Source organism: Hyperolius riggenbachi, chromosome 7, assembly GCF_040937935.1.
Source record: "Hyperolius riggenbachi isolate aHypRig1 chromosome 7, aHypRig1.pri, whole genome shotgun sequence".
Taxonomy (NCBI): Eukaryota; Metazoa; Chordata; class Amphibia; order Anura; family Hyperoliidae; genus Hyperolius; species Hyperolius riggenbachi.
The window spans coordinates 127,434,994-127,507,082 of record NC_090652.1 but is presented as its reverse complement, the minus strand read 5'-3'; the positions used below and the strand labels follow the sequence as shown (position 1 = coordinate 127,507,082).

Here is a 72,089-nt window from a genome sequence, read left to right as displayed (position 1 = left end):
TCAATTTTCTCAAAAACTATAAGGTCTTTTTGAACAATTTTTTTTTCTTCGTGTTCCCACTATTCTTCTTAACATTCCCTACACATTTGGTGTTTCTGGCATTTAAAGGGGCTTTGCTATTAACCGCTAAAGTCGGCAGGCGTTTAATTTTCCCACGGTCAGAAGAAGAATATTCAAAATCGATTTTCTCAAAAACTATAAGGTCTTTTTGAAAAAAAAAATGTTTCCTCTTGTTCACAATTTTCTTCTTAACATTCCCTGCAAATTTGGTGTTTTTAGCTTTTAAGGGGGCTTTGCTATTAAACATTAAAGCCGGCGGGCAGATATTTTCTAAACGGCAGCAAAGCAAGGGTTAAAACGATAAATATCGTTTGGGAGCAATACAAATATAAATATATAAACGATAAATATCGTTTTTAAAGCCGGCGCCATTTTTTAGCTGTCAAAAACGAAAAATAACTAGCGATAGTGGTTCTCTATGGGGCGCCGTTTTTTAACTACGATAACTGGCGCCATTTTTAACGGACCCCCACTGAAACAGAGACACACACATGCCCACTTACAGTAATATCTAATTGTGTGCCACATAAAAGCACATTTTTTCCACTACTGCTTCAGAGCCTCTGTTACTATCACTAAATTGTGTTTGAAGTGTTGCTGCATTTCTCAGTGTCTGTCTGATAGTGCACAGACAGAGCACACTGGCACTGAGAGCCACACCTGTGCCCACTTATAGTGATATCTAATTGTTTGCCACATAAAAGCACAAGCACAGTTTTACCACTAGTGCTCCAGGGCCTCTGTTATTATCACTGTATTGTGTTTGAACTGTTGCGTATCTCGGTGTGTGACACTAGAGAGCCCATTGACAACCAGAGCCGTGTACACTACTGCTATTGTTGTTGCCATATTCCGTTGCAGCCACCTCCACTGCATTACTTTTATCTTGTTGCAGGCACAGTACCCCAATTAAAAAAAAATGCCAGGCAGAGGCAGGCCACCCCGTAAATATCCTCGAGATTGTGCTGCTGTGATTTCCTGCGGCCCTGGAAGAATGCACAGTGTTCAGAGGGCACGTACCCTCAACCCCCAAAATTCTGAGGACATGGTTGACTGGCTTACACACAGTGCACCCTCCTCCTCCTGCTCTGCTTCTGGTACCACACAAAAATTTACCACCACCACTAGCAACACAGCTGCTCCACTTGATATATCAGAGGAGTTATTCACACATGATGCATTTAGTAATACACTTGGGGTCAGCCAGCCAACATGCCCTTTAACGCCTGCTGTTGCCACCACCCGAAGGCCGACATTCCAAAGCTCACCAGTGTGGCATTTTTTTTGTTTGTGTGCGTCTGATACCAGCAATGCCATCTGCAACCTCTGCCAAAAGAAACTGAGTAGTGGGAAGCCCAACACCCAACTAAGGAAAACTGTTTTGCGAAGGCACCTGATCGCAAAACACAAACACCAATGGTATGCACACATTAATAAAAGCAGCACACAAATATAATAACTTTAGAAATATTTTTCTATGAATTTGACAAACGTGCTTTAAGAAAAACAAAATAAAAAAATAGGTTGTCCAGTAAGCCAGCCTGCTTACTACCATCATAAAGTTCTATAATTACCTTCCCATCCCATTCAGGCCTCTGGTACATGTGACATGACGCGGCGCCACATTGGTCTGTTTACTTGAGCATAACGCATGAACTTAATAAAACATTTTTTTGTAAAGGACATTGAAGTTTTGCTGCACTGAACGGACCAGCTTGGGCATTGTTATTTATAAAAAATTTTTTTTTATAAATAACAATGCCCAAGCTGGTCCATTCAGTTGAGCACACATGCCTCACCGGCCTTAAAGACCTGTTATCACCCAATCTCACATGCCTGCATGGTCGCATAACTAGTTAGCATGGTGGACAGGCCCGGATTTACAGTACCTCACAGGAGCCTATAGGAACACACGATTGGTTCACACGATGGCCAGGGGCCCCGGACCCCTCTCACTGGCCAGGGCCCCAAGGCCAACATGCGATACCTGGAGGGGAGTGCAGGTGGGCCCAGACCTCTCACACCCAGGCTCTGGACCTCTCACATCCAGAAAGCCCACCAACACTGCCTCCATACTGAATGCTAAATTTACCTGCCATACCACATCTAGCAGCCATTAGCATTCAGGTGGGAGGCTTCAGCTAAAATTGGAGGCATCAAGTGCTTTAAAAACATCTTGCGTGCGTACACATGGATCAGGTAGTGTAAGTAGTGTGACGTAATCCACGTCATATGCGGAAGAAGCAGCCCGACACTCGGGAGAGTGTCGCCCGGGCTGCGGCCTGCCAGCCATTCCGGAGCGGGGAGAAGGAGAGGAGCCAGGACGCCGGCGTGGGACCTTCCGACCAGCACTGGGCTGGAAAAAGCCCCTGGTGAGTACAACTTTCCTTTTTTTTCTGAGCTCGGAGTCCCTTTAATGACAGAACATCAGTGACTGTCCAGCTGATCAACTTTGGTCTGTCCACAGTGAAGCAACGACCTTATTATCTTGGGTGTGCCCCCCAACACACTCATATAGTTCATTGCTTCATTGTGATACACTAGCACCTTCACCGCGGCAAGGTAACCATCACAAAGGGGAATTGACACATGTACATGCCTTTTGTTTTGTTGTTGCAGCCGCAAAGCAGCCAGAAAAATTAGGCAGGCATGTACACGCACGAGAAAAATTATTATAGCGGCCGCTGCTAGCTGCTAGCAGTAGCCTTGAAAATTCAGGAATCCACCTGGAGTCCTGGACCCTGTAGGGAGAGATGCAGGCAGAGATGCTATATGGAGACTGACTTAGTCTTGGGGCAGGCAGTCACAGGGTGTGCAGGCAGAGATGCTGTGTGTGAGGACTGACTTAGTCTTCGGGCAGGCCTGACCGTGCTTTGCAGACCAGGCATCCGTGGTCAGATGGACCCTTGACCCAACGCTGTGTGTCACAGATAACACCACTTGCCTTTCAACATCACGGTACAGTTTGGGTATCGCCTTTTTTGAGAAATAATTGCGGCCTGGTATCTTCCACTGAGGTGTGTGGCTTTGCTTTTGTGTGCTGCTTTTCCTCAGGTGGTCATCCCATTGCAGTTTGTGCTTTTTCATCATGTGCCTTTGTAAGGTCCGCACAAAATCATGACAGCACTGTAACGATTGTGGAACTTCCTCCGTGATCAGCGCACAACGCGTGCGCTGATACGGCGGAAATCCTCCACAAGCGTATGATTGCAGGAACCCAGCAAAAGGTGCTACGCACCCGTAGAGGGAAATTCCTGTCGGCAGATGGCGTTGTGGAGTGCAGAGGAACCAATTCTCTGTACCTCTACAAATGCCAGACAGGAATTGTACGAAGCACAGAACGCAATCGCAAGAGAAGCGATTGCGAATGAGAACAAGCAAAGGGACAGGTTGTATGTGTGTGCACCAAACTAGTCGTCAACCCGCGACGGTGCACACACCACAGCAGATAAGAAGTAGGAACGCGATCGCAAGAGGTGCGATCGCCAGACGTGACACAAGGTTATAGCAAGGCAGAGCACGAGAGTAGCAAAGGCACAGCAAATCATACAATGAGGAGATACGGAAAATAACAAACGCTAGCTAAATGCGAACACCGCACTCATTCGCAACAGTGCATGCGTTTATGCGCGGTCTCCACCTGATAAGCACAATAGAGACAAGCACGCCTAACTAACCTTCGACAGACAAACATGAAACAGAGGACGCGAACGCTTGCTTAACGGTTACCTCACCGAGCCTCCAGCAAGCGTTCGTAGCAGACAAGACAGACACACGAAAACAGGGACAAGCAAGAGATAGGATCCACAGCACTAACGAAAGTGGTTAGCGCAATCCAGGAAGACAGAACAGAAGGATCCACAGCACTAGCGCAGGATGCCAGTGCGATCCAGGTAGACAGAACAAAAGGATCCACAGCACTAGCGCGAAGCGAGTGCGATCCAGGCAGACAGAACAGAATAGCAGACCAGAAGGATCCACAGCACTAGCGCAAGGCGAGTGCGATCCAGGAAGGCAGAACAGAAGGATCCACAGCACTAGCGCAAGGCGAGTGCGATCCAGGAAGACAGAACAGAAGGATCCACAGCACTAGCGCAGGATGCTAATGCGATCCAGGTACAGATCAGAAGGGGCTACCAGTAACAACCGCTGTTCCGGTTAGCACCCAGACACACAGAACGATTTCCTGTCGACCACCGCTGGGACAGGACAATCGCAACAGACAAACAAAACAGATAAGCAATCCTAACTGCACTAAGGAAACATGCCCAGTGCAGTTTCCAGGGATTACTCTAAGCTGATCTTCAAACAAAGAGCAAGGCTGACACTCCTCCAGGAGTGTTACACAGGACTAAATCCTTATGACCAGCCAAGCATTGTGGGAAACACATAGTACTTATAGTACACGCCTCCAATGAATGTGGCCAGGCAATTTGCATGACAACGTATGCAAATTCCTCAGCAAGCACAAGCTGCAAAACTGACAGAAGCTCTCCTTTCCAGAGTCCTGCAGCATGCAAACCTAAACAATGGTCAAAAAGCTGCCTGCCTGCACAGGCAGCTGAGCAGATCATTACAGTACCCCCCCCCCCCCCCCTCCAGGGTCGAATTCCAGACGACCCTCAAAACTGCTATTAGCAAAAGACTCCAACCGAAGACTCATGAAGGTCGGGACAGCCCGACAAGGTCTAATTCCAGAGTCAGTCCACCCGAAACCGACCTCATCGGAAACAGAAGCCACCGAAACATGCCCATCAGCACTACAAGTCTCAGCGTAACACCCATCAGGACTGTGGATACCAGAGAAGAAGCCATCGACACCCTCCAGACAATACCCACCACCTTCCAAGGAGCGTCCGAAAATACCAAATCTGCCACAAAACCTGTTCGAAGTGTCTTTTTCAAAACAAAAGCCGCTGTTGATCGTATTCAGGGTACCAAGCAAAACTTCTCTCAGAATCTCCCAGAACGCCTTGAAGCTCCGCAGAGATTCAAAGAAGCCAGAACGCTCACCAGGCTCACATGGTGAGCTACCAAGCACCCCCATGGAACCTATGACAGTTCCAGATTCAGAATTAGCAGGACACCCATCAAGATCAGGACTTTCAGGGACCACTTCTGGGCATGCAAGCAGGCAGGCTAAATCAGAACATGTCTCCACCGAGGAAGCATCTGAGTACGCTGGTAACCAAAGCACACTTGGGCTTTCTGGGTCACAGAGCACACTGGGGTACACCAGCACAGGAGAAACCTCAGGACATGTCGGGGAACTGCCAACCTCAGAGTCCGGCACGACTAGACCAAAACCAGGACCGGGCAGAAAATCATCACGAGTAGAGGTCACAGGTACTGGTATTTCAAAAGAAGACTCGGTCTCAGGCTTAGAGATCTCAATGACTGTAATGGTATCTGACAGAAATTCATCATTGACTACCCATGACTGAAGCTCCACCAGAGCTGAAAAGGTAGCCAGCATGGCAGCAATGCCTACGGAAGAGGGCAACACCTCAGAAGGACTTGGGGGGCAGGAAACATCTCCTACAAGTTCTGCACCCTTTGGGAGGAATTCGGAGACCTCCAGAACATCAAACAAGACCTCAGGAACATCATTTTCCAGGTTTTCTAAGAAGGATTCTGAACTATCCATGTTACAGGGCTGAACATTAAATACCTCCTGCAGGCAGGGCAGATGTCCCAGGAATGGTTCCACCATAACCTGAGACTGAACTTCATCATAATTAGCGGGATGTACAGGAATATTTACTGGAACACACACTGACTCCCTAACTTCATTCTCACTGTACCTAGAATTCTGTGTGGCAGTCAAACTAGCTTGTAACTCCAAAACTGCAGAAAAACTGGTGAGTATAGTGGCAATACCTAGACGAGCCTCTAGGGACACTGCAGGGGATTCAAAGCAAGGCCACATTGACTCATCCAGAGTACAGGGTGCAGAATCAGCACTTCCCTCAGAGCAAGAAAGGGGCTCACAAACGTCAGTGTGAAAGGAAAACATGTTTTCATTCATGGTACAGGGCAGGTTCAGAAAAAGCGTCTCTGAATAAGGCAAAGAAGGTTCAGCATCAGATTCGCAAAACCGAAGCGCTGTCTCACTCTTAGATTCGGCTAACAATGTCGAATCCGAGGAATCAGAACGCAAAACCTGCGAATCAAAATTCACTTTAGGTTGTGAAACTGACGCTTCCATAGCGCAAACCTCCGCGATCTGCGGAGCAGACAGCAAGGCATCTAGGACCGAAACACTGGAGCAACTGTCATCAGGCAATGGGCCCCTACAGGTGTGAACAGGGTGAGACAGAGACTCATTTGCAGAAGAAATAGCGACAACAACAGGATAAACTTTATTAGGCATATTAATTTTACTTTTGACGCTGCATAGTCGAGAAATTTTCCCCATAGCAGGGTCACAGACAGAAGATCTCAAAGATCTGTTTCTAAATGAAAAAGGATCCCACACATCCTTGAGGAAACCGGCAGACTCATGCCGATCACAATCTGCAGGAACATCCGAGAAACAGGCATCAGATCGCACAGATTCAAACTGCACACTGTCAGGAGAGAATCCTTCAGGATTCGCACAGGAATCAACCACAGCGGCACACTCATTCATTTCAGATTGCACAAAGTCAAGACTCTCATGCTTTACCCCAGAAAGGCAGGAACAATCATCCGACAACGATGTTTCTTTATTGGAATCAATTGGTTGGGGTGTGTGCAACTCATCCAAAATCGTCTGCCACACATAAATCACCAGATCCACATCACCCTCGTCACATTCATCGGAATCAATCAAAAGGTACATAGAATCGAGACAATCATTCAAGACATCCTCGCTTTTTGCGATGTAAAAATCGCAAAAGGCTTTCCAACTAAAATCGAATTCCTCCAGCAAGGCCCCAACATTCCAGGAAGCAAATGGGGGTTCAAACAGGCCAGTATTCAGATAATCTCCATATGGGTGGAGTTCAGGAACAAGAACAGACTTTTTAACTGCTTTAATATAGTGTGCGATCCTACCTACAGTAGGATCCACATAAGCTTTGGATTGGGGCAAAAAACCTGGAAACTGATCAGCAGATGCATACTCAACAAAATCTTACAAATCGGAAATTCCGTCTACACTGGGGTTTTGGGTTGGGCTGGTCATACTGTAACGATTGTGGAACTTCCTCCGTGATCAGCGCACAACGCGTGCGCTGATACGGCGGAAATCCTCCACAAGCGTATGATTGCGGGAACCCAGCAAAAGGTGCTACGCACCCGTAGAGGGAAATTCCTGTCGGCACATGGCGTTGTGGAGTGCAGAGGAACCAATCCTCTGTACCTCCACAAATGCCAGACAGGAATTGTACAAGGCGCAGAACGCAATCGCAAGACAAGCCATTGTGAATGAGAACGAGCAAAGGGACAGGTTGTATGTGTGTGCACCAAACTAGTCGTCAACCTGCGACGGTGCACACACCACAGCAGATAAAAAGTAGGAACGCGATCGCGAGAGGTGCGATCGCCAGACGTGACACAAGGTTATAGCAAGGCAGAGCACGAGAGTAGCAAAGGCACAGCAAATCATACAATGAGGAGATACGGAAAATAACAAACGCTAGCTAAATGCGAACACCGTACTCATTCGCAACAGTGCATGCGTTTATGCGTGGTCTCCACCTGATAAGCACAATAGAGACAAGCACGCCTAACTAACCATCGACAGACAAACATGAAACAGAGGACACGAACGCTTGCTTAACGGTTACCTCACCGAGCCTCCAGCAAGCGTTCGTAGCAGACAAGACAGACACACAAGAACAGGGACAAGCGAGAGATAGGATCCACAGCACTAGCAAAAGTGGTTAGCGCGATCCAGGAAGACAGAACAGAAGGATCCACAGCACTAGCGCAGGATGCCAGTGCGATCCAGGTAGACAGAACAGAAGGATCCACAGCACTAGCGCAAAGCGAGTGCGATCCAGGCAGACAGAACAGAATAGCAGACCAGAAGGATCCACAGCACTAGCGCAAGGCGAGAGCGATCCAGGAAGGCAGAACAGAAGGATCCACAGCACTAGCGCAAGGCGAGTGCGATCCAGGAAGACAGAACAGAAGGATCCACAGCACTAGCGCAGGATGCTAGTGCGATCCAGGTACAGATCAGAAGGGGCTACCAGTAACAACCGCTGTTTAGGTTAGCACCCAGACACACAGAACGATTTCCTGTCCACCACCGCTGGGACAGGACAATCGCAACAGACAAACAAAACAGATAAGCAATCCTAACTGCACTAAGGAAACATGCCCAGTGCAGTTTCCAGGGATTACTCTAAGCTGATCTTCAAACAAAGAGCAAGGCTGACACTCCTCCAGGAGTGTTACACAGGACTAAATCCTTATGACCAGCCAAGCATTGTGGGAAACACATAGTACTTATAGTACACGCCTCCAATGAATGTGGCCAGGCAATTTGCATGACAACGTATGCAAATTCCTCAGCAAGCACAAGCTGCAAAACTGACAGAAGCTCTCCTTTCCAGAGTCCTGCAGCATGAAAACCTAAACAATGGTCAAAAAGCTGCCTGCCTGCACAGGCAGCTGAGCAGATCATTACAAGCACAACCTCAAACAGACCTGCCGGGTGGCCTGCCTCTGGCTCTGCCTCTGCCTGTTGTTTTGTCCATATTGGGGGGGATGAAGTGAAAGGTATGCACTGACTTGACTAATACAATGTGCAGTTACACAGATGATGCAGTGAAAGGTATACACTGACTGCTGGTATAATACAATGTGCAGTCACACAGATGCAGTGAAAGATATACACTGACTGCTGTATAATTATGAGACGAATACACTTGAAATCCTGTAACAAGAATCTGCTATGGAGGGCAAGTCTGCCATCCATTCAAGTAAAAGGTATGCACTGCCTGGTATATTGCAATGTGCAGTCTCACAGATGCAGTGAAAAGGTATGCAGTGACTGGTATATAAAACAGTGTGCGGTCACACAGATGCAGTGAAAGGTATGCAGTGACTGCTGGTAGAACAATGTGCAGTCACACAGGTGCAGTGAAAATTGATGCACTGACTGCTGGTATATAAAACAGCGTGCGGTCACACAGATACAGTGAAAGCTATGCAGTGACTGCTGGTATAACAATGTGCAGTCACACAGGTGCAGTGAAAATGGATGCACTGACTGCTGGTATATAAAACAGCGTGCGGTCACACAGATGCAGTAAAAGGTATGCAGTGACTGGTATATAAAACAGTGTGTGGTAACACAGTTGCAGTGAAAGGTATGCAGTGACTGGTATTATAATACAATGTGCAGCAGTCGCACTAGGCACTGAATGTGCTGGGCCTGGCACAGTATAGCAATTAGCAAGGGCCAGCTGCGACAGACAGGGCTGCATATGCAGTGTCAGTGGGCCACACACAAAAAAAACACATCACAAGAACATTAGCTCTCAAAAGAGCTGTTTTGGGGTGCTTTTTAACAACAAATATCAGCAAGGAGCAAGCTAACAGACCTCCTAACTATCGCTTTCCTTATCTCTCCAATGTCTCTCCCTTCTCTCACTAATACAGCAGCACACAGCCTGATTGGCTGCCATGTGTCTGCTGACTGTGATGTAGAGGGTCAAAGTTTTGCCCAATGATGTAGTATCGGAGGCAGGTCGGACTGGCTAAAGGTTCACGGTTCGCCACGAACACAAACCACCGTTGTTCGCGTGAACAAGTTCACCAGCGAATGGTTTGGGCCATCTCTAGTCATAATCACTATTCAGGATGCAACAAAGGTTCAAAATTTATAGAGTAGCGCTCAAATCTGGTTATCGACTCCACAGGCTCTATGATGTCATAAATTCTTGGAAAGACAGCAGTCAACCACCTCTGAAATGTACAACACCCTATGCTCCCCCCTAAGGGTAATGACTAACCAGATGCTGAGACCTCCACGGTCTATCTGCGCTTGCGGGGTGTATGGCCACCCCCAGCCTCTCAGGCAATCTCAGTCTGCCATCCTCCTCCATCCTGTAGAGCAGTGGTTCCCAACCTTTTATGAGGTATCGCCCCTTAGGGGAAGACGACTCACCCCTGTCGCCCTCCTCTTAGTACGGTATACCCTTACGCCAGGTGGTGGTGCCAGTGGAGGGGGTAGCGCTGTGACCTTGCCAGCTAAAAATAGCCGGTGACTCAACTACTTCGCGCCAATTCCCTTACCGGTGTAATGTCAGCTATTGTAGCCCCGCACGTTGTGCAGCCCCGCATGCGCAGTAGGAGCCTGCGTCCCATTAAATTGTGCAGCCACGTAAACCGTCCTAAATATCTCCGCTTCTGCACCACGTACACTCCCGAAATTTTCAGGGGAGGGAGGGGACCCCCAGATTTAGCTCTGTGCCGAATTGCAGCCCCCGAGCCCCGCTGGTTCTCGAGACTGATTGCAGCAATACTATCTCGGGAACTAGCGGGGCTCGGGGGCTGCAATTCGACACAGAGCTAGATCTGGGGGTCCCCTCCCTCCCCTGAAAATTTCGGGAGAGTACGTGGTGCGGAAGCGGAGATATTTCAGGTAAATAATATCTAACTTCCCACTGAGCATGCGCGATACTCAGTGAGGAAGGCTGCTTCCGGGCTGCAATATCTGACATTACACCGGCGTGTGACCAACGAGCCCTGAGGAATTACGCAACTCTATCATGTACACTTGCATATTTTATACAGATCATATTTTTTGCCCATAATTTTCTTAAAAACGAGTAACACTGCGACACTTTATTTTTTCTGCCTTTTCATACTGATCGCCCCCCTGTCGCCCCCCACAAATTTACCGCCCCCCCTTAGAACCCAAATCGCCCACCTGGAGGCGATCGCCCCCAGGTTGGGAACCACTGCTGTAGAGTCTTCCAGCACACCTTACAAAGTAAAAAAAGCTCCAAATAGCGTAAAAATACCCTCAGGGCTTTTAATTAAAAATATTTTAAAATGTGCATTAGCACTTTAAGACACAAACAGCAGTATGGGTATCGAGATGTGCCACCGCCGCTGGACCAGCCTCGCTAGGGGAGCAATGGACCAAGCTATCCCTGCTAAGCTACCTGCTCGAGGCCCCACAAACTTACTGCAGTAAAAACAAACAAAATTGCGTCCAGCAGCTTGCAGCTCAAATTTCATAGCCAGACTCCGCCCAACATTTCATTGCTATGGCAACTCATCATTGTCTTATATTCTAAATAGGGGTGCTCGGATACCCCTTTTTAAAATCCGAATTGAATCGGATCGGATACCCAGATATCCGGATCTGGATCGGATATCCGAATCCGAACGTTCCGGTATCCGCATAGATGCGGATATCCGGACGCATTATCTGGGAAATCCGAATTTATTCGGATATCCGGATAGAAAAATGGAAGTGGCCTTTAAATTGCTTCCAAAATGTTTTTTAGGGTAAATGATGCATGTAGCATCTTTTTTTTTTTTTAAAGAGAAACACTAATTGATTATGTGGGGAGTTAAAATACAAAAAAAAAAATGGCTTTAAATTAACATCAGGACTAGGTTCCAAATAGCGGTCGTGCAGCCCACATTGTGTCCAAAGTCCAACCGCACAACTGGGACATGATAGTTTTCAGACCAGACATCTCCAAAAAATTACACAGCAATTGTGTTGGGTTAAATATAGGTGGTATCAGCACAGCAGCAGTGGCCTATGGCACCCTGGCGGTGGGAGCAGCACAGGCAGCAGGAGCAGGGCAATGCAGCAGCAGCAGGAGTAACGTGTGCCATGAGCATGCCGGACGTGGCACATGTACGTGGCACGTGGCATGTGTACATGGCACGTAGCGTTGGTACCACGGCTGTAAAAAATTGTGAACCGTGTGGCTTAGCTAGTAATAGTTAACAATCAGGAGGAGCCAGGAGGTTGTGGTGGTGGTGGTAAAGGGTGGTAAGGCAGGCATAGTGATTCCCAGCCACTTCATGTCCACCTCTTGCTAACAACAGGGAAAGACTCGCCCAACAGGGTCTGGCGGCGGTTTTTCCTTGCACGGGAAGTGATGGAGGGAGCAGAGGAGGCCACTGAGGACTGGCTGCCTGCACAGGCCTCAGTGTCGGCAGGAGTGGCAGAGGGGGTTCTGGTGCTCTGAGTCTGACCACTGCCAGCGCCAGCTTGCTTCAGCCAGATGATGTGCGGTACTTGTACTTTATTAAAATCGGGGTTGGACTTTAAAGCAAATCAGCACGGAGTGACAGACAGCAGAGTAGAAGACACTAATGCACACTAACTGTCACACTGACGCTGCTCAGCACAGCAGCACTGCAGTAATCTGTAGTAAGCTAACACAGTAGTACTACTGTAACAACTAACTAGCGCTGCAGTACTAACTACACAATAACCCAGTAATCCTATTCCCTAATCTATAATCTAGCTAAGGCTAATAGCAGGCCAGCAGCTGGCATGGTCTGTGCACAGCACACACAGACACAGGACCTAATAGCAGCTGCAACGGTGGTTTGTGTTCGTGGCGAACCGTGAACCTTGCAGGCCTGCAGCACAGAGTCTGACTGTCACTGAATGAAATCAAGCTAGCTAACTAATAAATAATAGAACAATAGTGTAGTGAAGGTATTAACCACTGAAAAGCTTTAGGTTTATCACTGTATAGAGCACTTGCTAGACCAGCAGCACTGTAGCATGTCTCTCAGTGAGCAGTCACGAGCAAGGAGGAGATTTCTCATCATGGCACCCGTCCTTAATATACAGGGGGCTGGCCAGGGTTCCCTTCTGTGATTGGGTGCTAGGGCTTAGGCTGGGAGCCCTCTGATTGGCTCAATGACGTCATGGATGTCATCTTCTTAGTTACAGTATCCGGATTCGGATATCCGACCGGATATCCGAATTCCTATCCGGATTCCGCTGCAAATCCGGATACCGCATTCCGATTTGCCCAGATATCTGGAATCCGTATCCGAGGTCAGATAACTGAAAAAGTTCGGATTATCTGGATAGTTCGGATATCCGGAATCCGGATGAGCACCACTGATTCTAAATGTACGATAAAAAGTGGTGCAGGGTGCTCAAGGAAGCACTTACCCATCCGGTGCTCCTCTCCCCCTCGCTCCAGCCGATGTACACCCGCTCCTCTTCTACAGCTGCTTATTTACACTGCAGCCGTCAGCCTCCGGCACCATGTAGCTCTGATTACTCTGTTCCTCGTGCCCTCTATACTTACTGATGTGGATCCCTTGCACCTTTGCTGCACATCATATGTGACCTAAGCGATGCATCCGGAAGTTTGGAAGGCAGCCATCAGGAACAGAGGACGGAGAGCTATATAGTGGTGGTGGCAGGCACCAATCTGCAGTGAAGATTGGCTGCTGGAGAAGAGGAGCACATGTATGTAGTGATGTCGCGAACCTCCGATTTTCGGTTCGCGAACCCCGTTCGCGAACCTTCGCGGAAGGTTCGGTTCGCGGAAAAGTTCGCAAACTGCAATAGACTTCAATGGAGAGGCGAACTTTGAAAATTAGAAAAGATTATGCTGGCCACAAAAGTGATGGAAAACATGTTTCAAGGGGTCTAACACCTGGAGGGGGGCATGGCGGAGTGGGATACATGCCCAAAGTCCCGGGGAAAAATCTGGATTTGATGCAAGGCAGCGTTTTAAGGGCAGAAATCACATTGAATGCTAAATTGCAGGCCTAAAGTGCTTTCAAACATCTTGCATGTGTATACATCAATCAGGGAGTGTAATTAGAGTACTGCTTCACACTGACACACCAAACTCACTGTGTAACGCACCACAAACAGCTGTTTGCGTAGTGACGGCCGTGCTGGACTGATGCGCAACATGGCCAGAGTGCAGGCCGTGGCAGTTTTCCAGCCCATATGGTCGCCGGGATGTGGTAGCTCAATGATAAAACAACAGTGACTGTCCAGCTGATCAAATTTGGTCTGTCCACAATGAAGCAACGACCTTATTATCTTCTTGTATGTAGGTAGGCATAGGTAGGAGACCCAGTATAGGTAGGTAGGCATAGGTAGGTGTCCCAGTAGTTAGATAGGCATAGGAAGGAGACCCAGTATAGGTAGGTAGGCATAGGTAGGAGTCCCAGTATAGGTAGGTAGGCATAGGTAGGTGTCTCAGTAGGCACTACTATGATTCATGATATTATGATATCACTACTATGCTAGGCGTAGGTAGGATACCCAGTATAGGTAGGTAGGCATAGGTAGGTGTCCCAGTAGTTAGCTAGGCATAGGTAGGAGACATAGTATAGGTAGGTAGGCATAGGTAGGTGTCCCAGTAGTTAGATAGGCATAGGTAGAAGACCCAGTATAGGTTGGTAGGCATAGGTAGGAGTCCCAGTATAGGTAGGTAGGCATAGGTAGGTGCCTCAGTAGTTAGCTAGGCATAGGTAGGAGACCCAGTATAGGTAGGTAGGCATAGGTAGGTGTCCCAGTAGTTAGATAGGCATAGGTAGGAGACCCAGTATAGGTAGGTAGGCATAGGTAGGAGTCCCAGTATAGGTAGGTAGGCATAGGTAGGTGCCTCAGTAGTTAGCTAGGCATAGGTAGGAGACCCAGTATAGGTAGGTAGGCATAGGTAGGTGTCCCAGTAGTTAGCTAGGCATAGGTAGGAGTCCCAGTATAGGTAGGTAGGCATAGGTATGTCCCCTAGTATAGGTAGGTAGGTAGGTGTCCCCGTATAGGTAAGTAGGTGCCCCAGTAGTTAGGTAGGCATAGGTAGGTGTCCCAGTATAGATAGTTAGGCAGGGCCTGGCTGGCACAGTAATAACAATTACCAAGGTCCAGCTGCAACAGATAGGGCTGTATAATGGCAGTGTCAGTGAGCAACACACAAAAAAAAAACACATCAGGAAAACATTATCTCTCAAAAGAGCTGTTGAGGGGTACTATTTTAGCAATAACAATCAGCCAGGAGCAAGCCAAGAGCCTAACTAATCTTTCCCTAGGAGAAAAAATCTGCAGCAGCTCTCCCTAGTCTGTCTATTTGCAGCAGGCACACGAGTGAGTGTCATGGCCAGCGAGCCTGCCTTATATAAGGGTGGGTTGGGGCTCCAGGGCTTAGTGTAGCCTGAATGTCTACAATGTGCCTGCTGACTGTGATGCAGAGGGTCAAAGTTGACCCTCATAGTGCATTATGGGGCGAATCGAACTTCCGCAGAACCACCAAAGTTCGCCTGGAACCGTTCACCGGCGAACCGTTCGCTACATCTCTACATGTATAATGACTGGAGAAAGGGGGAGAGGAACACACCAGCAGGATCAGGTAAGAAATGGCAGTGTAGTGTAGGGCAGCAGGGATACGTGTAGTGTAGCTCCGGTAGCAGGTATTAGTGTAGTGTAGTGTGTAGTGTAGTCTGTACTACAGTAGTGCAGTGTAGCTTAGGGGGGACCAGGGATTAGTGTAGAGTGGTGCAGCGTAGTGTAGCTTAGCTGGTAGGGCAGAAGAGGTTAGTGTAGTGTAGCTGAGCAGTCTAGCATAGATAAAGTAGCTTAGACAGCTTGGGGGAAAAGGTCCATAAGACGCCCCTGCACCATAGACAATCCAGGTAGTATTTTTTTCCCCAGGTTTTTTCCTTCTAAATCTAGGTGCGTGTTATAGTCCGGAGCGTCTTATAGTCCGAATAATATGGTAATTTGGAGGCATTATAAAGGTGGTACACACACAACATAAGGGCTGTGTAATGAGCGGCAGGGATACCTACGCAGCGGAGAGCGGCATGTCCGCCGCTTCCACGTCTCTGCCGGCGGCGGTCCCCGCCTCGCAGCCATGCAGGACACCTCGGTCGGGTCCTTCGGCTACACATAGATTTAGGGCTACGCGCAGACAGGACCTTTATGCCCAAAGAAGAAAGGTCAGCTGACTTGCCGGTCGGGTGACCATGGGAAGCTCATGGATTGGCTGAGCTCGTGGGCGGCGCTGGTGCGTGATCTTCCGCATTTAAGGATCTGCTTGCCAGTCGCTCTTCGTCTGCTGTTGCGATCACTTAGTGTTAGCACTCAGACCTAGTTAGATCCGGTGTGCTTTGATCCGGGAGGAAAAAAACGGGGATTTCACACAGCTTAGGATAGTGCTTTATACTGTTATTTATTTATGTTTGACTCTGGCTCGTTCTGACTACTCTTTGTGAGAGAACGCGGAAAAGCCGCCGCGTGTGCTGACAGCAAGGTGGCTGATTCCGCGTCCAATGCGGCGGTTTGCACGCGGAAGCGTGCGTCTGGTAACATGGCAGAACGTGAAAAAGCCGCTGCATGTACTGACAGCAAGGCGGATGGTTCCGCGTCCAGCACGGCGGTTTGCACGCAGCAGCGTGCATCTGGTGTGGCTGAGTCTGTTAGTTCACATAGGCTTAGGAATACACGCGCGCTCGCTGAGAGGCAGAACGTTTATGATGGCCAAGAACGGTCAGCTGACCTCAGAGCTGGTAACCATTGGTTGATCACTTAGGGTCGCGCCAGAGAGCGCTGCTCTATATATAGTTACTGCTGGCCACTCTCAAGTTGTCTGCTGTTGCGAACACTACATGGAAGCACTCAGACCTTAGTCAGATCCAACAGTGTGTTTGGACCAGGAGGACCTGGGAATTCACACTGAGCCGGATTACTTGTATTATTGTTCTGTTATACTTAGACCAGTTCCAGGGTGTAGAGACCACGGACCTCACACCCAGACTAGGGAACTTGTGTTATCATTCTGTTATACATCAGACTAGTTCCAGGGTGTAGAGACCACGGACCTCACACCCAGACTAGGGAACTTGTGTTATCATTCTGTTATACATCAGACTAGTTCCAGGGTGTAGAGACCACGGACCTCACACCCAGACTAGGGAACTTGTGTTATCATTCTGTTATACCTCAGACTAGTTCCAGGGTGTAGAGACCACGGACCTCACACCCAAGACTAGGCATTGTTTGATATCTGTTATGACTTATTGCTTTCCTGACTACTCCTCTGATCTCTGATTCGGTACCTTGCATATCTTTGTGCTTTGTCTGTCCATGTGTTGCCGACCAGGCTTGCCTGACCTCGAGAACTATCTCTCCCCTTAAGAGATAGGCTCCAGATCAGTTAGTGACATCCACCTTCAGGTGTCACTCACTCTCTGGTCCTTCCTACCTTCAGCCTGACTCCACCCCTTGGAGAGACTCAGGCTGCTAGAACGTTCCTGTACTATCTAGAGCAGTATTGGCCATACTGCCTCAGATCACCTGCTCATCAGATGTGCTACTCAAAGTCTTACTGTTACACCAAACACTCTCATATACATAGGTGTCCAGAGGTTAGTAATATATCTGTATTATCGGTGATTCTGCAGATCATCAATAATCAGGTATATATCTGTATTCTTGGTGATACTGCAGATCACCAATAATCAGATTCTCTCTGCGTGCTGACACCGATCATTACACTCTTACTCTCAGTGATTCTGTACCTTGCACTTCTGATCCTGTTGCTGACCCTGCCTGAATACCGTTCTGTCTCTGTCTCCTGAATCTGTACCTTTGCCCATCTGACCTTGCTGCCGACTCTGCCTGTTTATATCGTCCTGTCTCTGCCTTCCGATTTTGTACTGCATCTGTCTTTATGTTGCCAAACCCGATCTGTCTGACCACTCTACTCTCACCAGAGGGCCCTTGTCTCTGGTGAGGGGCTCCGTACTGTTAGTACCCACCAGCTCCTCTGGTGAGGTCTTGTTAAACCTATCAGTACTTACTGTTTGCACCAATCACTACATACAGTGCAATAAAGTGTGACCAAGGTCACGGTCATTCCTGAGTGTTGCTATATTTGTATTATTGGTGATTCTGCAGATCACCATATAATCAGATATAGTATCTGCATTGTTTGGTGATACTGCAGATCACCAAATAATCAGAACTTTGTATTTGCTGACACCAATCGTTACAGGATGTCTGCAGGCATCATAAAAAGATACTATAGATTGCAAGAAGTATAATGAAAGAGGGTGAATCTATATAGAGACACTGGAAATTGGGGGCAATACAAGATCGCCATATAACAGGGTTCTCAATGTGTGGTACACATAAACCAGGGTGTAGTTCTAATGGGTACAGAGGTTACTCAAGTTGATATAGCTAATTAATTGTAACAAATGTAGAGTTTGTAAAATGAGAAATCCCATGTAAACAAAACCAAACTAGCATTTTAGCTAACGGAAAGCAGCAGTTAGTGTTTGGAAATAGTTTAGGAATAGTTACCATGTATTACTATTAAATATATCTGAGTCAAGGGGTACTTCAGACAATCTGTATCATACCAGGGTTGTACTTGCTGAGCAGAAACTTTAGATTGTAAGCTCCTAAGGGCAAGGTTTCTCATCGTTGTACATTTTGTTAATCCCTATACAACGGCCACTGTAATTTATTGTACTTTGTGTGCCATTTTTATTTACATCATTGCCTGTATTTTTGTGCACTATTTTTTTTAACTTTGCACAGCACCAAGGGACATGAGGGAGCTATACACATCAATAATAATATATGGAGGCATAGTGAGAGATTATAACAGGAGACATCATAATAGTAGCACCAAAAGAGAGACAGAAGCAATGGGGAATATAATAGTGGTACCATATTAGAGAAAATAGAATGGGAGCTAAACATTTGGTCTATTACATAATTGGAAAAATAACCATCCAAAGAAAACTTAATGTATTCCCCCCAAACAGTAATACATTCCCAGCACTTTACAGAGTTCATAGTCAAGTCACTTACTATCAGATAAATAATGCTCTCAGTCTAGTTCCTACCATAATCATAGTCTAATGTCACTTAATTATAATTTATCATTAATACTATTATCGTGAAATTATATAGCGCTGACAACTTCTGGAGCACTTTACACAGTCATGTCTCTGTCAGAGATTTCACACTTTTTATTTACTCCCATAATCACCGTCTAATATCCCTATTACTGTATGAAGGTGCCCATACATGCAGGGCCAGTTCTAGACTTTTTGCTGCCTGAGGCAATCTTGTAAGGATGCATTACGGTGTAATGCAGTATAAAAAAATGTCCTCAGTATAGGTAAGTAGGTAGCTAGATATGGGTGCCCCAAGTATAGGAAACAGGTATAGGTGCCCCCTGAATAGGAAGCCAGGTATAGATTGCCCCAGTATAGTTAGCCAGGTATATGCACCCCCAGTATAGCTAGCCAGGTATAGGAGCCTCCAGTATAGGAAGCCATGTATAGGTTCCGTCAGTATAAGTAGCCACGTATAGGTGCCCCCAGTATAGCTGTGTACAGAGCATGGAGCAGCAGTGTGTGTACAGAGCATGGAGCAGCAGTTTGTGTACAGAGCATAGAGCAGAAGAGTGTGTACAGAGCATGGAGCAGCATTGTGTGTACAGAGCATGGAGCAGCAGTGTGTGTACAGAGCATGGAGCAGCAGTGTGTGTGCAGAGCATGGAGCAGCAGTGTGTGTACAGAGCATGGAGCAGAAGAGTGTGTACAGAGCATGGAGCAGCAGTGTGTGTACAGAGCATGGAGCAGAAGAGTGTACAGAGCATGGAGCAGCATTGTGTGTACAGAGCATGGAGCAGCAGTGTGTTTACAGAGCATGGAGCAGCAGTGTGTGTACAGAGCATGGAGCAGAAGAGTGTGTACAGAGCATGGAGCAGCAGCGTGTGTACAGAACAGGGCCGGCCTTAGGTTTCACAGCGCCCTGAGCGTATCCAGATTTTGGTGCCCCCCCCAGACTTCTGACTCCTCAGTTTATAAAACCACGACTCCAACTCCGACTCCGGGTGCCCAAATTGCCCCGACTCGACTCCAGTTCCGACTCCACAGTCCTGGCTACTAGACTTGTATATGTAGGCAGATCCTCCACTTTAGTATATATATATATATATATATATATAAAGGAGGATCTGCCTACATATATACGCTAAGGGGGGATCTGCCTATATATACACTAAAGGGGGGATCTGCCTACATATACAAGACAAGTAGCCTATATACACTAAGGGGGGATTTGCCTACATATACAAGACTAGCGGCCTATATACATGATGGGGGGATCTGCCTATTACAGGCAAATCCCCCCTAGTGTATATAGGCTGCTAGTCTTGTATATATAGGCAGATCCCCCCTTAGCGTATATGTAGGCAGATCCTCCTTTAGTGTATATATAGGCAGATCCCCCCCTTAGTGTGTATGTATATATATATATATATATATATATATATATATATATATATATATATATATATACACACACAGATGATCCCCCTTAGTGTATATATAGTGTATTAGGCTGCTAGTTTCCCCTTTAGTTAGGCAGCAGATTACCCCCCCCCATCAAGCATAGAATAGGAGGGAGCCTTACTTTTGGTGGTCACTTGGGGAGCATGAGAGGAGATGGCCAGGTCTCGTCTCTCCAGGACTCAGGAGGACAGTCACAGGGCAGCTGCCAGCACACGTGCTGCGCGCTTCAGCGCTCCTGGCTGGCTCCATCCATCCTATCATGGGGGCCGAGCGCCGGGTGGAGTCTTGCACTGACTCCAAGAGGCAGCGCCGCAGCAGTTGCTGGTCTTTGCCCCCATCAACCCCGGCGGCAACAGGGGGCGGAGCCGTAGGGAGGCAAACTAGCCCAAGCAGCAGTTGCCGCAGCCGCTGCAGCACAAAATAAATATGCGGCCAGGGCGGCAGGAGTGCGGCGCCCCCCCTGGAAGCCGGCAGCCGGCGCCCTGAGCGATCGCTCCGGTCGCACAGGTCAAAGGCCGGCCCTGGGACAGAACATGGAGCAGCTCTAGGGAACTTAACAGAGTCAGGTATGAGCAAAGCCCTGTGCCCTGCTGTGTGAATGCTTTGCTTTCCCCTTCATTACCAATGTCGGCTGTTCTCATTATTATCTGTATCCAAAGTGCTCCTATTTGATCCCGTTGAGGATTGAGAGCAGTTTGGATATTTAGGAAATAGTTGTAAAATCCTGTCAGTCAGACAGGAAGTCGCATTATGTGTACCCAACATGATGTCCTACCATATTATTATACTGTATTGTGTGTGGCTGAGGAAGATCTTTTAGGAATCCCCCCCCCCCTTGAAAATCCTGGGTTTGCCCCTGAGAGTAGCACTGACCCAATCAGGCAGGGGTCAGGTCTGTGCCACTGCGCATGCATGAGCTGTCAAGAAGCCTTCATCTATGGTTTTCATGTGGAGACAGCACTGACATTGGCCGGTGGAAGAGGATTCAGAGACTTTCCTCTCCCAAGTTAAAGTAAGTACCCACATTGTGCACTCTTTTCCCTATAGGTTTCCTTTAACTTATTATTATGTTTTTGGAATGTATGAGGAAACTCACACAAATATGGGAAGCACAATATATTACATATGTGTCATAAGCAGTGATAAAGGTTATAGCTGAGTGTCAGAATTGTTCTGATTCATAAATGTGTGCACCACCTCTACATATTAAAAGGGGTTCATAATAATTATCAAGCAAGGAGAAGGGCTTTGAGAGTTGATCAGCCAAATCACAGTTAGTATCAATATAAAGATGGTATGTTTAATATATATATATATATATTTAAACATCAGACTAGATTACTACCTTCAGAATAGGCAACGTGCAGTTCTTTGCATACTGTGGTCAGTCATTGTATGGCAAGATAAAGAGATATGCCATCATATCACTATGGAGGACCACTGTCATCATTGTTGTTTTCAGGATGGGTGTAACTAGAGAATCAGCCAATGGAAAATGCCTTGGGGATTTTTTTCCTTACACTGTACCTTTAAAAGCACAGCAGGACTTAGTGGATGTAGGCACTGCCCAGTTTATCTGTACAAACCTGAACCAACCATGCCTCTCACTGCTGCTGAGAAAGCTGCCATTAAAGCCATCTGGGCCAAGGCTGCCAGTCGTGAGGCTGAGCTTGGAGCAGAGGTCCTGGGGAGGTAGGGAATAATCATATTTTTGTACTTTTTGTACACACACACACACGCACGCACACACGCACTATTGTTTATCAGTATTATGGTGGCCACTAATGATCCAATCTTTTTCATCCAATCTTACCATTTCTATCTAATATAAGGGAACTGCCTATAGTATTCAATTAATATATTCCATCAGTTTACTCTTCTACTACATAGATTTGGTAAGATTGGATAAAAAGATTGGATCATTAGTGGCCACCCTTAGTATTATTGTTGTTAGCAGTTGTAGCAGTGCTATTCATTATTCATTTTTTTCATTGATAAGAATTATTATTATCAATTATTACGGTTATTATTGTTAGTTATATTGGTGGCAGTAGTAGTGATAATAATACTAGCATTCTTTCTATTGTTATTCGTATTGTTTATGATTTCTGTTCTTATTACAATTATTATTTTTCACAATAATCATGGATGAAATTAACATTTTGCTTAGTTCCTCATTTTCCAGCTTTACTGTAACTGAGGTCCCTGTGTGTCTGTAAACATGGGCGTAACAATAGGGGATGCAGCCCATGCGCCTAGGGGCCGCTCGTGGCCGTTTTGGGGGGCTGGAGGGGTCGCACCATGAAGGGAAAGCTATGGCCACACTCGGCAGGGAGGGGGGAAGGTCCCCCCCCCTCCCTCACCTCGGGCTTTCCCCTCTGTGCTCCCCTCCAGCTTCTAGCTATACAAGTGTAGCGAGCGGAGCGGCGGGCAGCGGCAGGCAAACATACCTTCCGTGCGTTCCAGCGTGGACACTTCTCGCTCTAGTGACTGACGCGACTTCCTGTATAAAACAGGAAGTAGCGTCGGTCACTAGAATGAGAAGCGCCCGGACGCACGGAAGGTATGTTTGTCTGCCGCTGCCCGCCGCTCCGCTCGCTGCACTTGTATAACTAGAAGCTGGAGGGGAGCACAGAGGGGAAAGCCCGAGGTGAGGGAGGGGGGGACCTTCCCCCCTCCCCGCCGAGTGTGGCCATAGCTTTCCCCTCATGGTGCGACCCCTCCAGCCCCCCAAAACAGCCACGAGCGGGCCCTGGGGGGAGGGGGGCCCACTCACAATTTCTGCAGGGGGGCCCGGGGGCTCTTAGTTATGCCCCTGTCTGTAAATATGTAATTATGAATAATAGTAGTAATCAGAAGGTAGTGTGGCCAAAATAAAACAAATAAAATGTTTCCTTAATTGATTAAAAGAAAATAGCTGCTATTTTCTGCATGACCCTCGTACAGTATATTTTGGAACAGATTTAAATATCTTAAAAAGTTTGTTGAATGTTCTCATTCGTTGTGATTCAAATGAAAATAAGTGTAAATGTTCCTACCATTTTCAGATCAGTTTTGTTAAAACTTAGTGGATCATGATTTGTACATACCATAATTTACATATTTAATATACTATAATACTCAACAAAAATGCAATGAACACCTTATTCACATCAACTTTTACATTTGCTAAGGCTAAATATTTATTTTTTTTCTATCAAATTTAGGTTGTTCAAGGCTTACCCACAGACCAAGACCTACTTCATTCATTATGACCTCCGCGAAGGCTCTAAGGATATGCTAAACCAGGGTGCTAAAGTTATGAAGGCCATTGGAAGTGCTGCTCATCATATGGATGACCTTGACCATGCTGTGTCTTCTTTCAGCGAGCTCCATGCCCACAAACTGATGGCTGAGCCTGGCAACTTCAAAGTAAGTAGTTACCATCAATTCTTCAGAAGTACTGGCTAAGTGAAAAAAGATTAACTAGCTAATTTTGTGATATCTAAAACAGCCAGTTTTTATTTATTTATTTAGAATTAATATATATTTATTTTATGTTGCCTTTGAGTCATTTTGCTGTTTGAGCTGTATTTTAATGTTTAAATAGCTAGATAAGGACACTACTGGAATCAATGAATGATTCTTGAAGCCAACATTTACCTATAACTAACTGATTTTCAGGGATTATTTCTGATTGTGTAATTTATGTCCATTGCAGCTGCTGTCCCGTAGCATGGAGGAGACTATGGCTTCCCACTTCCCCAAGGAATTTTCTTCCACAACCAAAGCTGCCTGGGACAAATTCCTCGCTGCGGTGTCCTCAGCGCTGGTGTCCAAGTACTAATAAAATGCCACTCCCCAATATTAAAAGTGCTGCTGAAGTGACTTAACTACCTCTGTCATTTCCTTTAATAAAATGGGCTCATTTTAACACTTTGCTGGTCTATAGTTATTCCCATGGGTTTACAAAATGATGTACCGCTATAAATTTATCTAGAATGAGCAGTGTGATTCATTTTTCATCATAGGACATAATCTATACATTGTACAGTTTAGCAAATGAATCCATTTGCCATTTCATTTCAAAAGTATTTCATAACCGTGTGAGTGATTTAAAGTGCTTGTATAAATTACCCATAAGAAGAGTTACGAGAGATCATTAAATATGACCCTTGATGATAACAATTTACAATAAATATAAACCACCATAATACTAATAACTATTCATAGTTATGGAAGTGAAACATCAATTTAAAAAAAAACAAAAAACTTATACATTAGTTTTGTGAAAATGTTTATAAACCCTTTCGGAGTCCCCTATACAAATGACTCCTAAAATATGGGATCATTTTCCAAGTAAAATAGTAGCTAAAGCCAGTCTAAATCCTGGTACACACAATTATAATTGACCAATCACTAACCAATTTTACCACCTCCATGTAGTATGAGAGTTTACCTACACAATTTGCTCATAGCATTTAATATCTGTTCACTCGGATACTACATGAAGGTGATACAATTGGTCAGTGACTGGCCAATCATAATTGAACGTGTGTACCAGTCTTTACTTAAAGCGGACCCAAACCAAACATTTTTTTAATTAAAAATATTTAGTTGCACCACTCTAACACATACAAAGATAAATAAACACTCCTTCAAGCCTATGAGCATTTCAGTGCATGCTTTTCACCCTTCTCTTTTAATAACTAGGGTTATACTGGGGGCAGCCATTAGCAATTCCCCCTTTGCCAGACCCTACCTACTCCACCAGTTTGCCAGATTTTGTCCGGCAATTTGAAAGGAAGGGAGGGGTTCCTACAATAAATGTAAAATATTTTATATTTGTCATCATGCAACTGAAAAAAGGCTGCTATTTATTATTATAATTTAGAAAATAGATTTTATTTCTGAAATCTTGTATTTTTAATTTGGGTCCATTTTAACCTGCCGCACACACAACATTTATCATTCCCATATTGTTATTGAACAAATGGTCAACTATGATCACCTGTTCTCTAATAATGCTAGAAAAAGTCTTCAATTTTTTTACATCTGAGCCTGAATAACACCTTAAATTTTGATTGGTCAATGATGGATTCATTTACGCCCTCCTTGTAGTATGAGGGACAATAGATTTTGAGTACTTACATGAAGAGATTGCGCAGGCAGATTCTCAGACTAAAAACACATAGGGCATGATTTACAAAGCTTTTTCACCTGTTTTCATCTATTTTCACCTTGTGTGTTACATTTTAAGCTCCAAAAGAGCACAACAAAATATAATTAAGGTTAGAATCACTTTGAGTGATTATTTGCTTGTTAATGTGCTAAAAGGTTATTTTAATTCATTAGGAGAAAAATAAGTCATTTATGAGAAGTTTTGTGAATTGGCTCCATAGTAGGTAAGAGCACTCCCAAGCAGCACCTGCCTTACAAATGGTCTGTAGAAGCCTGTCAGCAAATAAGATGCACATTACATGCATTCAAACTGCAGTACCAAAATTATGCAGGGGCTGAACTGACCCTAATAAACAGCTCAAAATTAAGGAAGACCCTCAACTACATATAATACATTGAACTCTAGTATTGATAAAAACAGCTTGCACTTAGTTTACCTTCAGTTGCACTATTTGCATAATTTGCATTCAGAAGCACTAATGGAGGATGTTCGCTTCCAAAATTGTTTAGCATGCAAAGTTATTTCGTACTAGACCCTTTCACCTCGTTGAGGTCCACTCCATGCAAAAGGGGCCCTAGCTACCACCAATATGTGATTTAGAAGCTAAATTACCTGTGGGATTTAAAAAATACATAGAGATGCACAATATGGCCCTGTTCTGCAAAACACACCCCAGGGGGCAGGAGCAGTGCAGGCAGCCCCCAATGCTCTTATCTGAAGAGGACTCTCATACTACATGGAGGTGGTAAAATCTGCCAATCAAAATGTATGAAGTGTACTAGCCTTTGGTTTTGAGACTGACATAAACCTCTGATCCTGAGCCTAAAGTACACACATACAATTTTCATTGGCCAATTTGACCACTTTCATGAAGTATAAGAGCTTATTTACACAATCTGCTCATAGTATTCAAAGTCTGTTGGCCCTCATACTACACAGATGTGGTAAAATTGGTCAATTATTGGCCAATCAAAATTGGATATGTGCACCAGGCTTTAAGGTGTGTACACACATCCAATTTTACCACATCCATGTAATATGATAGCTTACCTACACAATCTATAGTCAGCCGCTGCAGCACCCAGCGTGCTGATTGAAAGTGTCACTTGCTATTAAATCAACCACGTATGACAGCACACCATGCAGATGGCTTGGTCGATATACAAGGGGTAGTAGAGTACCTTCTTCCATCGCACTAACCCCTTGGTAAGTGTCCAGTGTTGTGGGCAGAAACTTGTTTCTTGCAGTAATCCCGACAGATCTTTAGTGAGTGGCCACTCACACGCATAGAGACAACACTTCCTGGTCACGTGGCTTGTGACTCCTGCACTCCACTTGCGTCTCTCCTCAATCCTACAGTAGAGGGCCGTCACTCTCTTCCTGTGTAGGGGAGACACATGGAAACATGATAGTGCACACTGTGGTGAAAAAAAATAAACTTTGCCCTGGGTTGCACTTACTAAAATTATTCTTGTTTATTGGCACATCAATAGAAACTGCAACCAGCACTTGCCAACTCATGTTTTGGCTCATGCCTTCGCCAGGGGGTGCGGTTGCATGAACAATTAGATCTACATATACAAAATGCTCCTCCCTGCCTAAGTGTTAACCCTTAAAGCAGGATGGGTAACTACTTCTAGACATGGGGACTGCTTTTTAAATATACATGAATATAATGATGAAAATACAATATAAAAAAAGAGATAATGAAAACACTATGTACCAGATGCACTATTGAGCAAATACAACAGAGTCAAACTGTAAAATTGAAGACAGATAAGTCAAATATAAATAAATAAAAGGGGATCAATTAGATTAATCATAAGGAATGTTCTAGTGGGGTAAAGTGCATAGCTGAATAGAGCATATTGCACTTTATCCCACTGTACCATTCCTTATGATTAATCTAATTGATCCCCTTTTATTTATTAGCCAACCGGCTTAAGGGTTAACACTTAGGCAGGGAGGAGCATTTTGTATACGTAGATCTAATTGTTCATGCAACCGCACCCCCTGATGAAGACATGAGCCGAAACTCGAGTCAGGAAGTGCATTTGCACTTTCTATTAATGTGCCAATAAACGGATTTTAGAACGTGCAAAACTAGGTGCAGTTTCCCCCCCTCCCTCCCCCCCACAGTGTGCACAATCACGTTTCCATCTCTCTCCCCTACTCAGGAAGAGCTGGCCCTCTATTGTTGGATTGAGATGCAAGTGGAATGCAGGAGTAGTGGTGCTCGGATACCCCTCATCCATGGATTCGAAACCACGGGCGTGGTTAAAAAAAAATCCGGAACCATCGTGATTGCTTTCCGGATTTGAAACTGATCCACAAGTTCGGCCGGATTTTCGTCGTGAATGAGTCAACCACGACCGGATTCACGTCCGGATCTGGATTGTCTTTTAACGTTTATAGCAAAGCTCCCATACATGCTACAATCCCCAAAATTGCATGGATTATAAAGGTGATAAGGGGCTCCAACTTAAAAAAAATTCTGAAAGAACTTTTACTTTTTGAGAAAATGGTGAAATCGACACTTGAAATGGGGCTATGAATTGGTAATAATTGTTTTTAAACAGGAAAATACACTTTAAGCAATCACAGAAGTGATGGTAAGTCCCAATGGCAGCTGGCGGTGGTGGTACCACTGGAGGGAGGAGGATGAGACAAGTGGGCGACGCCACAAAAAATAACACAGAGAGGTTTTTGTCAATGTTTTTTTTTTCTCCTTGCAGCGATAGCAATGACATGATGTAACGATCGGTGTCAGCACACAGAGAGAATCTGATTATTGGCGATCTGCAGTATCACCAAGAATGCAGATATATACCCGATTATTTGCGATCTGCAGAATCGCAGATAATACAGATATATTGCTAACCTCTGGGCACCCAGCAAAGAACACAATAAATACAGTGATACATCACAGAAGTGTGGAAATATCCACCACACGGCAATTCCTCAGAGGTCTGGTTACCTCTGAATGGGAACCCCGTGAGTGAGATCCTCTAACCAGACAGAGTGAGGAATCTCGACCCCTAGCAGCAATCGTCTGCTTGGGGCAGGCGTCTCGGAGAGGCAAGCCTCAGAGATAACCCTCCAGTGGGAGACGTTCCACAGAAGGGAAAAAGGTCAGACAGGCAGGGGTTCAGCAACAGAGATGGCGGCAGCGGTACAGGAGCGGAAGGCAGGAGAGTAATCGGTAATCAGGCAGAGGTCGGCAACAAGAATCAGATGGGCAGAGGTACAATAGCATGGAGAGAGAGAGTAGTCAAGGATAGCCGGAGTCAAAACACAGATACAATATCAAATACAATCCTAACTAAGGTGTGAAATCCTTAGTATCAACACCAGGGCACTGAGCCAAGGTCTGAGCGCTAACACAGCAATGTATTCCCGACAGCAGACAAGGAGCAACTGAAGAAAGGCTCCTTATATGCTGGGAGCGCATCTGCAGCGCCACCCAGCCGCCCAGCCAATCCTCAGTGCTCCAGCAGTCAGCTGACTGAAGAGTCAGCTGACCCTCCTACGTAGGAGGTATACATCCTGCCTCATTGTGTGCGTGCGTGTGACCCTTTGCCTCTGTGTAGCAGAGAGGCCAGGCCCGGGGTCCACGTGCGAACGCGTGCTGAAGGCTGCCGGCTGCACCACCGGACCCGCCGCCAAGTCGCCAGTTGCGGCGGCGGTGTCCCCACCAGCCCGTGCCAGCAGTTCCGCATGTGAGGCGGAACTTGCTGGCTGGGAAGCGGAGACCGCCACCATGCTGCCCCGCGTGGCAGCGTCTCCGCGGATTCTCACACATGACAGCAGAGTTGTCAGTGGACCCTGAGAACACAGACTTTAGTAGCGACTGAGTCAGGAGGACTAAGCGGTCACTGCGGCAGCACAGAAGGTCCATGGCACCTCACTGGTAGTACCAAAGTTTGATAGTGCTGCCCAAAAATTATATGCATGCCTGGACCCTGGCAATGGGAATGCAGACTTTAGTAGCGACTTAGTCAGGAGGACTAAGCGGTCAGAGCGGCAGCACAGAAGGACCATGGCACCTCACTGGTAGTACCACAGTATGATAGTGCTGCCCAAAAAATTATATGCATGCGTGGACCCTGCGTGGACCCTGGCAGTGGGAACGCAGACTTTTGTAGCGAGTCAGGAGGACTAAGCAGTCAGTGCGGCAGCACAGAACGACCATGGCACCTCACTGGTTGTACCACACAGGGGCACCTCTAGGCATAGGCAGTACAGGCCATTGCCTGGAGTGCCATTGGTCCTGGGGGGGGCGCCATGTTGCTGGGTTAAGCCCCACCCCCAAATTAAGCCCCACCCAAAATTAAGCCACACCCATGTGGGTGTTCTATTACTTGCTTCTGCTGCATCTACTTAGCGTAAGTTGCAGGCAGCTGACACTTCTGTGCCTTGTGTATCCTTCTTTTATCCTTTGTGCCATCTTTGCCTCCTTCTGTGCCCTTTGTGCCTCCTTCTGTCTCCCTGTGCCTCCTTAGCCTTTATTTGTCTCCTTGTGCTACCTCTGCCCGTTTCCTCCTTCATTCCCACTCTGCCTCCTTCTGTCCTCCTGTGACTCCTTCTGTATCCCTTTGTGCCTCATTCTGTCTCCATGTGCCTCCTCAGTCCCCATGTGCCACCTCTGTCCCCTGCGCCTTCCTCTGTCCCCCTGTGCCTCCTTCTGTGCCCCTTTGTTCCTCCTTCTGTCACCGTGTGCCTCCTTTAGTCCCCCTGTGACTCCTTCTGTCCCCCTTTGTGCCTCCTTCTGACCCATTTTAGAGGGTGCCAGGCAAACCAGGCGGTCATAAGTGCTGTGCAGGGGGGACAGTGGTCACACCCCCCCACCAGATGTTGTGTCCCCAGGTGGTGAACAGGCTTCACTGGCCTGCAGCCCGTAAGCTCACTTCTGCAGCCTTACATTACGTGTATTTTCTGGTGAAACACTGCATTATGATTGTTTCCTGGTGAAACGCTGCCGCATTACGATTATTTTCATGGAAGGGCGCCATGGGGGTGGGGGCGCCACAGATTTCCTTGCCTGGAGTGACGAAATGGCTAGAGGCGCCCCTGGTACCACAGCCACAAAAATGAACCAAGGCAGGCAGGTTCTAACTTGCTTTGGAAAGGCAGGCATGGTTAAATTGCACCAGCTACTTCATGTCCTCCTGTCGCCGACAATAGGGGCCCAGGAACTCATCTTCCACCCAAACCTGGTTTATTTTGAGGAAGGTGAGTTTGTCCACATAGGCGTGGGACAACCGAGAACACTTCTCGGTGACCACGCCACCAGCAGCACTGAAGCATCTCTCAGAGAGGACACTGGAAGGGGGGGGGGGCAGGAAAGGACTTTCAGGGCGTACTGGGCAAAGCTACCTCCAGATGTCCAGTCTCTTGACTCGTTACTCCAAGGGGTCCACATGGCTGGGGGTGTCATTAAGCCCGCTGAATGACCCCATGTAGTCAGACACCATGCATAGTCAGTCGCTGCTGGTGGTTGGAGGAGGATGCTCCTGTGTCTGCTGGCACCTCTGTTCTGGGCATCTGCAATATATACAGGCTCTTGCTTAGGCTCCTCAGGTCTCCAGGGCACTGTCTGCTGCTGCTGCTGGTGGTGCTGCTGCTGCTGGTGCCAGTCTCAGGCACCTGTTGCTGGGTTGGCAGAACAGCAGCAGTGGGGGTGGAAGGCTGGGGGAATGCTTCCAATAGTCTGCGCACAAGGGCCTCCTGCAAGTCCCTTGTGCGTTGGTGGATGTTGTCATAAATTCTCCCAGCTTCCCTTTCAGACGCGGGTCCAGCATCAAGGTGATCCAGATGTCCTCCCATTGACGCATCTGGATCACCCAGGGGTCCCTACGAAGGCAGTGCAACATGTGCGTGGGCATTGGCAAACACTTTTTCGTCATTGTCATCAACTAATTGGACATGCCTGTCCTCTTCCTGTGCCGTGTCCTCCTCCTGATGCCGCCATCCACGTACAATGCCAGCGGCGCTCTGCTCCTCCTCTTCCTCCTCATTCAGGTTAGGGACCTCCAACTCCTCCTCCTCCACTATCTGTAAGTCCTCCTGTGAGCTGGACTGTGCTGCCAACTGCTCCTGCTCCACCTGGCTCAGGGCTGCCTCCCTCACTTCCATCAGATCGCACATTGCCCTGTCCAGCAGGCAAACCATGAGCACCCATGGAGGCCCGCTCCTCGCTGACCATCTTGGTTGCCTCCAGGAAGGGAGTCAGCACCAGGCACACTTGCTGCATCAGTGTCCACTGAGTTGCAGTGATCATGGGCTTTTGCCGGTTGCTGGGGACGCTTTGGTCCAAAATGTAGGCCCTGAGAGACACCCTGTGCTGGCACAGCCGCTCCAACATGGCCATTGCCAGAGTTAAATTCCAGCGAGTTGGCACATCAATTATTAGGCGGTGTTGTGGCTAGAGATGGGTCGAACGGTTCGCCGGCGAACGGTTCCACGCGAACTTCGGTGGTTCGCGTTCGCGTCCCGCTGGCGAACCTTTGCGGAAGTTCGGTTCGCCCCATAATGCACCTTGAGGGTCAACTTTGACCCTCTAGATCACAGTCAGCAGGCCCAGTGTAGCCAATTAGGCTACACTAGCCCCTGGAGCCCCACCCCCCCTTATATAAGGCAGGCAGCGGCGGCCATTACGGTCACTCGTGTGCTGCCTGCGTTAGTGAGAGTAGGGCGAGCTGCTGCAGACTGTCTCTCAGGGAAAGATTAGTTAGGCTTAACTTGTTCCTGGCTGGCTGCATACCTGTTCTGTGAACCCACCACTGCATACCTGTACTGTGAACCCACCACTGCATACCTGTTCAGTGAACCTGCCACTGCATACCTGTTCTGTGAACCCATCACTGCATACCTGTTCAGTGAACCTGCCACTGCATACCTGTGCTGTGAACCCACCACTGCATACCTGTTCTTTGAACCCACCACTGCATACCTGTGCTTTGAACCCATCACTGCATACCTGTTCAGTGAACCTGCCACTGCATACCTGTGCTGTGAACCCATCACTGCATACCTGTTCAGTGAACCTGCCACTGCATACCTGTGCTGTGAACCCACCACTGCATACCTGTTCTGTGAACCCACCACTGCATACCTGTTCAGTGAACCTGCCACTGCATTCCTGTGCTGTGAACCCACCACTGCATACCTGTTCTGTGAACCCACCACTGCATACCTGTGCTGTGAACCCATCACTGCATACCTGTTCAGTGAACCTGCCACTGCATACCTGTGCTGTGAACCCATCACTGCATACCTGTTCAGTGAACCTGCCACTGCATACCTGTGCTGTGAACCCACCACTGCATACCTGTTCTGTGAACCCACCACTGCATACCTGTGCTGTGAACCCACCACTGCATACCTGTTCTGTGAACCCACCACTGCATACCTGTTCTGTGAACCCACCACTGCATACCTGTTCAGTGAACCCACCACTGCATACCTGTTGTGTTCAGTGAACCCGCCACTGCATACCTGTTCTGTTCAGTGGACCCGCCACTGTATACCTGTTTAGTGAACCCGCCACTGCATACCTGTTCTGTGAACCCGCCACTGTATACCTGTTCTGTTCAGTGAACCCGCCACTGTATACCTGTTCAGTGAACCCGCCACTGCATACCTGTTGTGTTCAGTGAACCCGCCACTGCATACCTGTTCTGTTCAGTGGACCCGCCACTGTATACCTGTTCAGTGAACCCACCACTGCATACCTGTTGTGTTCAGTGAACCTGTCACTGCATACCTGTTCTGTGAACCCGCCACTGTATACCTGTTCTGTTCAGTGAACCCGCCACTGTATACCTGTTCAGTGAACCCGCCACTGCATACCTGTTGTGTTCAGTGAACCCGCCACTGCATACCTGTTGTGTTCAGTGAACCTGCCACTGTATACCTGTACTGTTCAGTGAACCCGCCACTGCATACCTGTTCTGTTCAGTAAACCTGCCACTGTATACCTGTACTGTTCAGTGAACCCGCCACTGCATACCTGTTGTGTTCAGTGAACCCACCACTGCATACCTGTTCAGTGAACCCACCACTGCATACCTGTTGTGTTCAGTGAACCCGCCACTGCATACCTGTTCTGTTCAGTGGACCCGCCACTGTATACCTGTTCAGTGAACCCACCACTGCATACCTGTTGTGTTTAGTGAACCTGCCACTGCATACCTGTTCTGTGAACCCGCCACTGTATACCTGTTCTGTTCAGTGAACCCGCCACTGTATACCTGTTCAGTGAACCCGCCACTGCATACCTGTTGTGTTCAGTGAACCCGCCACTGTATACCTGTACTGTTCAGTGAACCCGCTACTGCATACCTGTTCAGTGAACCCGCCACTGCATACCTGTTGTGTTCAGTGAACCCGCCACTGCATACCTGTTCTGTTCAGTGGACCCGCCACTGTATACCTGTTCAGTGAACCCACCACTGCATACCTGTTGTGTTCAGTGAACCTGCCACTGCATACCTGTTCTGTGAACCCGCCACTGTATACCTGTTCTGTTCAGTGAACCCGCCACTGTATACCTGTTCAGTGAACCCGCCACTGCATACCTGTTGTGTTCAGTGAACCCGCCACTGCATACCTGTTCTGTTCAGTGGACCCGCCACTGTATACCTGTTCAGTGAACCCACCACTGCATACCTGTTGTGTTCAGTGAACCCGCCACTGCATACCTGTTGTGTTCAGTGAACCCGCCACTGTATACCTGTTCAGTGAACCCGCCACTGCATACCTGTTGTGTTCAGTGAACCCACCACTGCATACCTGTTGTGTTCAGTGAACCTGCCACTGCAAACCTGTTCTGTGAACCCGCCACTGTATACCTGTTCTGTTCAGTGAACCCGCCACTGTATACCTGTTCAGTGAACCCGCCACTGCATACCTGTTGTGTTCAGTGAACCCGCCACTGCATACCTGTTGTGTTCAGTGAACCCGCCACTGCATACCTGTTGTGTTCAGTGAACCCACCGCATCAGTGCGCATACCTGTGCAGTTAAGTGAACCCACCTACCTACGTGAGTGCACGCAGTGTGATATACCACTCCGTGCATACCCGATATGGACAAAACAGGTAGAGGAAGAGGTAGTGCCAGAGCCAGAGGAAGGCCACCCGGCAGGTCTGCGCGAGGTCGTGTAAATGTAATTTCGTGTGGACCTGGCCCACAGTACAGTGCTCGGAAGAAGGCACGTCCCATCACCTCCCAAGATTGTCAGGACGTGGTTGAGTATTTAGCGACACAGAACACCTCATCTTGCTCAGCCACCAGCGCTACTACTAGCACCACTTCCGCTGCATTTGACACTTCGCAAGAATTATTTAGTGGTGAAATCACTGATGCACAGCCATTGTTGTTACAGCCAGATGATTTTTCACCAGCTCATATGTCTGCGTTACGCGGCAACACTATGGATGTAACGTGTAAGGAGGATGAAGGACCTACTGATGGTGCATGTTTGGATTTTTCTGAGGCAAGCGAAGCTGGGCAGGATGATTACGATGCTGACGATGATAGGGATCCTCTGTATGTTCCCAATAGAGGAGATGAAGAGGGGGACAGTTCAGAGGGGGAGTCAGAGAGTAGTAGGAGGAGAGAAGTTGCTGAAAGAAGCTGGGGCAGCTCTTCGTCAGAAACAGCTGGTGGCAGAGTCCGGCACCATGTATCGCCACCTATGTACAGCCAGCCAACTTGCCCTTCAGCATCAGCTGCTGAGGTCCCCATAGTGCCCACATCCCAGGGTGGCTCAGCGGTGTGGAAATTTTTTAATGTGTGTGCCTCAGATCGGACCAAAGCCATCTGTTCGCTCTGCCAACAAAAATTGAGCCATGGAAAGGCCAACACTCACGTAGGGACAAGTGCCTTACGAAGGCACCTGGAGAAAAGGCACAAACAGCAATGGGATGGCCACCTGAGCAAAAGCAGCAGCAGCACACAAAAGAAAAGTCACCCTCCTTCTCCTCTTCCTCCTTCAGGTGCATCATCTGCTTCTGCTGCTTTCTCCCTTGCACCTTCACAGGCACCCTCCTCCACTCCGCCTCTGCCCTTGAGCGGTTCCTGCTCCTCTGCCCACAGCAGCAGTCAGGTGTCCGTGAAGGAAATGTTTGAGCGGAAGAACCCAATTTCGGCCAGTCACCCCCTTGCCCGGCGTCTGACAGCTGGCGTGGCGGAACTGTTAGCTCGGCAGCTGTTACCATACCAGCTGGTGGACTCTGAGGCCTTCCGTAAATTTGTGGCCATCGGAACACCGCAGTGGAAGATGCCAGGCCGCACTTATTTTTCGAGAAAGGCCATACCCCAACTGCACCGTGAAGTTGAGAGGCAAGTGGTGTCATCTCTTGCGAAGAGCGTTGGGTCAAGGGTACACCTGACCACGGATGCCTGGTCTGCCAAGCACGGGCAGGGCCGCTACATTACGTACACAGCCCATTGGGTGAACCTGGTGGTGAACGATGGCAAGCAGGGCGCAGCGGACCAAATTGTGACACCTCCACGGCTTGCAGGCAGGCCTCCTGCCACCTCCTCTCCTCCTGCTACATGCTCTTCGCTGTCCTCCTCCTCCTTGGCTGAGTGGCAGTTCTCCTCTCCAGCTACACAGCCCCAGCTCCGCAGGGCCTATGCAGCATGCCAGGTACGACGCTGTCACGCCATCTTAGACATGTCTTGTCTCAAAGCGGAGAGTCACACTGGAGCAGCTCTCCTGGCTGCTCTTAAGAAACAGGTGGATGAGTGGCTGACCCCACACCACCTGGAGATAGGCAACGTGGTGTGCGACAACGGCAGCAATCTGCTTGCCGCTTTGCATATGGGGAAGCTGACACACATACCCTGCATGGCACATGTCATGAATCTAGTTGTTCAAAGATTTGTGGCAAAGTACCCTGGCTTAGCGGATGTCCTGAAGCAGGCCAGGAAGTTCTGTGGGCATTTGAGGCGGTCTTACACAGCCATGGCACGATTTGCAGAAATTCAGCGGAAAAACAACATGCCGGTGAGACGCCTCATTTGCGATAGCCCGACTCGCTGGAATTCGACCCTGCTCATGTTCTCCCGCCTGCTAGAACAGAAGAAAGCCGTCACCCACTACCTCTACAACTACAGTAGAATGAAACAGTCTGGGAAGATGGGGATGTTCTGGCCCGACAACTGGACACTGATGAAAAATGCATGCAGGCTCATGCGGCCGTTTGAGGAGGTGACCAACCTGGTGAGCCGCAGTGAGGGCACCATCAGCGACTTAATTCCTACGCTTACTTCTTGGAGCGTGCTGTGCGTAGAGTGGCGGATGAAGCTGTGAATGAGCATGACCAGGAACCGTTACGGCAGGAACAGGCATGGGACCAATTTTCATCAGACCCAGCAGTTTCCTCAACACCTGCGGCAGCACAGAGGGGGGAGGAGGAGGAAGAAGAGAAGTCGTGTGCAGAAGACGAGTCAGACTCAGAGGATGATGAGCAAGGTGTTTCTTTGAGGGAGGAGGAGGAGGAGGGGACGGCGGCAGGAGAACACCCGCAGCAGGCGTCGCAGGGGGCTTGTGCTGCTCAACCTTCCCGTGGTATTGTTCGCGGCTGGGGGGAGGAGGTTGACTTACGTGACGTCACTGAGGAAGAGCAAGAGGAGATGGAGGGTACTGGATCCGACTTTATGCAGATGTCGTCTTTTATGCTGTCCTGCCTGTTGAGGGACCTCCATATAAAAAACCTCAAGGGGAATGAGCTGTACTGGGTGGCCACACTACTAGACCCTCGGTACAGGCACAAAGTGGCGGACCTGTTACCAACTCACCGGAAGGTGGAAAGGATGCAGCACGTGCAGAACCAGCTGTCAACTATGCTTTACAATGCCTTTAAGGGTGATGTGACAGCACAACGCCAGCAAGGTACCACTGCCACTAATCCTCCTCCCGTGTCTACGCAGTCAAAGACAGGACGCTCCAGCGACCTCATGGTGATGTCGGACATGCGGACGTTCTTTAGTCCAACGCCTCGCCGTAGCCCTTCCGGATCCACCCTCCACCAACGCCTGGAACGGCAGGTAGCCGACTACCTGGCCTTAAGTGTGGATGTAGACACTGCTGTGAACAGCGATGAGGAACCCTTGAACTACTGGGTGCGCAGGCTTGACCTGTGGCCAGAGCTATCCCAATTTGCCATCCAACTTCTCTCCTGCCCTGCCGCAAGCGTCCTGTCAGAAAGGACCTTCAGCGCAGCTGGAGGCATTGTCACAGAGAAGAGAAGTCGCCTAAATCACAAAAGTGTTAAGTACCTCACCTTTATCAAAATGAATGAGGCATGGATCCCGGAGGGCTGCTGCCCGCCCCAAGACTAAGTCAGTCCCCGCACACACAGCATCTCTGCCTGGACGCCGTGTGACTGGCTGCCTGGGCTGCCCCAAGAAGACTAAGTCGCTCCCAGTCCCTCCACACAGCATGTCTGCCTGCAGGCCGCTTGACTACCTTCTCCGCCACCACCAACAGGGTCCGGGACTCCAGGCGGATTGCTGAATTTTTTAGGCCGCTGCTAGCAGCGGCCGCTGTAATAATTTTTCTGGTGCGCGTACATGACTGCCTAATTTTTCTGGCTGCACTGCGGGCAGCTGCAACAACAAAAGAAAAGGCATGTACATGCGCCCATTCCCCTTCGTGATCATTACCTTGACGTGGTGAAGGGGCTTGCGTATCACAATGAAGCAATGACCGGCGCCTAGATGAGTGTCTCGGGGGGCACACAAAAGATAATAAGGTCGTTGCTTCATTGTGGTCAGACGAAATTTGATCAGCTGGACAGTCACTGTTCTGTCATTCAGCTACATCAGCCAGGCGACCATATGGGCTGTAAAGCCACCAAAACCTGCACTCTCGCCATGGTGCGCACCAGTCCAGCACGGCCATCACTACACAAACAGCTGTTTGCGGTGCGTTACACGGTGAGTTTGGTGTGTCAGTGTGAAGCAGTACCTTAATTACACTACCTGATTGATGTATACACATGCAAGATGTTTTAAAGCACTTTAGGCCTGTCATTTAGCATTCAATGTGATTTCTGCCCTTAAAACGCTGCTTTGCGTCAAATCCAGATTTTTCCCCGGCACTTTTGGCATGTATCCCACTCCGCCATGCCCCCCTCCAGGTGTTAGACCCCTTGAAACATCTTTTCCATCAGTTTTGTGGCCAGCATAATTATTTTTTTTTTCAAAGTTCGCATCCCCATTGAAGTCTATTGCGGTTCGCGAACTTTAACGCGAACCGAACGTTACGCGAAAGTTCGCGAACCCGGTTCGCGAACCTAAAATCGGAGGTTCGGCCCATCTCTAGTTGTGGCCTGCCATATTGCCACTGTAGGCCAGACAGGTGTACAGAAGCAGTGGCTGAAAGGCAGAAATAGTGCACCACCTCCCGGGCATCTTGCAGCAGGTCTTTCATCCCCCCGTAGGTGCGCAGGAAGCGCTGCACCACGAGATTGAGAACGTGGGCCAAGCAGGGGATGTGCTTTAGGTTTCCCTGCTGCACTGCGGCCACCAGGTTGGCCCCATTATCGCATGCCACATAACCCACTTTCAGGCCTCAGCGCTTGGCAGTGGCGAGGCTTGGCGCTGCTGCTGTTGAGGTGGGCTTGCTTGCTGTGGGGTGTGGAGGGAATGGGATCACAGGAGCCTGCTGCATCCCCCCTGATCCCGCGTGGTGGCACCAACAAGTGACGTGTTGCTGCTTTGCTCGTCTTTCCCCCCTTCCACCAATGTCACCCAGTGCACTGTAAAGGACAGGTAGCGGCCTGCCCCAAATCAGCTGCTCCACAAGTCCATTGTTATGTGGATCCGCTCGCCCACGGCGTAGTCCAGCGAATGGGCCACATTTGCCACCATGTCCTTGTGGAGAGCTGGGATGGCGTTCCTGGAGAAATAGTGGCAGCTGTGGATTTGCCACTCGGGGATGCCAAACTGGAGCAGCGTCTGCATATCGCTCCCCTCCTGCACCAGGGAGTAGCGAAGGAGCTGTGATGCACTTGTGATTCAGAGCCAGAGGCTTGGTCAGACCCTGAAAGGTGTCGCTCAGCAGGGTCTGACGCCGACGTTGTGGTGCAAGGGAAATAGGAGGCGGCTAAAGAGGAGAACTGGCTGGCCTCACCAGCCTCAATTTCAGTGTCACCAGCCGAGGCCACAGTGGGGGGTGTAGTCCGCTTGCGTGCTGCTGCTGATGATGCTACTGCGGTGGTGGGTCTTGTTCTCTGAGCACCCCCTGCTTGCAGTGCCGGCTTCCTCTTGAACTCAGCATGCTCGTGATGAGCATGCTGAGTGGGTGGTAGTTCTTCAGGTGGCCCTGGAGGGATGAGGTACCCATTTTTAACACGTCACGCCCACGGCTCAAAGGTTTTGTCCTAGCTAAACACTTCAAAAAAGTTTAATATTGGGGACGTTAATGACCTGTGGGCCTGGCCGACATGGCAAGCAGAGGGTGCATCGGCTCTCTCTGTGGTTGGGGTTTGCATGGTGGTGGTAGTAGTGGTTCTACTGCTGCTGGTGGTGCTAGTTAAGCAGCGGCCTGTCTTCTTCCACGCCCCCTGCAGGACCTGCCCCTGCCTGACATATGGCGATGTGAGGTGACTCTTCATCCTGCTCCGAGCTTTCTTCCGAGAACTCAGGCTGTACATACGGACGGTCCACAACATCATCATCATCATCATCAGGAAAAACTCTTCTTCTGACTCCCCCACCTCCTCTTCCACCCCTACATCCCCAGACACAGACCGCTCTTCATCTTCAAAAAAGACTTGTGATGCTGGCCCAAGCATAATTTCCTCCACATAAGTCCCCAGTAGGTCCTGAGCTTCAGCTATTAACATGTTACCAGATGGCGGACTGAGGGACAGAGCGCTGTCGCCCGGGGAGGGCTGCTGACCACTGGCTGCTGGGGTGGATGTCACAGCAAGCTTGGGGCATTGGCTGCTGCTGCTGGGAGTGCTGCTCACAGCGGAGGTCTGGGATGAAGTCATGATGTCCATCAACAGCGCAAAAGCAGCGATGAGTGTTCTTAACCAGAACTTAGAGAGAAAAGGACAGACCGACAGAATGAATGCTTGCTAATCTAGTCACTCCTCAGTGACAGCAAGCATTCACAAACAGGACAGATTGAAACGAGGCAGCCACTTGCGACCGCAGAGATGGCTTACCTCGCAAGAACAGGACTGAAAGGATTCGCTACTCCTCCGCAAGAGATGACGCAATCCACAAGGCAAGACAAAGGCAGAGCAAAAAACAGGTACAGGAAATACACAAATATATACAGTAATCCACGTCGCAATATGAAAAATAACAAACGCGCTAGTATGCGTATATATTGGCAATGAACCAATATATGACGCAAGACTAGCAAAATAACAAATCTAACTAAGGTACGAATATACTGGTGAACCAATATACAGTGGTGTGAAAAACTATTTGCCCCCTTCCTGATTTCTTATTCTTTTGCATGTTTGTCACACTTAAATGTTTCTGCTCATCAAAAACCGTTAACTATTAGTCAAAGATAACATAATTGAACACAAAATGCAGTTTTAAATGATGGTTTTTATTATTTAGTAAGAAAAAAAACACAAAACCTACATGGAGCTGTGTGAAAAAGAAATTGCCCCCTGAACCTAATAACTGGTTGGGCCACCCTTAGCAGCAATAACTGCAATCAAGCGTTTGCGAATAACTTGCAACGAGTCTTTTACAGCGCTCTGGAGGAATTTTGGCCCACTCATCTTTGCAGAATTGTTGTAATTCAGCTTTATTTGAGGGTTTTCTAGCATGAACCACCTTATTAAGGTCATGCCACAACATCTCAATAGGATTCAGGTCAGGACTTTGACTAGGCCACTCCAAAGTCTTCATTTTGTTTTTCTTCAGCCATTCAGAGGTGGATTTGCTGGTGTGTTTTGGGTCATTGTCCTGCTGCAGCACCCAAGATCGCTTCAGCTTGAGTTGACGAACAGATGGCCGGACATACTCCTTCAGTATTTTTTGGTAGACAGTAGAATTCATGGTTCCATCTATCACAGCAAGCCTTCCAGGTCCTGAAGCAGCAAAACAACCCCAGACCATCACACTACCGCCACCATATTTTACTGTTGGTATGATGTTCTTTTGCTGACATGCTGTGTTACTTCTACGCCAGATATAACGGGACACGCACCTTCCAAAAAGTTCAACTTTTGTCTCGTCGGTCCATAAGGTATTTTCCCAAAAGTCTTGGCAATCATTGAGATGTTTTTTAGCAAAATTGAGACGAGCCTTAATGTTCTTTTTGCTTAAAAGTGGTTTGCGCCTTGGATATCTGCCATGCAGGCCGTTTTTGCCCAGTCTCTTTCTTATGGTGGAGTCGTGAACACTGACCTTAATTGAGGCAAGTGAGGCCTGCAGTTCTTTAGATGTTGTCCTGGGGTCTTTTGTGGCCTCTCGGATGAGTTTTCTCTGCGCTCTTGGGGTAATATTGGTCGGCCGGCCACTCCTGGGAAGGTTCATCACTGCTCCATGTTTTTGCCATTTGTGGATATTGGCTCTCACTGTGGTTCGCTGGAGTCCCAAAGCTTTAGAAATGGCTTTATAACCTTTTCCAGACTGATAGATCTCAATTACAGTACTTTTGTTCTCATTTGTTCCTGAATTTCTTTGGATCTTGGCATGATGTCTAGCTTTTGAGGTGCTTTTGGTCTACTTCTCCGTGTCAGATAGCTCCTATTTAAGTGATTTCTTGATTGAAACAGGTGTGGCAGTAATCAGGCCTGGGGGTGACTACAGAAATTGAACTCGGGTGTGATAAATCACAGTTAAGTTACTTTTTAACAAGGGGGGGCAATAACTTTTTCACACAGGGCCATGTAGATTTGGATTTTTTTTCTCACTAAATAATAAAAACCATCATTTAAAACTGCATTTTGTGTTCAGTTATGTTATCTTTGACTAATAGTTAACGTTTTTTGATGAGCAGAAACATTTAAGTGTGACAAACATGCAAAAGAATAAGAAATCAGGAAGGGGGCAAATAGTTTTTCACACCACTGTATATGCATGTATCAGGAACTAACTACGGTCCCGAAGGACACACATAAACAAGGACTGAGACAAACGGAATGAACGCTTGCTAATCCAGTCACTCCTCAGTGACAGCAAGCGTTCATGCGTAGACAAACAGACAGGAGTGAGATAGTCAATAGCAACCGCAGCTATATGACTAGTCTCCAGGAACAGGACTGGAAGGATTCACTGCTCCTCCGCAAGAGCCAGTGCAATCCACACAAGAAACACGAGAACCAGGAACAGAGGCCCAGGAGTAACAGCTTAGACAGACTGAGACTGAAACTATGACGGGGGGGGGGGGGGGGGGGAGCACAGCAGGAAGCAACTCTTTATACTGAGGTCATCAAATGGGAGTGGACATGCAAATTCCCACACAGGTGAATGGTAATCAGTCACAAGCTGACAGCAGGGAAAGGCAGACAAGACTATGCAACCTGCATGAATGGAATTGCAGCTCAGCTGCAACAGGCAATGTTTGAATTCACAAGAGCATCTCAAGCTGCCATGAACTGCAGAGCTATTGCAGATGGAATCAACACTTAATGTGAGTGCAAGCAAAGATATGCAAGCAAATGTATGTAAAGAAATCAGAACTGCTTGGCTGCAGTACAACTGCAGCCAGCAGTACATGCTGCAAAAGTGAAGCTAGTATAGTTGCCCCCAGTGAAGCTAGTTGCCCCCAGTGAAGTTAATGTAGTTGCCCCAGTATAGCTGGTATAGTTGCTCCCAGTATAGCTAGTATAGTTCCCCCTAGTGAAGTCAGTATAGCTGCCCCAGTATAGCTAGTATAGTTGCCCCCAGTAAACTTAGTTTAGTTGCTCCCAGTATAGCTAGTACAGTTGCCCCCAGTATAGCTAGTACAGTTGCCCCCAGTGTAGCTTGTACAGTTAATTTAAATAAAGCCGGCGCTGGAGGAATTCACAAAACTAATAGAGCTGCACGTTCCTAAGAGGGGATCCCTGAACCCTCAAAAATAAGTCAAAAACAATCTATCCATGAAGCAACACGCGCTAAAAAACGATTAATACTTTTATTCTTTTACAGTTGCCCCCAGTATAGCTGCCCCAGTGAAGCTAGTATAGTTGCCCCCAGTGAAGCTAGTTGCCCCCAGTGAAGTTAGTTTAGTTGCCCCCAGTATAGCTAGTACAGTTGGCCCCACTGTATAGATGCCCCAGGAGGGGGAAGCAGCGCTAGAAGGAAGGGCAGTGGGGTTAGCGGCATGGAGGGGGGCCAGAACCCCCCCTCCCTCACCTGGGACCCCTCCTTCTGCCTCTCCCCCTCCATAGATTACAGGCAAGTGTAGGCTTGGCGGGAGGCGTGCGGAGAATTACTCACCTCACTTCCGCGTTCCAAGCGCTGGCAGCGTCATGTCATCACAGATCTCCGCCTTCAATGCCGCCCACTGTGCTTCCGCTAATCAGGAAGCACATTGGGCGGCATTGAAGACAGAGACCTGTGACGACATGATGTTGCGCTCCAGCGCTTGGAACACGGAAATGAGTTGAGTAATTCTCTGCATGCCTCTCCACCGAGCCTGCACTTGCCGGTAATCTATGGAGGGGGAGTGAGGCAGAAGGAGGGGTCCCAGGTGAGGGAGGGGGGTTCTGGCCCCCCTCCATGCCGCTAACCCCACTGCCCCTCCTTCTAGCGCTGCTTCCCCCTCCTGCTCTGCTGCTGTGGGGGGTTGTGGCGATACCCCCCTAGCTGTCAGTCACCCGGTGCGCCACGGCCCCTTGCGCTCTATGGTAGGAACGCCACTGCTCTCTGCTCTGGCTTGGATCTGGCCTGATGTCTCTTTATGGCTCTCAGCTACCGCCTGGTCTCTGTCCCCTTTAGGCTCTCTCCGGTGGGTGTGTGTCCGCCTGGCCCTCGCTCTGCTTCAATGGGTGGCTGCTACAGCTGCTCCGGTCAGGGCCTCTGCTCCCCTCGCTCACCGCTGTTCCCTCTGCTCTGCTCACGCGGCGCTTCTGGAAGGTTCCCCACTTTGTGTACTCAGTCACCTAGCAATCGCAAGTGCATGCAACCAAACGCGCGTTTAGGCCTCTCTCTATGAGCCGTTTTGATTCCACATTGCTAATTTTAAAGTGAAGTTTAACCTTACATGCTAATCTTACATTACACTTGTTAAACACATTTCTACATCACACTCCCCTCTCTTAAAGGGCTACATATGTACAGTGCCTAGCACACAAATAACTATGCTGTAACTGCTGTTGTATGCTCCTATTGTTTTATTGCCTGAAGAAGCGGGTACAAAGCCTGTGAAACGCTTTGCGAGCCCCCCTGGAGTATGCCAAATAAATTCTTTATTGAATAATACAGTCTCTTGGGTCTGCTTGTAGGAGGTAAGTCCACCACTGCCTCCGAAGCATTTTTAATTTTTTAAATACTGCTTTTATACTTTTGGCGCCTCTGTTCTACTTTTGTCATAAATATCCACCCCTGGTGGAGGGGGATACCCCTTTCTCTCTCTACTGTCTACAGAGAGCGACTTCTTAATCCTGAGTGAGGACAGGAAAATCTCCTCACCTGCCTATACAGTGGTTGCCTGGAGGTAGTGTTGGGCGAACACCTGGATGTTCGGGTTCGGGAACGTTCGCCGAACATGGCCGCGATGTTCGGCATGTTCGGGCCGAACCCCGAACTCCCCGCTTTTGGGGGCCCTATGGGGTCGCAGGCATAAGGGGGGAGCATGCCCCGATCGCGGGGGGGAGGGGGTCGGAAATTCCCCCCACCCCCTCCGCTAGCGCTCCCCCCTCTGCCCGCTTCCCCATACAAAAGTTTGACGAAAGTAAAATAGTACCGGTGGTGGTGGCTGGCTGCTGCAGTGGCTGGCTGGCACTATGAAGTGACTGAGGAGGAGGAGTCGGAGTAGGACGCGTTGAGGGAGGCCGGGCAGCGGGCGGTTCAGCGGTAGTACCCTTGTGGTACTTCCGCCCTTTCTCTGACCTCACGTCCTCTGCATACGAGGGTACGCGTCACGCGTACCCTCGTATGCGTCATCACGCAGAGGACGTGAGGTCAGAGAAAGGGCGGAAGTACCACAAGGGTACTACCGCTGAACCGCCCGCTGCCCGGCCTCCCTCAACGCGTCCTACTCCGACTCCTCCTCCTCAGTCACTTCATAGTGCCAGCCAGCCACTGCAGCAGCCAGCCACCACCACCGGTACTATTTTACTTTCGTCAAACTTTTGTATGGGGAAGCGGGCAGAGGGGGGAGCGCTAGCGGAGGGGGTGGGGGGAATTTCCGACCCCCCCCCCCGCGATCGGGGCATGCTCCCCCCTTATGCCTGCGACCCCATAGGGGGGCCGTATTCGGCCGAACAGGGCCCTGTTCGGCCGGGCATTCAGCAGTTCGGGCGAACCCGAACAGTTTGGCCGAACACCACCAGGTGTTCGGCCGAACTCGAACATCACCCGAACAGAGTGATGTTCTGCAGAACCCGAACAGTGGCGAACACTGGTCGCCCAACACTACCTGGAGGTAACCCTGTTTTGTGAGTATAAATTTGTACTCTTTCAATACTCCATTTGTTTTTAAACTTATTACACTATATCGGGCTCTCGGTTTTCTCTTTGACATATTCTCTTTTTTCATGCATGCCAGAAAAGAGACAAAAAGAGTCAGTAGTTCATAGATTTTAACTCTGGCATACTTCAATGAATGTGTCATTGAGCAAAAACAATAAAGCAGTTAAAACTTGAAAAGTAGATTTAAACATAAATTAAAACTGTGGACTATCTTAAAAAGTCATTTTTAGGAGAAGGAAGATAGATACAATTGTTTATCTCATTAGTTTATTTTTTGCCCTGGGTGTCCTTTAAAGGGAATAGTGAAAACAAGGCTAAAAGGCAAATTTTTCAAAAAAAAAACCTTGTAGTTTTTGAAAAAATCAATTTGAAAAATGCAAAGGAAAAATGGTTCTAAACTGTCATTTTTCTGACTTTAACCTTTTAAGGACCCCCCCTCCTGTGATCAGGCTATTTTTTTATTAATTGCTCTTAATTGCTATTATTTATTAAGTGCTCTGAAGCTTTAAAGGGACTCCGAGCAGTGCAGTAACTATGGAAAGATGCATACCATTTTGAAGCTCTCTTTCGCCACCCTACACTACTTTCCCCAGTGTCGGCAGCTCCATTCAGTGCAATGCAATGAAATACAAGGAACCCAGAGGGATATAATTACAAACATCATGCCGGTAGGTGTGAGGATATAATTAATTAGTTGTGGGTATGCTTAAAGGCATACCCACAGGCACTGCTCGGAGTCCCTTTGATGGCTTGCTGCAGAGCAATACAACTTAGCAGCTAAACTGACCCCTCCCCTTTTCTTCCCACCAACAGAGCTTTCTTTTGGTGGGTCTCTGATCGCTGCTGCAAGGTTTACTTTTTTTAAATTCATTTATTAGTCTTTTTTTTTTCTTAAAAATGACTATTTTTTCCCTCCCCCCTCCCCTCGACAGCCAATGACTGCGATTGGCTCTCATAAGTATCAGCCTATGAGATCGCTCTGTGAACCTCTCCAGGGGGCAGCCGAGTAACAGGGCTGTCACCAGTACAGCGCTGCAGTAGATAGCAGTGTTGTACAATGTAAATAGATTGCGGTTTCGCCGTCTATAAATCTGCTAGCGGTAATCGCCGCTGGTAGACTGATGACGAAGCGGAGCTCCGTCACTCAAGCAGGGATGCGCGTGCATCAGCGTGAGCGATCCCCTGTAAAACCCCACCCCAGGACTTGACGCCTTTCAGCATTAGGCGGTCCTGGGGCTGCCACCTTGCGACTGCCAATTGCCAATAGGCGGTCGTAAGGTGGTTAAAAAACGGTTTTCCTTTGCATTTTTAAAATTATTTTTGTCCCTTCTGCTTAATTTGGTGACAATAGCATAGCATGTATGGAGACTTTGCTATTAACCACTAAAGTCGGCACAAAAGTATGCGAAAATTATGTGAAATTACAAATGGATTACACAAAATCAGTTGAATGGTCAAATCACAATTATGTATAATTGCGAAGATGTATGCAAAATTTTGTATAATCGTAATTAGCAGATTATGATCAGGACTGGCCTAACTATGCTGTAGACCACAGCTGTTGAACCCCAGTCCTCAGGGCCATATCCATTCCAGTATTTAGGATGGACTGAGAAATGGAGAAATGTATTCTACTTGAACCACACCTTTCCTAATTCAGTCCCATCAATTAATTTGAGCTGTGCTAATATTGTGTGAGGACCTCTTCCCTTGAGGACTAGAGTTTGACATCCCTGTACTCTGCCTACTCGTGTTGTTTGGATGGATATGCTGCCTAATTATCTTGCAGCCCTCTTCTGAGTGTAGGCGTAAGGACCCTTTCACACGGGCAGCTGAACTGCACACTCAGTGAGCATTTACCAAGCAGCAGCAAGCAGCTACCAAGCAGCAGTGAGCAGGTACCAGGCAGCAGTGAGCAGTTGTGAGAGTTTTACTGTCTATCAACTGCCCATGTGAAAGGGTCCTTAGGGTTTTCAGGGTTGTGAATTAGGGTTGTGAGAATTAGGGTTATGAACCACTCTATTACAAAAAGCCAAATAAACGTGCATTATTTGGCCACAAGATGGTGATATAAACCAAATATGAATAGCTTTGACAGATCCATGCAGCATATGAATGAGTGTTTGATTGGCCTCTAGGTGTCAGTAAACTATGTACAGTAAATCTGACTGTGCGGAACACCACAAGCTGTCACTGATAACTCCATAAACTATAATTGTCTGCTTTGTATTGTACAGGCAGGAAACCATGACAGCACTTATTGCATAGAAAGGTGCAGCAAGTGTTAGTGAAGCAGGGCCAGAGGCACATTCATCATCAGTATGGGCTTAGTTATTGGGCCTGATTCACAAAGCGGTGCTAACAGTTAGCACAGTGGTGAAAAGCCCTTTATCACACCTAAACTCACTTTAGGCATGATAAGTTTAGGTGTGATAAGTTTAGGTGTGATAAGTTTAGGCATGATAAGTTTAGGTGTGATAAGTTTAGGCATGATAAGTTTAAGCACCAACTGCGTTAGCACCGCAGTGCACAGCTGATCAAAAGTTTTGCGCTAGCAAAGTCTGGTGCACTTCGCATAGAGTTTAATGGCGCTGCTATGCGTGCGGGACTTTGCATGCTATCTACACTTATCTAAACTTAGCATGCCTAAACTTATCACACCTAAACTTATCACACCTAAACTTATCACACCTAAACTGGCTTTTCACCAGCGTGGTGCAATGGTTATCATGCCTAAAGTCTCTAACTGGGTTAGCACCGCTTTGTGAATCGAGCCCATCATGTTGAGGATAATTTACATGTCAGGTGTTTTACTAGCAAGTGGATTAGCGAAGGGCCAAAGGTGAATCATTTGGGAATAAATGGTCTTATTTGGAAATATTTGGGAATATTTGAGAAGGTTTGATTTTATGGGCAGCGCTGGGTCCCCGGTTTGAATCCAGCCAGGTCAACATCTGCAAGGAGTTTGTATGGTCTCCCTGTATCTGTGTGGGTTTCCTCTGGGCACTCTGGTTTTCTCCCACCCCCCCCAAGACATACAGATACAGTGGCGTAGCAATAGGGGGTGCAGAGGTAGCGACCGCATCGGGGCCCTTGGGCCAGAGGGGCCCCAAAGGGTCCTCCCTCTATCACAGTATTAGCTCTCTATTGGTCCTGTGCTGGTAATAATCACTTCTATAGATGCCTTGAATAGTAGTAATCCTTAACACACTGGTTCCCCGTCCCCTGCTTGCACCTCTGATATGGTGATTGTCCTTGGCAGGTTTTGGTACACCGTATCAATTGTTATGTATAGAGTGCTTGGGGGGGCCCATGTAAAACTTGCACCTGGGCCCATAGCTCCTTAGCTACGCTACTGTACAGATAAGTTAATTAGCTTCCCCCTAAATTGGCCCTAGACTACGATACGTACACTACAGGATACATACATAGACGTATGACTATGGTAGGGACAGAGGCTTATCTAGGCTGTATAGCGCCCATGGCAAACACTTTGCACCACTCCCCCCCTCCCCTCGCACTACCGCTCACCACTACCGCATCCCCTGGCTCTCTGTTTCTGGCTGTTACACTCACACCTTAGATGTCGGTCACCTCTGCATCTTGTGTCTCCTGGTACTTGATGCCTCCGGTCTCCTGCGCCCCGGCCCGCTGGTTCTCTGTCCTTGCTATCAGACTTTAGATTAGTGGCAAGAGGAGAGACAGAGAGGGCGACTTCACGCCCGGTGCGCTTCAAATGCAGGAAGTGACGGATGACGTCACTTCCGCATGTGATGCGATGAGTGGGCGGTGTGCGTACTCTCTGTCTCTCCTCTTGCTGGTAATCTAAGTCTGACAGCAGGGACAGAGAGATGGCAGGCCGGGGCGCAGGAGACTGGAGGCATCGAGCACTGGGGCGGGAGGCACAAGATGCGGAGGTGGCCGGCAGCATGGCCCCCATGGCGAAGGAGGGGCGGGGGACCGGTAGCATTGTGGAATGGGCGGCACAAGATGCGGAGGTGGTGGGCAGCATGGGGGCAGACATGGTGCCCATGGTGCACTGTCGCCCATGGCACTAGCCATGCCTGCACCCCTCTAGATCAGCCACTGGGTAGGGAATTAGATTGTGAGCTCCTCTGAGTGACAGTTTGGTGACAATACGATTTACTCTGTACAGCGCTGCGTAAGATGTTGGCGCTATATAAGTACTAAATAATAATAATTTACCATATAAAATGCCATCATAGATTGCCGTGTGAGTAGGACAACATGGCACAGAGGCGTTGTACTCTGTGCCATAGATTTATAAACTGCCAACATATTCCGTGGCGCTGTACAATGTAAGAAACAATCATGGGGTACAAAATAATACAGACAATGATATACACCAGTGTACAAAATGCACAGTTGATACAAAATACAGAATCGGTACAAAGTACAGAATTGGTAATAACAGTGACATAATTAACCACTTCACCTCCAAGGGTTTTTCCCCTTAAAAAACAAGAGCAATTTTCACCTGTCAGCACTCCTTCCATTCATTCGCCCATAACTTTATTACTACCTTTCACTACAAAATGATCTATACCTTGTTTTTTTCACCACCAATTAGGCTTTTTTGGGGGGGTGCTTTTTGGTAAGAATTATTTTATTATAAATAAGTTTTAACAGAAAACATAAGAAAAAAATGGGAAAAAAATTCATTATTTCTCAGTTTTTGGCCATTATAGTTTTAAAATAATTCATGCTTGCAAGGCTTGGTGGTATAATCCTCGGAGTCAGCGTGTATGTTCCAGGCTAAAGGTCTCGCTCTTCACCTAACTATCCCTGCCTGGCACACCACTGACACCTACACTGTCCCTACCTGACACACCACTAGCTGGCCCTAGTTAGGACTTAAGCGAGCAACGCATACAAGCTGACGTAGAAGGCAGATATACCACCAGGAGCCACTAATGAGGCTAGTAACACAGTTCAACAGTTTCAGCAGTATCACACAGGTTATCACCTGAATCCAAAAGGGTGAAGCAATCAGCGTTGAGTGTCAGTAGTAGCAGGGATGACAGGCAAGTCCCCAGGTAATAGACAATCCAGATTGCATGCACGAGGTATCCAATAACAGGCAATGGTCGGTCCAGGTGGCAGACAAGGGTATCCAGTAAACAAGCAAGGGTCAGTCAAGGCAGCAGACAAGAGAGTATCCAGTAAACAGGCAAGGTCAGTCCAGGCAGCAGACAAGAGAGTTTCCAGTAAACAGGTAAGGGTCAATCCAGGCAGCAGGCAAGATATCCAGGAAGCAAGCAAGGTTAAACACAACAGAGAATTCAAATACATGCCAAGGTCAATATCCAGAATATCAGTAATAATAGAGTGTGCACCCAGCAACTAGCCAAAGCTATGCTTATCACGGGCGATGACTGGGAGCACTCTGCAGGTTTAAATATAATACAGCTTCCAATCAGTGGCCGGCCACACTCCGCACAACCAATCACACAGCAAGACCCTGCCTAGGTTTTAGCTCACTATTGTTCACTTTTATGGAGAGCATACTGGAAACGCGCCCTCCGCTTATCAGGATGTGCGGCCTGTGAGCCACCGACAGCATCATCAGAGGGGAACAAGCGCTGAGACCCGGAAGCGGCGGCTTCCGATCGGGTCTCGGCGGAATCCTGACCACCCACAGTATATTCCTTATAATGCTACTGTAATTAAAACCCACACATTTTATTTGCCCATTTGTCCCGGTTATTGCAACATTTAAAATCTTTCCCTAGTACGATGTATGGCACCAATATTTTATTTGGAAATAAAGGTGCATTTTTTCAGTTTTGCGTCCATCCCTAATTAAAAGCCCATAATTTATAGAGTAACAGTAATATACCCTTTTTATATACATTTTTTTTAAAAAGTTCAGTCCCTAAGGTAACTTTTTATGTTTTTTTTTTAATTGTAAATTTTTTATTCTATTTTTTTTTTTTTTTGCAAACAAATTTCAGGGTAACTATTGGGGAGTGTGGGAGGTAAGGGGTTTGTTTAAAATGTAAAAATAGGACTTTTCATTTAAAAAAATGTTTTTAGATGTAATTTTACTTTTTGGCCACAAGATGTCCTCGTGCAAAACTTCCCCATGCGTAGTATTACTACGAAAAGAGGAAGCAATGATGGTCTCATAGACGGCAGCGTTCATTCACACGGGGACTTAGATCAAGGAATGGGAACTGCATTCCCATTCAATGATCTCCCGGATAATGATCGGCGGCACTATCGGTGCTTTCTGCTGCCTATCAGGAAAGTTTATATTATACTTGAAATACCTAATGCCTATAGTACTCCACTTAGTGTTCACATATTTTAGTCACAGTTCATGCAGATGTACAAGAGGGAAGACGGGATTCTGTATACTTTCTCACTTCCAAGGTACTGTCTGTTACTAATATAAGAAAAATGTATGGTCTGTGGATAGAAGTATACAAGCACTAACTGGAGTGAAATATTTTTAGTTATACAGTGGGCATGCAGTTAAAACACTGCATCAGTTAAAGAGAACCTGTACTGAGTAAAATTATGTAAAATAAACACATGAGGTAACTTCAAATGAACATTACATAATTACCTTGCCATCAGTTCCTCCCAGAAGCTCACCATTTTCTTCTTACAGTGATCCCTTCCAGTTCTGACAACATTTTGTCAGAACTGAAATATATCAGTTGCTGTCAGTTATATATCAGTTGCTGTCAGTTACAGCTGAGAGGAGAACTGATGTGTCCGTGTTTCCCTATGGCTCAAGTGGGCGATGTTACAGTTTAACAGTGTGCTGACCAGGAAGCTGTTATGGTGTAATAGCCATTTTCAAAATGGAGGACGGAGAATTCCATTGATCACAGTGGACAAACAGGACGCAGGAGAGGAAAAATAGATTGAGGAGTAGACTACACAGGAGGTTAGTATGACTTGTGTATGTTTATTTTTACTTTTAATTTTCAGTTCAGGTTTTCTTTAAGCATGAGTTGAGGCCAATAGTTAGGGCTCATTTCCACGGGCAGTTGAACTGTGTGCTCAGCAAACAGTTACCAGGATGCAGCGAGCAGTTACCAGGCAGCAGCAAGCAGTTGCCAGCCTGACAGGCTGCAGCAAGCAGTTGTGTGAGATTTTGGGCTAGTGCACCCCAAAAATCGCTCACATAATTGCTAAATGTTTTTAGAAGCAATTTTTCTAAGTAATTCCAGGCATGTGCTTAGCGATTTTCTAGCGATCTTTTGTACAGTTTGGGCTGGAAATGAACAGGTTTTGCAAATAAAAGCATGGGAAAGTGCTCTTTTAGAGCACTTTTTGCTGCAGGACCCATGTTTGCATTTGGGAAAAAAATCACATCGCTCTGGTGTGATCCATCCCATACAAGCGTTTAGATGTACTCTAGGGGCTTGATTCACTAAACCGTGATAACTCATATCACGGCCGCCCTAGCGTTTTTGCGCACAATTATGAATATTCACGCGCAATCGCAAGCGAAAATTCACAATTGAACGTGAAAACTCACAAATGCGTGATAATGCTAGTGCGGCCTTGATATGAGTTATCACGGTTTAGTGAATAAAGCCCCCGGTGTGCTCCAGCCCTTTCAGAGGGTTCTCACTGCCTATTCACTGCTCATGGAAAAGGGGCCTTGGTATATCGTTAAAGCGTGATTACCAATATACTATTATGAGCCTTGCAGAAGCGCTTTCGATACTGAGGGCTGGAGCATACCAAGAGCGCTTCTGAGCGATTTTATAAATGCTCTTGGCTAATGTATTTGAATGGGATGGATCACATCAGAGCGATGTGATTTTTTTTTCAAAACGCAAACCCGGGTCCTGCAGCATTTCTGCACTTTTCTGAGGCCTAGACTTGCTCTGAAAAATCACTTCAAAAAGCACTGAGCGTCGGCGATTAGCTAGCGCTTTTTGGTGTGCACTGACCCTAATACTCCATTATTGATGATTGTGATTGGTCACTGAAGCTTGATATCACGAGCGCTGTAAAAACAGCGCAGGAGATTTGGCTTTATTGCGGCTATCGGAACTTAATAATTTGAAGCAAAACAACACGTTACCCCCTCCTAGACTGAACCTTACATGTATGCAATGCTAGGTTTTGATATAATTTCTGCTAAAACATTTGAAGTATTGCTATTTTTGAAAGCTACACCAAACTATGCATTTGTGGGGTTATATTGTGAGTTATGATTTCATCTACAGAATAAATACCATATTTTGAAGGGCTGGTTTTAGTTTTTCACAGCAAATGTAGCTCATTAGTTGGCCTGAGAAGTAGTAGAGATAGGAAAAAGCTAAGTGGAGGTTATGATGACTCATCTAATAAGTAACTTGCATAGTACTAGATCTGGCTGGTTTTGTAAAAACTAAGCATGGTACACTGTTAGCAGCTAGCACATTATTAAAGAATAAAGTAAAGAGAAGAGATAGGTGGTAATCAGTTATCACTAAGAGATATACAGTATAAAATTATAACAGCTTACTACATGATACAAGTGTCAGTAGCACAGAGCATAATCTGCTACGTACATATACTGCATATCTATAGACAAGAAATACAATTGTGAACTAAGAAACAGTTCAGTGTTAAATTTGTAACTGAATCCTTTAGGGCCCGTTTCCACTTGTGCGGTGTGGAATCGCCGCTGATTCCGCATGCATATTTTACCGCGATTTCGCATAGGTTAGTATTGATGCGATTTTAACCATGTTACTGCCTGTGTGATCTAACATTAGTTCCTATGGGAAATCGCATGCAAAATCGCGGTAAAATACGCATGCCAAAACCGCATGCGATTTCCCTATTAAATACATTAGCGGCGATTTGCATAGCAGTGTGCGGGGTGCAGATTTCTCCAGCACAGAAAAACACTCAGGATTACTGACAAGTGGAAACAGGGTCATCCACTTGTATTGGCTATGCGAATCCGCATGCGGATTCGCGATAGTGGATACGGGCCCTAAGGGGTCCATCAATATGGTAATGTCTTGTAGGATTTACATCAGTGGGACAAGGATTACCAAGGACAGAAATGCCTCCCCCACACCTTATTAGTTGGACACTCACCGAGTTGCTGGGATCCAAAGTTATAATGTTCAAATGTGCATGTGGGACCTTTAGAGGCAGTGCTCCACCATTCCACTTGCTTTTCTCCTCCTTGAACACATTTTCCTTTATCCACCTTCATCACCTCAAAAAAACATATTTGCTCCCATAGCATAAAACCATAACAAATTTTATTAAAAGATTTTAGTGAACCACTCACAATATCAGACGTATATGGTTGGCTTAGATTCATTTTTAAATGGGCTCTCCCCCATATTCCTGCTCTGCCCCACGTGACGCGCGCAGAGAACCCACCATACTGCCTGCAATCTCCCTTATTACCATCTCATCTGAAACGCTTTTGTGTCAAGCTCCATCCTGGGTGGTGATTGGCCAATCATTGGCCAATTTTACAACTTCCATTTTGTATAAGAGCTTACCTACACAGTCTATTCATGGTCAGCTAGATAGTGTACTGGCTAAGGTTGCTGCCTTTGAAGTTTTGGGCCTTTGATCAGGATTAGAAGCTCTTAGTAACCATAATGAACATGCAAGTGACAATGAAGCAAAGAACAACAACAAAAAAACCCTTATGTTCAAATGAATTGTATGTGTAGTACAGATAAGGAATAGAACATTAGTAGCAAAAAAAAAGAGCCTCATATTTTTTTTTTCAGTTAAATAGCTTTTTTATAGCATTGCATCGTATTGTCATATTTGCAGTTTTATAGGGTTTTTCCCGTTAAAGGGTTACTGTAGGGGGGTCAGGGGAAAATGAGTTGAACTTACCCGGGGCTTCTAACGGTCCCCCGCAGATATCCTGTGTTGGCACAGCCACTCACTGATGCTCCGGCCCCGCCTCCGGTTCACTTCTGGAATTTCAGACTTTAAAGTCTGAATTGTATGTGTAGTACAGATAAGGAATAGAACATTAGTAGCAAAAAAAAAAGAGCCTCATATTTTTTTTTTTCAGTTAAATAGCTTTTTTATAGCATTGCATCGTATTGTCATATTTGCAGTTTTATAGGGTTTTTCCCGTTAAAGGGTTACTGTAGGGGGGTCAGGGGAAAATGAGTTGAACTTACCCGGGGCTTCTAACGGTCCCCCGCAGATATCCTGTGTTGGCACAGCCACTCACCGATGCTCCGGCCCCGCCTCCGGTTCACTTCTGGAATTTCAGACTTTAAAGTCTGAAAATCACTGCGCCTGCGTTGCCGTGTCCTTGATCCCGCTGATGTCATCAAGAGCGCACAGCGCAGGCCCAGTATGGTCTGTGTCTGTGCAGTACACTCCTGGTGACATCAGCGGGAGCGAGGACACGGGCGTGCAGGCGCAGTGGTTTTCTGACTTTAAAGTCAGAAATTCCAGAAGTGAACTGGAGGCGGGGCCGGAGCATCGGTGAGTGGCTGCGCCAACACAGGATGTCTGCGGGGGACCATTAGAAGCCCCGGGTAAGTTCAGCTCATTTTCCCCCGACCCCCCTACAGTATCCCTTTAAAGTAAACTAGAGCTGTCCTAAAAGGAAGATGTAATACTCCCCCGCGGCTTCCCCCAGCAGCATAAACACGTCTAAATCCCTCACCGTCCTCCCGCGGTCTACTGTTCATCTGCGCAGAAGACCCAGATTGAACCCGACTGAGCCAGTTACCGGGGCTGATTGTGGCTGAACGGCAGACAGCGGGGCACAGCAAGGGACTAAGACGTGTTTATGCTGCTGGAGGAAGCCACGGGTGAGTATCAAATCTTCTGTTTATGACAGCTCTGGTACACTTTAACTACTTAACGACCGCCCCACGCCAATGGGCGTCAAGTCCTGGGGCTCTAATTTGCATGAGATTGCGCGCACGCTGCGCGTGCATCTCGTGCTCGGAGGGCGGAGCTCCGCTCCCTCTTCAGTCTCCGAGCAGCTATTGCCACTCGGGAGACTGTTAGATGGCGTGATCGCCGTCTATTTACTTGTACAGCGATGCGATCTGCAGCAGCGCTGTACTTGGGACAGCCGTGTGACACGGCTGTCCCCCTAGGCTAGGGGACAAGAGAGAGCGATTGGCTCCCATAGGCAGCAGCCTATGACAGCCGATCGCGTGATTGGCTGGCTGGGGGGAGGGAGGGGATTTCTTAGGGGAAAAAAAGCAGCATTAGTAAAAAAAACCCATTAAAAACGTTGCATGAATATTTATTAAAACATAAATAAACACAATGGGGGCGATCAGACCCCACCAACAGAGAGCTCTGTTGGTGGGGAGAAAAGGGGGGGGGGGGGGGCGGAATCACTTGTGTGCTGAGTTGTACGGGCCTGCAGCTATGCCTTAAAGTTGCAGTGGCCCATTTAGTTAAAATTGCTCTGGTCTTTAGTGGGGTTTTCCACTGCAGTCCTCAAGTGGTTAAACACCAGAGCAAGTTTCACATTTCAGTGCTGCGTCCATTCATTCACCAATAACTTTGTCAGTACTTATCACACTGAAATGATCCATAGCTTGTTTTTTCACCACCAATTATGCTTTCTTTTGGTGGTACTTTTTACTAAGAATTATTTTATTCTAACTGCATTTTAATGAGAATAATAAGAAAAAAAATTGGAAAAAAAACATTATTTCTCAGTTTTCAGCCATAATAGTTTTAAAATAGTACATGCTACCATAATTATGACCCACATTTTTTATTTGCCCATTTCTCCCAGTTATTACACTGTTTAAATTATGTTCATATCACAATGTATGGCACCAATGTTTTATTTGGAAATAAAGGTTAATGTTTTTTTCAGTTTTGCATTCATCACTATTTACAAGCCCATAATAGCCTCTTGACATACATATTTAAAAAATTCAGTCCCTAAGGTAACCATTTTTTTTATTGTCATTTTTAGTTTTTTATGCAAAAATGTATTTGGGTAACTATGGGAGAATGTGGGAGGGAAGAAGTTAATTTTAAATTAATAAGTGGAGCTGTCAGCCATACCATTTCAGAAAAAAACACATATATAAGTAGATAAATACGTGCTCTACTTATATAACATATGTATTGCACTGTCCACATCTTGATTTTAGTGATTTTTCTGTAGTAAAAAAAAGAGAAAATCCTTCTTAGGATTTTCCATTTTGTCTGTGTCTATCTTGAAGCCAGTTCTGACATAACTTCCTCCCTTACTCTGTCTGTGTATCATTGCTAGCTCTCCTCCCAGTCTTCAGGGAAGCAGGCCTCAGCCAATCAGGCTGCATTAGTTAAGTCTGAGGGCAAAGTAAAGAAGAAAAAAAGAAAGCCCAGCATGCCCTTCAAATTCCTTTGTGTGGAAGATGTACCAAATAAGAGCCAGGGTAACTGGGGGATGATGTTTTATGGAGAAGAAAAATAAGAGTGATTTTGAACTTTTGGATTGCCTGGTTAGCACCCTTAATACTTGTTTACCAGATAAACATAAAGAATTGAGTTTTTTTTATTTTATGCTTGACAGTTACTCTTTAAAATAAATGTATGTAGGTGCAGTTTTACTGTTTGGCCACAAAATGTCCTCACTCATTACCTTCCTAAGCGTACTATTAGTACGCGAACAGGAAGCAATGCATGGACGTGTAAGTTTCATTTTTATGAATGACCGCGGCATCTCATTGATGCCGGTAATCGTTGACACGGGGACTTAGATCAATTAATGGGAACTGCGTTCCCATTCATTGATCTCCCCTCTAATGATCAGTGGCAAGTGTGGAAGCGAGCGGGAGTGCGAAGCGGCAAGGGACGAATATCTACTTCCCTGCGAGGTGTAAAGGGATTTTGTAGGAATGTAGATACTCTTTCCTGCAAAATCTTCTGTTTCACCAATTCCCTACCACAGGTTGTTTCCAATTATAAAGCAGAGCAATTTTCACACATCACGCTTTTCCCAATCATTCACAAATAACTTTATCACTATTTCTCACACCAAAATGATCAATACATTGTTTTTTCACCACAAATTAGGCTTTCTTTGGGTGGTACTTTTGCTAAGAATTATTTTATATGCATTTTAAAGAAAATGATAAGGAAAAAATGAAAACATTATTTCTCATTTTTCAGCCATTATAGTTTTAAAATAAAATGTACTATAGCAGATAAAACCCACACTTTTCGTTTGCCCATTTCTCCCAGCTATTACAACATTTTAATTATGTTTCTAGTACAATATATGGCAACAATATTGGCAAAAAGCTGTGTCCCTAAGGTACTAAGGTGACTATTTATGATTTTTTTAATGCTATTAATTTTGTTTTAAACAAGTGTTTTATGTTGGTAACTATTTTTTTTCAACAAGTTTTTTATGTTGGTAACTATTTTGTGGCGAAAATAAATAAATAAAGTCAGCAGCGTGGAGTAGAGGGAGGAGATGCCCACGCTGCTGACTTATATTTATTGGTAAGCACTTTGCACTTTACTATATTTATTTCAAGTTACCAACACTGTCAGTTCATTGCATTTTGTATTTTTGTATCTTTATTGCATGTGATTTTGATAAGAATAGTACTGATTGAGACTTGCACGTAGCACTTTGGGCTCGATTCACAAAGGCGTGCTAACATAGTTAGCACGCCTTACAGCTTTGGACATGCAAACTAGGGTGCTAAATAGTTTGCACGTCTAAAGCTGTTACAGATCGCACGCAAAGTGCGCACGGAACTTCGCACCGGTTAGTGCGAACGTCGCAGCGCTCGCGTGCTAAGTACGCTTAGCACGCGAACGGTGCGACATTTCACATGCATCGCTAAACTGAAGCGGCCGTTTTTGCGTCCTAAGTGCTTTTTCACTGGCGTACTAACTCTTAGCACACTTTAGTGAATCAAGGCCATTGTATTGGCTTTCTTGTATTGACGTTGGTTGGATTGGTTGTCTGTACAGTGAAGTTGGTTCACGTCATATGCACAAATTGTATGTATTACCGTGGAAATAAATGTAGCACCTCCTTTTGCACAGTACATTCACTATTTTCAGCTACTGGGGGATTTCTGATTACAATCAGATTTAGAAGGTTTAATTGTTTTTAATTGTTTTGTTGGATAAGTCCTTAATACATTTTGACATTTTTTCACCAACTGTGGATGTTTTGGTGTGATATAGTATTGGCAGTCCCTATGGAGGGCACCTTTTCTTGATAATTGCACTGAAGTACAGAGGGCAGCATTGCAGGAAGTGACACGGCGAGCGATGGAACGCAAGGAAGTGAGTGAGTTCCCTGCTCGCTGATGGATTGATTTTAAAAGAAATTAGCTGGAGGAGGAGCGGGGAAGGGGGGACCCAGGTGAGGGGGGGTCTGACCCCCCTCACCACCGCTGTGCCCGCTGCCACCCTTCCTGTCTGCTACGCCCTCCAGCATGGTGGCCCACTCCCCACCCACAGACAGGGCTGGGACACTGGGACACTGGAAACGGATCCATTTCTGTCTCCAAAGCTGTCTGTGTAGAGGGAGATCAGTTTTTGCATTGGTTTTCACTACCCGGATTTGTATTTGTCACCGCCCAAGGCCTGGTGTTAGCGACACCCCCCAACTCACCCCCCATAATTTGCATAAACGACAGTAAGAGTCGGTACCAACACCTTAAAAAGTGCTGTCCATTCACTTGAATGGGCAGTGCTGGAGTGACGATTGCCACGACCATCATTTATCGCCGGTTCGGGGGCCTTGTGAATTGGTCCTTAAAGAAAAACTCCAACCTAGAATTGAACTTTATCCCAATCAGTAGCTGATACTCCCTTTTACATGAGAAATATAATGACTTTCACAAACAGACCATCAGGGGGCGCTGTATGACTGATTTTGTGCTGAAACCCCTCCCACAAGAAGCTCTGAGTACCCTGGTACTCTGGGCAAACTGCCACAATGTAACAATGTTCACAGACAGGAATTAGCTGTTTACAGCTGTCTCTAACAGCCAAAACAGCTAGGAGCAGCTACATAACCTGCCCACAGTAAAAATGTCACCATGTAATAAATGTCAGAATGTAAATCTGGGAGAGGAAAGATTTTACAATGAGCAAACACTGACTAAATCATTTATACATAATTATGGTAAAAAATGAAGCACTTTTTTTACTACATTATTTTCACTGGAGTTCCTCTTTAAGCTATCCTGAAGCAAACAGACATAATAAGATACTTACCTCACTAGTGGAAGGCCTCTGGATAGCCCAGAGGCTTTCCAGGACTTCTTGCAGCCCACTGTTCTAGCACAGGGCACCTTGGTTTCTTATGTGTGTGAGCGCTGCAATGAACAAGCGTGTCTATACTGGGCATGCATGAGTAAAGTCTGAGCATGCCCTGTAGAACAAAGGCACTCACACATGGAGGAGAAAAGCCAAGCACAAGCACCTTCGTTGTAATGGGCATGCATGGTCCTTACTCGCACATGCACAGTATGGAATAAACATGCTTGTCCACGACAGCGCTCAGACACTGAAGAAACGTACTCGATCAGAAATAGAGTACAAAACATCTCTGAAATATCCAGAGGTGTCCTACTTCTTAGGTAAGTATCTATATATATACTTTAAATGTATTTGCTTCAGGATTTATTTAAACTAACAGTTAAGTGGAGGAAAAAAGTTACTTTGTACTTACTTGGAGCTTTTTCCAGCCCTCTGTAGTATCTGAGGTCCTTCTGTGTCTTTCTGGTCCCCTCTATTGTGCTGCTGTCAGTCAGACTAAAGCCTACTGCGCATTCGCTGTCCATGTCGCGCACCTCCTCGACCACACTTTTGTGGCCGTGAGGGTTCTGCGCATGCTTAGTAGCATTGCAGAGCATTCCCCGCCTCTCCATGCCCATGGGAAAATGGCGCCCGAAGCCCTACACTGGAGACACAAATAGTCTCCAGTGCAGGGCTTCGGACACCATTTTCCCGTAGCCCTGCTCTGCTTGCCGGAACCCACAGACTCTGTAGGCTGCAGTAGTGAGCATATGGGCTGTGGCCAGTGAACCGGCACGGCGTCTATTACACACCATAATCCAGTTCACCACCTAGGGACACACCATCTGGCAGGGGGGTGGCCGCTGTCTCCCCCCATGCCTCCCCCCTGCACAGCACTCATGACCACCTGGTCAGCCTGGTGGACGCAGCAATTGACAGAGTTCATAGTCTTGGTACTAACTGTCAGATAATAATGCTCTCAGTTTAGTTCTACCATACTCATAGTCTCATATCCCTTTATTATCATTATCATTATTACTATTATTATGGAAGTTTAGAGTGCTGACAACTTCTGCAGCACTTTACACAGTCCATACTCATGTCACACTTAATGATCTCACTATTTTTAATTTACTGTACTCCCAAAATCATCATCTAACATCCCCATTAACCTCCTTGGCGGTTAATTTTTTCTGCAAAAATTGCAGAATTTCAATTTTTTTTTATTTTTTTTTTAATGTTTCATGTAAAGCTACCAGAGTGGTAGCTACATGAAACACCACTAGAGGGCGCATGTGGCCCTCTAGTCCGATCGTCGCCGGCATCTATAGCAAACAGGGGAACGCGTATTTAACGCGTTCCCCTGTTTGGCTTCTCCTGTCGCCATGGCGACGATCGGGATGACGTCATGGACGTCAGCCGACGTCCTGACGTCAGGGACACACGATCCAGCCCATAGCGCTGCCCGGAACTCATTGATCCGGGCAGCGCAGGGCTCTGGCGGGGGGGGGGGGCCCTCTTCAGCCGCAATTTACAAAATGAAAATCGCTCCACCAGGGGCTGAGATCTCCCCCTGCGCGGCATAGCCCGAGCTCAGCTCGGGCTTACCGCCAGGTAGGTTAAAGTATGAAGGTGCTCATACATGTTTAGATTGCCACCCAATGTGGCAAACAGACCAATCTCTCTCTGATTGGAGCCTGATCAGAGAGGGAACGAATTCCACATGCAGTGCACTACATCTATAAAATATCTGTTTGATACAGTGAAATGATACAAGCCATTGATCTACCACCCAGGAGAAGGGCTTTAAGAGCTGATCAACCAAATCACAGTTAGTATTAATATAAAGCTGGTATGTTTAGTGTATATGTTACGGCCAGAACCCGAAGTCTGGCCACTTCGGGTTCTGGCAGGTCAAAACGAGAAGTGGCCGGCTGATGCGGCCAATGTGCAAAATGTACCCTTATTTCGGACTTTGGCCGGCCAGAACTCGTTGTGGCTGTATGTGGCCGGCCAAGTCCCGAAGTCCTGCTCCCTCGGTTCTCCCCCCCCCCCCCCCCCCCCCCGCTGCCTGCACTAATCAAACCTCAGATCAGGGCGACCGGACCGGAGAGGCGGAGAGAGGCAAAGCGCACAAGTCACCCGCAGGACGTGAACACTTTAGTGCGGAAGCGCCTGTCATTTGGCACTTCCGCATGTGAAGTGTACAGGTCCGGGCGGGTAGCGTGCGCGCTGCTCTGCCTCTCTCCGCTTCTCCCCGCCTCTTCGGTCGCCCTGATCTGAGGTCTGTGAGTAGTGCAGGCAACTCTCCCGGCCATGCAAAGCGCACACTAAAGGCGCCCCCCCAGCCAATCAAAGCACACAAAAAGCGCCCCCCCCAGCCATGCAAAGCACCTCCCAGCAATGCAAGTGCCCAATGAAGCCCCCCCCAGCGATGCAAAGTGCGCAGCCCTCCCCCCCAGCCATGCAAGCACCCCCAGCAATGCAAAGTTCCCAGTGAAGCCCCCCAGCCATGAAAATCACCTAGTGAAGCACCCCAGCCATGCAAAGTGCGCAGCCCCCCCCCCCCCAGCCATGCAAAGCACCCAGCGAAGCCACCCCCCCCAGCCATGCAAAGCACCTAGTGAAGCACCCCAGTCATGCAAAGTGCGCAGCCCTCCCCCCCCCCCCAGCCATGCAAGCACCCCCAGCAATGCAAAGTGCCCAGTGAAGCCCCCCCAGCCATGCAAAGTGCGCAGCCCCCCTACTTCCCCCCCCCACGCTGCAAAGCGCCCAGCGAGCCCCCCCCCCAGCCATGCAAAGCACCCCCAGCCATGCAAAGCACCCAGAAAAGCCCCCAGCCATGCAAAGCACCTAGTGAAGCACCCCAGCCATGCAAAGTGCACAGCCCCCCTACTTCCCCCCCCCCCACGCTGCAAAGCGCCCAGCGAGCCCCCCCCAGCCATGCAAAGCACCCCCTTTGACTTTGGCCGTTTCTAGAACTGGCCGGCCAATGTCAGAAATTCCCAGCATTTTGGACTTTGGCCGACGTCAAATCGGCCAGTTCTAGAAACGGCCGGCCAATTCTAGAATTTGCCGATTTCTGGTTTTGGCCGTAACATATATATAAGAAAAATAAGCTATTATATTAACACTCACCAATTTTCTTTAAATGTACAGAGTATTTAGACATCTGTCTAGATTACACCCATTAGAATAGGCTACGTGCAGTTCTGTGCATACTGTGGTCAGTCATTGTAGGGCGAGATAAAGAGATATGCCATCATATCAGACACTATGGAGGACCACTGACATCATTGTTGTTTTCCAGATAGCAGGATGGGTGTAGCTAGAGAAGCAGCCAATGGAAAATGTCTTGGTGATTTTTTTTCCTTACACTGTACCTTTAAAAGCACAGCAGGACTTTCTGGTTGTAGACACTGTCCAGTTTATCTGAACAAACCTGAACCAACCATGACTTTCACTGCTGCTGAGAAAGCTGCCATTAATGCCCTCTGGGGTAAGATTGCCGGCCATGAGGCCGAGATTGGAGGAGAGGCCCTGGAGAGGTAAGGAATAATCATATTGTTGCTGTTAGTACTGCTGCTAATTGTCATTAGTGTAATGCTAGGTACAATTTCAGGCAGATTAACCTGCCAGATCAACAATTTCTATGGAAATTGATCGGAAAATCGATCGGAAATCAGATCGGACCTGTTGGAAATTGTCAATCTGGCAGGTAAATCTGCCAGAAAATTGTATCATGTGTACCTAGTGTAAGTCATATAAATTACAGTACTATTGGTGGCAGAAGTAAAAATAATAGTAGTAGCAATATATATATATATATATATATATATATATATATATATATATATATATATATTTCTTTTTTTCATATCATTGATTATTATTATTATTATTGTTGGTAGCAGCAGTTGTAGCTTATTATTATTGTTGCCAGCAGTTGTAGCAGTACTATTCATTTTACTGTTATTAGTATCAGTATGAATTATTATTATTGTTGCTAGTTATATTAGTGGTAGTAGTGATGGTGATACTAATAATAGCATTCTTTCTAGTGTTATTATTAGTATTGTTTATTATTTTTGTTTTTCTTCTTCTTATTATTATTATTTTTCACAATTGTCTGTAAATATGTAATTACAAAAAATCTTAGTATTAGAATTGATTATTATTATTATTGTTGCTAGTTATATTAGGTGCAGTAGTGTGGTGATACTAATAATAGCATTCTTTCTAGTGTTAGTATTAATATTACTTTTGCTCTTCTTATTATTATTTTTCACAACTGTCTGTAAATATGTAATTACAAAAAAATTATAATAAGAAGAAGATAGTGTGTCTAAAAGTAAGTAAATAAAATGTTTCCTTAATTGATTAAGTGAAAATAGCTATTACTTTCCAGATGACCCTTGTACAATATAAATTGGCCCCAGAGTTAAATATCTTGTTACAAAGTTTGTTGAATGCTCTCAGTCATTTTGATTCAAATGAAAATAGTAAGTGTGTAAATGTTTACACCATATCCAGGACAGTTTTGCTAACACTCAGTGGATCATGATTTGTCCACAATCTGCACATTTAATATACCATGATACTCAACAAAAATGCAATAACACCTTACTCACATCAACTTTTACATTTGCTAATCCTAAATGATATCTGTTTCTATCAATTTTAGGTTGTTCCTGAGCTTCCCACAGGCCAAGACCTACTTCAGTCATTTTGACCTCCACCACGGCTCTAAGGATGTCCTGAACCATGGTGGTAAGGTTGTAAAGGCCATTGGAAGTGCTGCCCAACATCTGGATGACCTCGACCATGCTCTGTCTTCTCTCAGCGAGCTCCATGCCCACAAACTGAGGGTTGATCCTGGCAACTTCAAAGTAAGTTGTACTCCTCAATTCCTCTGAAATACTAGCTAAGTAAAGTGAAAAAAATATTAACTAGCTGTTTTTGTGATATTTGAAACGTCATTTTTTATTTATTTATGTAGAATTAATATTTATTTTGTATAGCTTGTGAGTCCTTCTGCTGGATTCTATGTTTGAGCTGAATTTTAATGTATTAAGAGCTATATAAGGACACTACTGGAATCAATCAATGACTAAGAATCCGTTTCCACTGACGTTTATGATACGAGGCGATCACCGCATCGCCTTGCATCCCCCTGCAGGTACTTTCGGATGTCGCCATGAACAACCATATGTCGCATCTTGCTGCTCCCTGTTAGCGGCTATGGGGACTCGGATGCGTGCTGTGAAAAACTGCAGCATGCTATCCATGCTCCAAGTTCCCCCTTACCGCAATGCTCCGCATCACTTTGGGTAATTCACGTCAGTGGAAACACTTCCCATTGACTTACATTAGCAGCGGTATAGTTGTGATGCGAAGCGCTGATCGCACTGCACCGCGTGTAGTGGAAACTAAGCTTAGCCCTTAGCTTTCTGAAACTGTCAATGCAATATGTATTGATAGCTAGTGAATAATATTCTTCCACTTGTATATTGATCATTGATTAATTGTTCATTGATTGAATCTCCAAAAATTACTCCTTATTTTATTTTGTTAACATTTACCTACAGTGGTGTGAAAAACTATTTGCCCCCTTCCTGATTTCTTATTCTTTTGCATGTTTGTCACACTTAAATGTTTCTGCTCATCAAAAACCGTTAACTATTAGTCAAAGATAACATAATTGAACACAAAATGCAGTTTTAAATGATGGTTTTTATTATTTAGTGAGAAAAAAAACTCCAAATCTACATGGCCCCGTGTGAAAAAGTGATTGCCCCCCCTTGTTAAAAAATAACTTAACTGTGCTTTATCACACCTGAGTTGAATTTCTGTAGTCACCCCCAGGCCTGATTACTGCCACACCTGTTTCAATCAAGAAATCACTTAAATAGGAGCTATCTGATACAGAGAAGTAGACCAAAAGCACCTCAAAAGCTAGACATCCAAAGAAATTCAGGAACAAATGAGAACAAAAGTACTGTAATTGAGATCTATCAGTCTGGTAAAGGTTATAAAGCCATTTCTAAAGCTTTGGGACTCCAGCGAACCACAGTGAAAGCCATTATCCACAAATGGCAAAAACATGAAACAGTGATGAACCTTCCCAGGAATGGCCGGCCGACCCAAATTACCCCAAGAGCGCAGAGAAAACTCATCCGAGAGGCCACAAAAGACCCCAGGACAACATCTAAAGAACTGCAGGCCTCACTTGCCTCAATTAAGGTCAGTGTTCACGACTCCACCATAAGAAAGAGACTGGGCAAAAACCGCCTGCATGGCAGATATCCAAGGCGCAAACCACTTTTAAGCAAAAAGAACATTAAGGCTCGTCTCAATTTTGCTAAAAAAACATCTCAAGGATTGCCAAGACTTTGGGGAAAATACCTTGTGGACCGACGAGACAAAAGTTGAAGTTTTTGGAAGGTGCGTGTCCCGTTACATCTGGTGTAGAAGTAACACAGCATTTCAGCAAAGGAACATCATACCAACAGTAAAATATGGTGGTGGCAGTGTGATGGTCTTGGGTTGTTTTGCTGCTTCAGGACCTGGAAGGCTTGCTGTGATAGATGGAACCATGAATTCTACTGTCTACCAAAAAATCCTGAAGGAGAATGTCCGGCCATCTGTTCGTCAACTCAAGCTGAAGCGATCTTGGGTGCTGCAGCAGGACAATGACCCAAAACACACCAGCAAATCCACCTCTGAATGGCTGAAGAAAAACAAAATGAAGACTTTGGAGTGGCCTAGTCAAAGTCCTGACATGATTCCTATTGAGATGTTGTAGCATGACCTTAAAAAGGCGGTTCATGCTAGAAAGCCCTCAAATAAAGATGAATTTCAACAATTCTGCAAAGATGAGTGGCCCAACATTCCTCCAGAGCGCTGTAAAAGACTCGTTGCAAGTTATCGCAAACGCTTGATTGCAGTTATTGCTGCTAAGGGTGGCCCAACCAGTTATTAGGTTCAGGGGGCAATTTCTTTTTCACACAGGGCCATGTAGGTTTTGAGGTTTTTTTTCTCACTAAATAATAAAAACCATCATTTAAAACTGCATTTTGTGTTCAATTATGTTATCTTTGACTAATAGTTAACGGTTTTTGATGAGCAGAAACATTTAAGTGTGATAAACATGCAAAAGAATAAGAAATCAGGAAGGGGGCAAATAGTTTTTCACACCACTGTATATATAACATTTTAAGAGATTATTTCTGATTGCAATTTCTCTCCATTGCAGCTGCTGTCCCACACCATCCAGGTGACACTGGCCGCCCACTTCCCCAAAGAATTCACTCCCGCAGCCGAAGCTGCCTGGGACAAGTTCCTCGCTGCAGTGTCCTCAGTGCTGGTGTCCAAATACAGATAAAATGGATTTCCCAAGTATAAAAAGAGCTGCTGAAATGACTTAACTATCGCTGTCATTTCCTTTAGTAAAATGGGCTCATTTTAACACTTTGCTGATCTGTAATTATTCCAATGGGTTTACAAAATGATGTGTCAGTATAAATGTATCTAGAATTAATGGTGTGATTCATTTTTCATCACAGGACATAATCTATACATTGTACAGTTTAGCAAATGAATCCATTTGCCATTTTATTTCAAAAATATTTGATCACCGTGTGAGTGTTTGAAAGTGCTTGTATAAATTGTCCAAAAGAAGTGACCAAATCATTAAATATGACCCTTGACACTAACAATTTACAATAAATATTTAAACCCCAATAATTCTTCTAATAAATATTCATAATAGAAGTGCAACTTCAGAATTTAAAAAACAAAAAAGAAAGTGTATACTTTAATTGTGTGAAAATACTTATAAACCCTTTCAGAGTTCCTTTCCCTGCAAAAATTACTCCTAAAATATGGGATCATTTTCCAAATAAAAATTTAGCTAAAGTCAGTCTAAATCAGGCATGGGCAAACTTGGCCCTCCAGCTTTTAAGGAACTACAAGTCCCACAATGCATTGCAGGAGTCTTACAGCCACAGTCATGACTCATAAAGACAAATGTATTGTGGGACTTGTAGTTCCTTAACAACTGGAGGGCCAAGTTTGCCCATGCCTGGTCTAAATCCTGGTACACACAATAATTATTGACCAATCACTGACCAATTTTACCACCTCCATGTAATATAAGGGTTTACCTACACAATCTGCTCATAGTATTCAATATCTGTTGACCCTCATACTACATGAAGGTGGTAAAATTGGTCAATGAATGGCCAATCATGATTGAAAGTGTGTACCAGGCTTTACATAACCAGCCCCACACACAACATTTATCATTCCCATTGGTCAACTATGATCACCTAATACTGCTAGAGTTTCATACATGAGCCAAAAAAACACTTTTAAATTTGATTGTTTAATGATTGATCAGGTAAACCTCCATGGAGGTGGTATCTCCATGGAGATTTTGAGTACTATGAACAGATTGTGTAGACAGACTCTCATACTACCTGGAGGGGGTAAAATTGGTCAGTGATTTGCCAATTAAAATTGATTGCGTGAACCAGACTTTGTTTTGGAGATGGACATAAAACTCTGATCCAGAGCATGAGGCCTGGTACACACATCCAATTTTTATTGGACAATTTTACCATTTCCATGTAGTATACGGGCTTATCTACACAATCTGTTGGCCATCATACTACATGGAAGTGGTAAAACTGGTTATTTATTGGCAAATTAAAATTGGATATGTGTAGGCACCCTTACAATTACCAATGCCAGTTCTCTCACATTATACTTTTTCATGTACAGCTAGACAGTAATGCTCTAGGATTATCAGTGTTGACAACAGTATCCATGCCTGGCTTGGCCATAGGATTGTTATGCATTCTGAATGCTGCTCTATATGAGTAAAGCTAGCCATAAAGTGTACCTGAGATAGGGCCAAAGGAAAAATGTATACATACCTGGGGCTTCCTCCAACCCCCTCCGACCTCATAGCTCCTTGTCATCCTCAGTCACCGCCTGGTTCATCTGCAAGTAGCCCTGGTAAGTTATCCAGATGGCGCAGTCCAGCTGCGCATGATCCCCTTCCCGCTCCCGTACTCGGGAGTGCTTTTTTTTTCTTTGACCTCATCTCAGGTTTACGTTCAACTAAGTACAAACTTTCATAATATGTATGCAACATGATGTTAACCCTTTCGGGACTGGCCTTCTAACCCCCCCTTAAGGACCAGGTGTTTTTGCTGAAAGGGGCGGGCACATTTGGGGGGTTAGGGCAGCCGGATCCCTGCAGGGTCTTGCTGGGCATAGTGTCCCCTGTGTGGCCAGGTGTCCCCTCTTTAGTCAGCAGTCATCACTCACCTTCCAGGCTCCAGCGATGAGCCACAGTGGACCCCTCTACTCTGGCAGCATCTCTGCTCCTACTGCTGCTCAGTTCCAGGTCGCGGCTTGATGACATCAGGGGACACCTGGCACACAGGGGATACGCGATGGCTGCTGATCACTGAGGGGAGATGTCAGCTGTCATATGACAGCTTAATCTCCCCTCTACAGTGCGCACGATCGCTTCGGGACGGTTCATTAGTTCATTGAATCAACGTCCAGTCAGGGCGGCAGCTACATCTGCTGGACGTAGATTCAAACTACGTCGGTCCCCAAAAAGTTAAAGACGTCATGTGTTGACGGGCAATACAGTAAACAATCTCATCATTGAATGATGTGGAATGTGTGGCAGACGCCGTAGACTTCATGGACACATAGTTTTATAATTGTTTATAGCTCTGTACACACTACTATGAACAATTATCTGCTGATCTGATCCATCAGGCCAGTCATTCAAAACGCATGAGAATAATCACAGATCGTTTGCCTAAGGCCCCGTTCACACTTGCGTTTTGCCATGCAAACGGACCGGATCCTGATCGGATCCTGATCGGATCAGGACCTGATCCGGATCGGAACCGTACGGTCCGTTTGCATCAGGCATGCATCAGGCTGCCATCCGGATCCTTGGGCAAAAAATAGCGAAATTTTAAGAAAAAAATGTTGGGGTCAGCAGAAGGTGCACCTGGTGCACCTGTAGAATCAGGTTCCTCCGCTGTAGGCCTCACCTCCACCTCCGACATTCTGCCAAACAGCTCCAGCACGTCTGTCCCTGCTGCTCCACTCCAGACATGCTTGGCCCATGTGTCCCCATCTGAAATGGCCGCTTGGATACGCATAGGAAGTGGGGTAGAACGTCAGGTTTTTGTACGCAGTGTGTTCTGTGCCTTCTGTTCCCCATTGGTTTCTGTGTTCCGGATGGTGCTGTCAGGCTCAGGTCCGGCTCCAGTCCAGGTGCGTGGGCCGGAGATCCGGACCCAAAAAATAGCGCATGTTGGAAAAGAGTCCGGATCCGATCCGGCTCCGGTACGTACGAAACGGACGCGTGTGAACGTCCGCATAGACTTTACATTGCTATGCAGAACGTACGTTCCATTTGTACAGTATACGGCCCGGATCAGATCCGGAAAATACGGATAGCGAACGCTAATGTGATCCGGGCCTAAACCTGATGTTTGCTACAAAATATTCTGCTGATATCTGTACGATATGTCATTCGTTTTCTGCAATTTTTATTACCCTTGAGTGTATGAGCCTTTACACAGGTTGATATAGACCTGATATTGCAAGCAATTCATCCCTACCCAATGAGAAATCAACTAGGTAGTGATCAGACCTTATTTCATGGAGGTATGAGGCTGCACAGCTTCTGGCTGCAGTTAAGAGAGCAAGAGCATGGACCTGACCGCCAATGGAACAGG

The 72,089-nt window shown here is 46.6% G+C and overlaps 1 protein-coding gene across 3 annotated transcripts; it reads left to right on the top strand.

Annotated features, from left to right (window-relative positions):
- The first annotated feature begins 21,925 nt into the window (after nt 1–21,925).
- Nucleotides 21,926–68,709, top strand: LOC137525662 (hemoglobin subunit alpha-5-like). 3 transcript variants are annotated; one of them, XM_068246820.1, is made up of 3 exons: nt 21,926–22,020; nt 23,535–23,739; nt 65,996–66,137. In XM_068246820.1, exons 1-3 carry the CDS (start codon nt 21,926–21,928, stop codon nt 66,041–66,043), a joined length of 348 nt encoding a protein of 115 aa, XP_068102921.1. In that variant the 3' UTR covers nt 66,044–66,137. The 3 variants fall into 3 exon arrangements, with proteins under 3 accessions (XP_068102921.1, XP_068102918.1, XP_068102919.1); XM_068246817.1 differs by lacking the exon at nt 65,996–66,137 and adding an exon at nt 24,029–24,226; XM_068246818.1 differs by lacking the exons at nt 21,926–22,020; nt 23,535–23,739 and adding exons at nt 64,765–64,859; nt 68,567–68,709 and having other exon boundaries at nt 65,996–66,200.
- The last annotated feature ends 3,380 nt before the right edge of the window (nt 68,710–72,089 follow it).

Bases quoted from the DNA above. Each gene is read 5' to 3' on its own strand.
- LOC137525662 (XM_068246818.1), top strand. From the start codon at position 64,765: ATGACTTTCACTGCTGCTGAGAAAGCTGCCATTAATGCCCTCTGGGGT. The intron at 64,860-65,995 runs GTAAGGAATAAT...TATCAATTTTAG, and splicing joins GGAGGAGAGGCCCTGGAGAG to GTTGTTCCTGAGCTTCCCAC. The intron at 66,201-68,566 runs GTAAGTTGTACT...TCTCCATTGCAG, and splicing joins TTGATCCTGGCAACTTCAAA to CTGCTGTCCCACACCATCCA.